The 72,089-nt window shown below is 40.2% G+C and overlaps 2 protein-coding genes across 4 annotated transcripts; both read left to right on the forward strand.

The window, feature by feature from the left end:
• Window positions 1-6,380: 6,380 nt before the first annotated feature.
• SMIM30 (small integral membrane protein 30) lies at window positions 6,381-10,044 on the forward strand. 2 transcript variants are annotated; one of them, XM_032199521.1, is made up of 2 exons: window positions 6,381-6,589; window positions 7,291-10,044. In XM_032199521.1, the coding sequence occupies exon 2, from the start codon at window positions 7,354-7,356 to the stop codon at window positions 7,537-7,539; it is 186 nt and encodes a 61-aa protein (XP_032055412.1). In that variant the 5' UTR covers window positions 6,381-6,589; window positions 7,291-7,353; the 3' UTR covers window positions 7,540-10,044. The 2 variants fall into 2 exon arrangements, with proteins under 2 accessions (XP_032055412.1, XP_032055423.1); XM_032199532.1 differs by lacking the exon at window positions 6,381-6,589 and adding an exon at window positions 6,819-6,952.
• Window positions 10,045-27,875: 17,831 nt separating this feature from the next.
• Window positions 27,876-33,019, forward strand: GPR85 (G protein-coupled receptor 85). 2 transcript variants are annotated; one of them, XM_032190166.1, is made up of 2 exons: window positions 27,876-28,191; window positions 29,813-33,019. In XM_032190166.1, the coding sequence occupies exon 2, from the start codon at window positions 29,988-29,990 to the stop codon at window positions 31,098-31,100; it is 1,113 nt and encodes a 370-aa protein (XP_032046057.1). In that variant the 5' UTR covers window positions 27,876-28,191; window positions 29,813-29,987; the 3' UTR covers window positions 31,101-33,019. The 2 variants fall into 2 exon arrangements, with proteins under 2 accessions (XP_032046057.1, XP_032046065.1); XM_032190174.1 differs by lacking the exon at window positions 27,876-28,191 and adding an exon at window positions 28,620-28,693.
• The last annotated feature ends 39,070 nt before the right edge of the window (window positions 33,020-72,089 follow it).

The raw sequence follows: 72,089 nt of genomic DNA on the forward strand, positions 1-72,089 counted from the left end.
TCTCAGTTTACTCTTGATGAGTGATTTTTCTCACTGCATGAATTTTCAGATGGGTAACAGAATATAAATGCACTTTCCTTTAAAGGTTTGTGTGATTTGTGAAACACAAAGACATTAAGCAGTTATATTTTTTCTGAAATCATGGTGTCTTTTGTAACAACAGCTGTGTATTTAGTTCAACAGTGAAACTCAAACTGTTTTTGCTAATGAAAAGGGAGCCAAATAACCAAGTGCTGGAATGAATTGCAGGCTATTGAGAGCGGACAGTTGGCTCATTAAATTTGTCCCTCATGAATGATGTCCCTTCCCTTTAGACTGGCTTTGAAATAATCCAGATTTACTTTCTATTTCACAAAGTATTTTTAGAGCCTTCTATGACCAAGATAAGATACAGGAAATATATTCCACAAATAAACTTTGTTAGCTCACAACAGCAAATCTTCAGCATTTACCATATAGATGCAAATCAATTTTTGGATAGGTGTCTTTCAGTGCAATTATTTATTTATGGGATCTTTTTTGGGCTTAGCCCTAGATATATGGGCTTAGCCCTTACCATTGGACTAGAGCATCTGGCATATGAGAGGAGACTGAGAGACCTGAGACTGCTCAGCTCGGAGAAGAGAAAGGTCAAGTGGGTTCTTAGTGATGTGTATAAATATCTTGTTAAAGAAGACAAAACCAGGTTATTTTCAGAGGCCTCCAGTGACAGGACAAGAGGTAACGAGTGTGGACTGATATAAAGAAAATAGCATCTAAACATAAGAATTTATCTATTGGTTTATTGCTGGGAGGGTGACTGAAAACTGGCACAGGTTGTGCATAGATGTGGAGTGTCCATCCTTGGAAATATTAAAAACCTGACTAGGCACCATGCCTTCCAGTGTCCCCCATTCTGTGATACCGTGATTCTCCTCCCCTAATCATGGAGTTTGGACATACAGCACAGCTCCTCCTTCTGACTTCTTCCCCTTCTTCTGCTAGATACACCACCTTAAGCCTGACACTAACCTCTTGTTTTCCCTAATTATCTTCTTATGTCATTATTTCACATTCTTTTTCAGACACCAATCTTCAAATAAAAATAAAAAATAAAGAAGTATATTTTAGGCATGCAAATATAAGGGACAATTTCATTATACCAGTTTTCTCATTTATGACTAACACACTTGGATTTAGATGCTCAGAACTTAAGCAGACAAGCTTTATTTCTAATAATGTCTAAAGCTGGTAAAATAAAAAAGGCTATTTACATGTTCCTATAGATAAGCATGCATCCAAATATGGATTAGATCTAGATTTGAAACATATGATTATTCAAGCTTATTATGTTTTAAATCAATTTTTATTTTCATGAAGCTTCTCCTACTTATTACAACCATATGCACAGAAGCCAAGAAAACATCTGACAGCATAGCTTGGAAAAAGAAAAAAAAAGATGTACTATACAAAACAATGTGTGGATGACAGCTGCTACTCCCCCTTTAAATCTCATTCTGTCATTCTTGTGTTGTATCCTCTTTTCCTTACCATTCAATACCGATGAATAACCAGGCCCTCTCAAGCTAAGCTGCTGGTGCTGTATATATTTTCTTGCTAATGTTGTACAATAATTGATTTTTCTCAGAAAGAACCAACCAAACACAACACAATATTCCAATACCTGTGGAAACACTGATGCATATTGAAATAACATCTCAATAGTTCACATTAGTACAAAGGCAGACTGAAGTCAAGAAGGCTGGACTCAGTCTTTAGTCACTTACTCAGCACTGGGGGGAGTTTGGATGCTTTTATTCTACTTCTAATATACTATGCTTCCCAATAATAATAATAATAATAATGACGATGCTCACAACAATCACAGGGAATCCCTGGGTTTGCCCTTATTGATGGGCAGCTCTTGAATTCCCCTGCAGTTGGGCAGGGCAGTCAATCAGTGGGTGTTTAACTCTGGCTGGCAAGCTCTGCACTTGCTGCTGCTGCGGTTTCGCGGCTCCCACCTCCTGCCAGCACCAGCTCCAGAGCTCCTTTCTGCAGGGCTGGCAGCTGCCTCCGTGCCTCTCTGCTCCAGCCAGCGCTGCACAGAGACACCTCTCAAGTCTTGGCAAGAGAGCTCAAAGAGATTCCAGCGGCAGAGGAGATCCCCTGCCAGACTAGAGGAGCAAAGGGCTGAAGGAAAAGGAATCACTGGGCTATTTAATCCTTGATTTTCATGGCTGTATAAAGGACAGCAGGAAGCATGTGGTGCCAAAGGAAGGAGTTTTGTATCAAAAAGTGGTGCAATTCTTTCTGTAAGCCTTTCGCTGCTCTCAGAAAGAAGTAACTTTTGCTTCTTAGGGGGATCAAAAGGAGTCTGCCAGGGGTGACAAAAGAAAGGTAGAAGTTAACCTCATGACATGGCAATAAGATAAACCAGTATGAAGGAAGATTAGACTGCAAAGGCCTTCTAGGACCAAGAAGAAAATTGTCTTTGGTTCAGCAAAAGAGGGAAGTAACACCAGAGGATTAAGAAGTGAGGGAACACAGAAGAAATGACAAACCTGAGAGAAGCACCTTGGCAGCAGCACTTTAAATAAACAAAGCTGCAGGGGTCACAGCAAGAGAGAAGAATGATTGTAAGTCCATGACTTCAGGTAACAGAGTCAGAAGGGAATTGCTAGGCCTAGGAACTGCTCTGTGAGATGCAGTAAGACTCCAACACCACCAGATGGGAATAAAAAGAGAGGGAAGATAAAGAAAACGTGAGTTGAAGGATGATATCCGAAGCCATGTTTGTTGAGCAGGGCAGCCAGAGACAACGTATAGACACTGAAGTATTAAAAACACAGATGGAAACTTACCACAATCTCAGCAGCAGAAAAGGACTCAGCAACAAAGATTTAAGAAGCAAAAGTGAGGAATCAGGAGAGGAAGCTTTTTTTAAAAAGCAAATGCTTACTGGATTTGGGAAGAGGAGTGAGTATTTCAAAAGCAGTCTGTCAATCAGAGAGACAATAAGGAAACACAAGCTTTCATATTTGAGATACTAACTAGAGATACGAACGTGAGCAGCTTCAGCTGATGGAGGAAGGATGAGCCACGCTGAAGGAGATGTAGGATATAATTAGAGCAGCTTTGGACAGCATGTTTGGAGAGGTTAGAGATGACAGGAATAAAAACAGAGTGATAGTTACAGGAAGGGAATCCAACTGGTGTTTTCATGATAGGGAAGGTCTGACTACCTACACTGATTTGAGAGGAAACTTAAGGACTTCAAGAAACAGAGGGGAAAAAATGAGGCAGGACAAAGCAGATACACATGATGGGAATGGGGGCGGGGGGGGGGGGATAAAGAGAGAGGAAGGAAGAGAAGGGATGAAGTCAACATTTCTGTGACAGCGGACTGGGAAGTAAATGTGGAACAAGTTAATGATAGAAGTAACTCATGCTGTGTTTTAACTACCTCTTTTCTCTGCAGAGGCAAATGAGGTGTCTGTGGTAGAGTCTACTTTCTGATGGGGAGCTCAGAGAAAAAGAAGTGAAAGCCAAATAAAGCAAGTCCCAATTTTTGGAAGGGAAAAAAATGGATGGATCTGGGCAAAGTGATGAGGTGAGGACATACTGATAGACAGTTAAAATGTCAGATTAAGTATCACCAAGGAAAAGTAGCTCAAGGGATGAACATGTTGGTGTAGAAGTGATAAGCATTGCCCCACAGTCAATGTCTTATCAGTAATCAGAGTTAGCATTTCTCATTACAGCTGAAGTCCAGAAATTGATCAGAATGCTTCTTAGATCAGTGTAGTCTTAAACAAATGGTTCTCACGAGCAGATGAACTGAAGCAAAGAAAAAAGAAAAAAAAAATAAAAAGGAAAAAAGGAGAAAAACAATCTCCCCTTCAGGGTGCAGCCTTGCTCTGTTGATTATGTCCTAACTTCTTCCTGTCCAGAAAGTGCACTTTATTTTCAATTTCCAGTCTCATGCATACCTCCTTAGCCTTGTGCTCAGAATTTACAAAGCTTTAGCTTGTCAGCTCTGGGAGTTCTCTGCCTTTCCTCTGAATATTAGTTACATAATAGCTTGAGCTAAGCAATCAAAGTGGTGATAGGTCAAAAGGAAGATTTGCCTGAGGTGATGCAGGAAGTTGATGGCAGAGCTTGAAGCTGAATACACATCCCTCTGCTATTCAGACAGCATGAAAAACCACTAGAGTCTCCTTCACTGTTTAGATTTTGTTGGCATTTTTTCAAAGCAGCCTTGTTTCTGAAGCCAAATCTAAGAAATGCAATGGCATTGAAAGAGCTAATAAGCCAGAGATATATCCCCAAATGGCACTGCTTTCTAACTCTCAATGGCACTTCCATGCTATTACTAAAAAATGACATATCTAACAATCAATATTTTCCACAACATTCATACTGTACTTGTCCACGTGACTTCGACTGTCTTTAAATTAGCACAGCATTTGAGAAGAGGGAAGAGACAGCAAGATAATTTTGTTAGGTCCAGTCTTCCTCTGGGATTTTACACGCCTCACCTTCAAAATACTCAAGTCCAAAGATGCCATAACTCTTTGGTACTGACATTTCTAGTTTTAACATATAGACTTGAAAGACACTGTTCAACCCCCTCACATCTGTTTTGTGGGACTAAAATGACAGCTATTGAAAATTTTAGTTGGTAAGTGCTGGTGACAGCAAATACAACACTGAAATTTACAGGGATGACTTAAACATTTTTTGACATACTGAACACTGTAACATTTACCTGTCAACAGTGCAGGATGCAGTAAAAAGGCCAAGCAGGGAACAAAGAGGGCCAGGACTCCGAGGCCCCTCTCTGACATGACAGCAGTGATTAAGGTGACACCTACCTACCTCCTGCACTTCACATTGCTGCTCTCCAGATTCAATAGGGCTTAGATTTGTCTGTGATTCATTAAGGAATGGGTCAGGAATTGTAACATTACTCTCCTCTCTGACATGGTAACTTTATCTCAGAAATTTCAGGCTTTTTCTCAGGTAATGAGTTTTCTTGTTCAGCTTCTTGAGAAAATGCCTTTGGAGTTGACATGAGGCATTTCATAACAGAAAAACTGTGAAAGAGGTTTTTCACGAACAAAAGGGATGATTATCTGTTATACTAATATTTATTTTTATTTGTATTACCACAGTGTCTAGGGACTCTTGCTTATAAAGAATAAGCTTTCACACCACTTGATATAAAAAGAATACACACACACACAAACAAAATAAAACATAGAAAAATAAAACTACTCCTATCCCTGGTAGTTCATAGCCTAAAACAGTTGATGGATCCAGACAGATGAGGAAAGCATTAGCAGCAATAAAGTAATTATGGTTAGCACAACAGTAATATCCCAGCTCAGACTTACAAAGTTTTTATAAGCATGATGAATGGTTGCTCAAGGGCAATCGTAGTGAAGTTATATAAGGCAGAGGCAAAGCTATACGTATGATGGACAATCTATCCGAGTTTCTAATGTTCTTAAGAAGCTCATCAGAGATTGTTTCTTTCAAAAGAAATGATTAAGGAAGCTGTTTTCTTGCACGAGTGCAGGGAAACATTGTGACAACGTGGGTTATCATGAATTAATGCTTTACATAACACATTACAAATTCCTGGTCGATTTTACCTCTGTATTAGCACAGCTATGTCTGGTTATTTCTATGCCCGTTCCAAAGAACACTTCATAATAATTGTTTATCTGTCTTTTATACAAACATAAGCACACACGTTTTCCACTAGAAAAAAAAAGTGCTTAAGCTTTGATTAGGAACTCGTGAGGTATAGCTAGTGGCATTTACATGTACAGTGGTGTGGCATTTACAAAAAAAAAAAAAAGCCATTTTAGCTCTGTTCAACGTAATGAAATGATATTACATTGCAACGCAGTACTTCCACAAGCACCAATGTCTAAAGCAAAAAAATAGGTCAAGCTTGACTTGGATGCTGGGGGTGAGCTCAGGTGACGCCTGATTCCCCTTGATTTCTGCCTGTTTTGTTGCAGAAGGCGCCGTGCGCCCCGTCAGCCTGCCCTAGCACTGCTGAGCAGGGGCTGTGATGGTGGCACCCACCAGTGCTTGGTACCACGGTGGAAGTGAACCCGGCAGCGGCTGCAGTGGGACTGAAGGCAGCTCGTGCTATTTAATCATTTCGAGGGAGACGAGCGGACAGCCAGCCCGCTCGCGTTTTTATTGACTCCGCCTCGATGCAGCCCCGCAGCCGGCTCCCCGTGCCAGGTGGCGGTGAGCCCCCTCACAGCCGCCGCCATGGCGGCTCTCACGGGAGGGCGACTTCCCTCACGGCAGGCACACGGGGCTCGGCGGAGGGCCGGAGCCGGGCCGCGCCGCGGCGCTGCGTGCCGGGAGAGAAGGGAAAGGAGAGGAAAGGAAGGGAAGGGAGAAGAAGGAGGCGGCCCGGCCGGGTCACGCCCGCCCCTGGCTCCGGCCCCTCCACCGCCCCTTCCTGTGATGGCGGCCGGCGGCCCCTGGCAGCGCGGCGAGGCGGCGCGGGCCGGCCCCGCGGGGAGCTGAGCGGGGACGTTCCCAGCCCGGAGCCAGCGGCGCTGCCCTGCGCCGGGAGGTGACCGGGGGGCGACGCGGCCGGCACCGCGGCGGGTGGGCGGCTGGGGGGGCGTCCTGCTGAGGGCAGGGGCTGTGGGAGTGCCCCACGGCCTCTCCCGTGGGTTGGGGTTCCTGCTGCTGGCGCCCATGCGCCCTCCCCGAGATGCTTGTGTGGCCCCGGGGCGAGCAGCGTGGTTTTTTATTGCCTTGGTTTCTTCGTGCTGGCCTCAAACTGGTTCTGGGGCAAACCGAAAGGGTATTTGTCCCACAGCGAGCATATACACAGGGAACTTGCTCAGAAGAAGGACTGAAGGTTAAATCCACGACCTCCTGAGCGCATACCCTTCGCCCCACGTACACAGAGGCTGTGCCAAGCCAAAAGGTAGAAACCGAGAGGAAAAGGCCCCTGGTGGAAAAGGGACGGCCTGGGGTAAGCAGGCACTCCCACCACAGACAGCGGAGCACATGCTGCCCTGACCTCGTGATGAGACTGAGAGATTTATTTTCGCCGAGTGGAAAAGGAAGTGAAAAGAGTTGCAAACCCTCTCGTTTCCTCATATTAAGTGATTCATTTTTGTAGTTGGTTGTGAAGATAAAACCTGTATGTCCTACAGCCTGTGCAGATACTTGTAATGCAGCAGTCACATTGGTTGGCTTTTGGGGAAGAATTCAAGGGGCAGTAAGGGAAATCCTGTCACGTTCCTTCTGTTTTCCTTGTAGATACCGCAGAGGTCCCTGCGTTCCAGCACTTCCCTCGTTTAACTTCCCTGTGGGGTCGGCAGCATGTCTTCTACCGGGAGCACCTCAAAACTTTTCCTGGCCCTCGCTTCACTGCTGCTGGTGCTGCCAGCGGTTGAAGCCATGGATGCAGGAGATACGATTGCCTTCCTGCTAGGCCTCGCTGTCAGCGTCATTGGATTCTGTGCCTGCCTCGGCTTGTATGCCAGGAAAAGAAATGGACAGCAATGATGTCAAGAAGATGCTCAAATGAAGTGTATTTCCAAATACTGCTTGGGGTTGAGGCCTGGGACTTAGCACTGTGTTCCAGTTCTGGATAGCTTTCTAAAACTTGTAGTGCGTAATTCTGCAAACCCCTCTTACTGTGCAATACAGCAGATCGAGATTGTACTCAGTAGAAGGGATTTGTAGGATCCTGTCCTCATGACTGTAAGGTGATGTTACATTGCTTGTGATTAAATACTGCCTTAGCAGAGGGTAAAAAACTGTTTGAATGGGGAAGGAAAACCATAGAGTGGTTCACAGTAAATGATTGCAAATGAAATGTGTGAGAGAGACTATCAACAATGTCCGCAATATTGGTTTCAGGGGTTAATCAGGTGGAAGCAGCTATTAGTCTTCCAGTCGGGATGACAGAGCTTTGGAAATACCTCTAACGAGACAACTAGCGAGCAGGCTGCTTTGACATGTGTGCATGTGCTCACATTCTTTGTAATGACAGTTAGTACCTAACAGCTCACTTCTGCTGTCACGGGGACAAGATTTGGGAGAGCTAAGAAGACATGGAAAACTTCATTCTATTGTGTTTTTATTTTAGAATGTAGCCTTCTGTAGCCTGAGTTCTTGTTAGCAGAATGGGACCACTAATTTTCTTTAACATGAATTTTGCATTTAAATCAAATCAAATAAGGATTATGTTTTGTTGCCACATGTTTATTATTTGCACTCAGCTTTCCTTTAAGCACACAAGGTTTAAACTTTTTTCTTTTTTTTTTCGTGAAAATGAAGATTTAGCTATTTTACTGAGGAATTATGTGTAGTGTTTCTGCATTAGAGGGTTGTTAGAAATATATCAAGGCAGTTGTGCACATTTCTTTTGCAATATGGAAACCATTTGCTTTGTTAAAATCCTGGTTTTAGTCAACAGATCTGTTGTTCTTGAGCATCATCCTCATGATAAACTTAGTGTTATTAGCTAAGCATTTAGGCTTCTTATCTACTGATACATTGGAGTTCCATGGAAGGACCAAAACCAAAGTAAACAGTCCTGATGCAAAATCCTATTCATACTCAGTCAGATTGTGCTATGTGGTTGAAAGAATCTACTCAGTAGCATATCTAGAACCCACTTAATGCTTTTAGTACCAAAGGGGAAATGGTACAGCCAAGAATCTCTACCACAAATCCCTCTGGCTTATTAGGTTGTTCTAGCTGTCAGCTTGATGCAAGGAATACAGTCCATAAAAGCAAATAAATAGCAGCGGAATAAGCAGCGTAGGAAGGTGAACTTTCTGCAGTTCACAGAATTTCCTTCTGATCTTGTGCTGTGGGCACTGCCACTCTTGCTAGAAATCTTGGCTTTTATCTTTTGGAGCTGGGGAAAAAGGTTAAATGTGATGCAAAGTTATATATTTTGATACTGTTTCTCCCTCTTCTGTGTAAATGTTTCTGTTCAGTAGAGCATAAAGCAACAGTTAGAAGAATTGTCAAGTAGGTCTTACATAAGTAATTGGATGGGCAGATCACGTTCTACAAATTCTAAGATTTCTATGTTCTGTATGCCATTTGTGGCTGTTTTGACTTCCCTCTCTAGTTTCTGAGGAGGCAGAAGCCTTGTTCATTTCAGTCTTGCAACTTGTGTCTCTCTGTCTCATGGTTGATAGCAGGAGGAAGGTAAAATCAAAGCTTCCAAAATTTTGTGGGGCTGAAACTGTAGGACTCAACACAGCAAGCTGCAGCAATGGTGGTTTCTGCTCTCAAACTACAGGAATAATAATGGTCACAAAGTTGCTGTGATGAAATGTAAGCCTTTCCATGTAGCTGTTCTCAAACTCCTTTTGTGACTTCCAAACATCACAATGGGATGTGGTGCACCATTCTCATACTTATGAATGAAATTTACAGCCCAACAGGGAGCTTTGGTGTCACCTTCAAAGGCTGCCCTGAAGCAGTAGGTGGTCCAATATGTGATTTTTTTTTTGACTGGGTGGATGCAAGCACACATCATGTGTGATCTTCTGCGTTACAGCTTGGCTAAACCATTAATACCCTTTCAAAACAAAAGATAACAAAAAAAAAAAAAAAAACCACTGACAAACTCAATTCACTTTGTATTTCCCCAAATTTGAGAAGTCTGCCAATTTTTCAATAGAATATTAAATAATGCTCTTTCAATAGAATACATTTTATCACAAGCAGCTTTTCTCAGACTCCTTTATCTTCACATTGAAAAGATCCCTGGCAGTGGTTTCACAGGACTGTGCAACAGTTTCACTCCAGGAGAATGAAATTTTAGCAGAATAATTAGCGTCAGGCTGTAGGGATACGAGGAACTGTGGTATTTGCCTGAAGCTTTATGTTCTCCATTGAAAGGTGTTTGCACAGCACAATGGCGTTCCCTAGGCTCTGACAGAGCTTTATTGTTGGCAACTTGCATTTGTCAATGACTTGAGTGTAAAATTGGATATCCCTCTTTTACTTCTGTTTTAATAAACTTTCACATATGATTTGTTACCAGTTTGATGAGTAGTTGTTATGAAAAGGAAAATAGGGATGACAGAAATGACTGAAAGTGCTGCAATTCCTTATATTAAATGTTTTCTTCCATACTTTTGCTTCCATTAGGTGACTTTACAAATTTAGGTGTTGTTAAGATGTCTTTTCTGAACAAATTGTATACTTCTTTATCCTGTTACTGTTACATGTAAAAGTTATCTCATTTCAATATTAGTTACTTAAGAGCACTTTTTAAAAGGCTGACCCTCTTACTTTGAATCTGACAGCTTGCAATTTTGAAGAAGCCTGTTTTCCCTGGTACCCGGGAAACTTGAAGTATTTATTTTTCCTTTAGACTACAAATTTTGAACATTACTATTATGTAGTTGCCTTTGTATCAGAAAAGCCATTTATGGCAGTTTTCTAGCTGGAGACCCAAAGCACATAAAGGACCATTTTCTCTCTCTTTTTTTTTTTTTTTTTTCCTAAAGAAAAATTGTTCTAATGCTTTATAGTTATTTGAATTATACATTTTTTAGACTTCAAAGGAGGTTGTTTTATCCCAGCATTTTATGAAAGCAGGGTTCTAGTTCTTTGGGGACTTCAGCTTGGTGCACAAAGCAGTTTGTGCACTAAGCTAATACCATTAGTGGCTGTCTTCAGAGCAGAAAGCAAAACCAGCCTAACAACGCCCACCTCTTAACAAACACAACCTACCCTCTCATTAGCGCAGGAAAGTTGTAAGTCAGGAACATAGCTTTTGACTCCTGTGATTACCGTCTGCCTTAACAACAGCGTAGCTCAAACACAGCCATCCCACAATCATTTTGCAGCCAACCTACAGTCCCTTTGTGAATGGACAGACGTCCTTCAGCGCTCATTGCTGCCTTCAGGTGCTGCACGGCAGCTGGGCACTGCCATCCTGCTGCATGCAGAGGTACCTGAGAAAGGAATGCAAACACCGCTTCCAGTTCCTAACACCCTTCCTTTTCGGGGTGTGTTAAGACTGATAAAACTGCTGTGAACCCCTTCTCCCACTCAGACAAATCCTGGTGCTGCTGTAATACTATAGGGAGATTCAGCAATTCTGTGGCATCTTCCATCTAAGAGCCCTTATATGCTTATAGATATCAATGTTTGCATACCCGTTTTATCCTATGAGTGGGAAAAGTGGAAGTCACGGTCAGTGACTTGACCCTGGTGTGACAGGAAGCATGTGGCACCTCCAGGATGCTCCCTGGGATTTCTGGAGCACGTTGTGAATGTAGTTGGCAATCAGTGTTCCCCTGCCATAGGAGCTACCCCTTGACTAGCCCAATGACTCTGTGTACTGACTAGATGCAGTCTGAAGCCCAGGTTCCTCTTTTCAAAAATGTGTTTACATAAGCTGTGAGAATGGAGTATGGAGTTGAGTTCACCATTTCTAATAAGATCAAGCATGATGGATAAGATAAAGCATGGAAGAACTGTAATAGGTCTGTTACCATGGCAAAGGCTGTAATTATTATGCTACAAAAGTAACCTTTCCATTCATTTTTTTACATGCGATGAAAGATTTGACAGATCTAAGCAGATGTAATGACAAGAGATTATTGGGACTGGTGGAAAGGAGGACTTGGATCTGTCCTCCCATCTTGGACCTATCCTCCCAGTTCCCACTTGAACCCGTTGTTAGGAAGTGATCTGAAGTCAACAGAAGTTGAGGTGGTTCACCAGCCTAGAAAAATAAGACCACTATTCAGAATTAAATACAGCAAACTATACTGGGTGATCTTTGAGGCAACTAAAGGTGGACAGCACCCAAAACATTCTTAAAAGAATGCAACCTGCTCTAAAACCATGAAGATTTTCAGTTCATGTGAATAGGCAATGTCACCTAAATATTACATTTCCAATATTCAGAAAGAAAGCTTTCAGCAGACAAGTCAGCTAGCATAGCCTGATTCTGGATCATTCATCTAATCAGATCAGAACTGAGATTTTCATGAGAAAAGCAAAATGGAACAGCCCATTAGAGTGCTAAGAAGAGAGAACAAGCTCTTGATGGAAGTGAAGACCTGAAGGGAGGTGGCCTCTAGCAGACCTAGCAGCTGCAACCAGCAAAGGCAGCATCCTGTCCCCAGACAGCAGTCATAGAAAACTAGGCCTTGCTGCTGGGTTGGGTTAAAGATTATCTTGAGCATCACCATACTAGCTGTGTTCCTCCTCACCCATACCTGTCTTGGAAATTTTAACTGGAATCAACATTTCCACCAGCTTTCCCAGCTGCTAGGCACTAAAACACTTGTGCACATCTTCATACTGTTACTTTGCAAACATAAGAGCTTGAAAATTACCTTTTTATCTGAGTGGGGTCAAAATTCTGTCTAAAATTATTTAGAGCAGGGTCTGTGTTTTTCTGTTGATCTTCTGTTTGTGCAGACATTACACATTCTTACACGCATTGCTATAATACAAGGAATAAATGATTCAAACCCATTTCCCTTCCCTACCCTCTTACAGAACAGCAGCAGTCCTAAAACATGACCAGTTTTAATCCTGGCACAATTAAAGTGAAGAAATCTGTCATTTTAATCAAAATATGTTCACTTTCTATTTTATGAATTACCTGTGAAACCAGAATGTCTTTAGTTAATTCTAGAACCGTTCAAGGACATTTTCTGCCAACCTTTTTCAGAACTCAGCTGGCTATGGAAATTATGCAGTAAATACCTGCACTTATTCCTTAGACTTTAACCTAACATGATCTAGCTGTGATTGTTCATAAGTCATGTGGTAGCAGTTTTAAAATGTATTTGAATCTATTCATATGATCTGGAGTATTAGCAGAAGCCATCTTGACTCATTTTTCCTCGAAACGTGTTATTTATTTCAGTGTCTTCATGAATAGCAAGAGACAATTATGCCTTGTTAAAGTTTCAGATTTGAAGAAAGGCCAATTGTGGCCAACTTTCAGAAGTTTAGCTGAGGTTTGGAGTTTATTATCTATAGTGTTTATAGACTATAGTCTGTATCTATCAAAAAATAAAAGTCCTTTTTTTTCATAAAAAGTAGTACTTCAATGGGTCTTACACAAGTCACTTTTCATCTCTTCATAAAAATTAAAGATGGTGATCATATATCCAGAGCAGTTGCTTGTAAGAAACCAGGACTCAGCAATAAATGTCACAGCCATGCTTTTCACTCTATCGTATTTGAAGAAAAGAAACGTAAATCCCAGAAACAATTGTACATTAAAAGTAGGCAGAAAGTGCTTTCCCAAGAACAAGTCAGTGTTATCTAGTAATAATTATGGCCCTGGTGAAAAACTCGGTGAAGTCAGCTCAAAAAATGTTACTGTCTTAAAATTAAATCGAGCTCTCCTAGAGGGGTGATCAAACTGTGTCTTTCGAACGCCATGCAACTTTGTCACGGCCATCTCTCATGCCTGGGTTATGGCAGCAGGCTGTCCTGATGCAAAGGTGCTGGATAACCTCAACTCCTGCCTGCGAGGTGACACAGCTGGGTCTCCCTGGGTTCCCAATGAACACCCAGGCCATTGCTACCTTCTCTGAGGAGTCCTCTCTGGCTACGACAAAAGCCAGACCAAGTATTTGTTTAGACATTCTCAGTTATAGCTGTGTGGCTTAAGACAGTCTTTAACCTTCTCCCATGCCAGATTTTGGGTTTTAAAATTCAGTATTGAATGTTACCCTTTATTTTTAAAAACCACATACATAATATTTTAAAATGTAATCTGTATGTAGGCTGGGGTCTGTGCTTGTATTTGAGAGAAGCAGGAAAGCAGAGGTCACTGTCAGAACTTAAGGATGGCTGAAAGGATATCTCTAAATTGCCCATCCTCAAAAAGGGAAAAAAAATCATCTCTGGGAAGAGACCAAGCCAGGAAACGGCAGAGGTGACCTCCAGAGCTCCTTTCCAACCTAATTTACCGGATGATTCTATGAAATCTTAGTTGTAAATGGGACGCATAAACAGCAACTTGATTCACTCATATCTTTATGGCAAACAAGGATATATTTGTGGTGAACAAATCTAATCACAGTGTGAGCCCATAGGGAATCTGACCGCAAAAGCTGTGAGGCTGTTCAGTCATCATGTAAGACCACAGGGAAACCAGATGTACCAGGATTCTCCCACTGCGTCTAGTGAAACTCAATCCCTGAGGCATTAAAAGGTTATGGAAAAAAGGGAGCAAATATAGCATATGTACAGTAATCCTCTTTTTGGAGCAGAATTTTCAGAGATGGGCTTTATGGGGCTAGCACTGTACTCCAAAAGGAATTCAGCGCTTCAGTTCAAAGGCTCAAATGCGAGTTACCTCAACTCCTGGCAAATTCAATGTTTTGAAAATATTAAGAGTCAACAGCCTGCATAAAACACTGTGCTCCACATGGTGTTCACACTGTGCATCAGTGGGACCTTCGGACAAGGTCAAAGGCAAAATGCAGGTCTGGATGCAGTAGCCACATCAATAAGTCGGAGGGCTCCCCGTCATTGGAGCAGTAGCGCCCCTTGCACGACGTGGTGCTCACGGGGGAACTACAGCCACGTTAGGCTCCATCCCCACCTCGTTCCTTAGCAAAATATTAGCTGAATTATGTATTCGAATAACTGAATGCCAATTTTTCATCTGGTTGAAAAACAGCCTGAAGTTGCTGAAATCAGTACAGTCATCCTGATTTAAATTCATTTTGAACAGAAATCACAAGAGGCTTCATTCTGACCTTGCACCAGCCCTTACACTTCTGTGTAATGCAGTAGAATTATTCTTGATTTCCATTTATGTGAAAATCTAAATTGGTTCTTAAAATAGACACTTTTTTTTTTTTTTTTTCTCTCAGTCCGCTACCAGTAAATTATTTGACCTACATCTTAATACATATTGGAAAAAATGTTCTCCCCACTCCTATTTTACAAACACATTTCAGAACTCATATATTCAACTTACACTCTATTGGTTTCTGCCCCACAAGATTTATCACCCAAGGAAAAGGGAAATCCAGAGGAAAGCCCACTCTCAAGGACGCCAGATGAATATAAAGTGTCTATTCACACACTTCTAATGCATACGTGCTGCGCACGTCAGATGTACACCAGCTTACATTTCTGCCTTGTTTTTTCTATCATTTCAGCAATGAGAAAAATCCATTCTGAGTCTATGTCAAACTTCCGTAAGAGCTCCCTTCACCTTGTCTGCATGATGTCCTCTGTATTGAATGAGAAGCACTTTGTAAATTTTCTTTTCCTATCCAGAAGTAGCAATGAAATCCCAGCAAAAAAAATAAAAAGGTTATGTGCTCTCAATTTCAGAAGTTAGAAATACAAAGCACTCAAAATCTGAACTTTCATGAGTTTTTCCACGATTTCTTTGCTTAGCTTCCAATAGCCTAATAGGAATTAACTATGAAAATCCCTTCTAAGGGACTACTGACCTTCCAATACCAAACGTACAGCACATGGTCACTTTATGTACCCTACCAAAATAAATTTAGTGTATTCAAAGTGAAGTCCCAGTAAGCTGAAAAGGGCCGTACATACTGGTTGTCAGATTGCTGCCTTAATATATCATAATGCCAACTGTCTTAATGCAGGACAATGACAATTACTGGATTTATGGCAAAATACAGGCTTTGCAAAGCAAATGTCACAGAAACAAGGTGAAGAGGCACTGACAGACTCACCTTATATACACCCTCTTTCATGTAGTAGCAGCTGAGCTGTTTGTTCGGCAAGGATTTCACATCCTCTTACAGGACTGGGCTTTCGTTTTTTCGCTATGTGGTATGGAAAAAACAATTTCCTTTTGTCCTGTGTTTGCAACAGCTACATTCTTTTTTGTCAAGAAATAAATGCTAAGGGAGTAAACTTCATGAGTGAAAGATTGTTTTTTCCCTTGTTGAACCACTTGATCCCTACCACCTGCTTACAGTAACTATTTCTGGTCTCATTACCAAGACTGAGAAATGTGCAGCTTATATGGAACTGGGACATTTGCAAAGAGTTGTATAAGTACATATGCTTCTCTAAACTTGCCACAGAAATAATAAAACCCCATAAACTACACTGGTTCAAACAGCTCCTTCTAGGATTTACTCTCTAAACAGACCAGAACAAATCTTTCACCATCCCCTGGTACAGGCACTTCAGAAATCCTTTCTTAAAACTGCTATGTAATGCAGTTTTATTCACATTACAGCATACCCAAGCCTTAAGCCATAATGCTGATCCAAATTCTACTAAACTTGCATTCCTTTCTTCATTTTAGCACTTGGAAACCCAATGTTAAAATCTCAACATATTCTTAGTACTAGTAGTTATTCATCCTCTTACTCTTTCTTATATCATTCAGTGGATGTGGTGCTTAGGGACATGGTTCACTGGTAGACTTGGCAGTGCTAGGTTAAAGGTTGGACTTGATGATCTTGGAGGTTTTTCCCAACCTAAGTGAATCTACAACTCTATGAATTTCAGAAACCTCAAGGCATAATTTAACATTTTTTAAAATTATTATTATTTTTTTACATTGAAAGAAGTATTTAGCATTATTTTCTGTTCTGAAATGTGTCTTACTCTGTTCATTAGGAGCCATATTTGAATCCTTATCCCCAGTTTAGCAGATTTTTTCAGTAAGTGTTAAAGGGCTTAAAGGTTGAACACTTACCTCACCTTAAAAATAGTTTTGGTATAAGTAGGCTCATAATTGCACTCCAAGACTGCAAAGCAAAGCAGAAGTCTGAAAGTTTCATAATTAAGACTGTAACTTTAGCTCTCTCCTGCTTCTCACTGAAGGCTACCCTAGCTCCATTATCTAACTAGGCTCACCTCAACAAAAAGTACATTTAAATCTAGTCTTGCAATTCCACTGATTGTATGTTCTCAATTTCCTCTGCCTGCTTGTGGCAGCAGGGGGAAAAAAAAATAAATAAAATAAAAACCACCTTCTTACATTCCTGCAACGAGCTTTTTCTTCTGATGTCTGTCTTACTCCAGAACGGCCCTTCGCTTTTTAACCTTTCATTATGTTTCAGCATCACCAGGTTTTCCTGTGTTGTGGTCTGTGTTTTAGCAACTAACCCACTTCGGCAAATAAATCATTCTGAGCAATTGCCAGCTCTTTTTGTCTGAGGGTCCTCCATTCAATTTCAGGTTGTCAGCATTTCATTATTTTCCATGGTTGGCCTCATGGCAATGTCCTTTTAAAATTCAATACACTGAAAAGCTTAGGAAAAAAAAAAAAGAGAGAGAGAAAAAAAAATGTTCCCTTTTCAGTAGAGAGCATGCAGGTTGAAACAGATATATCTTGAGGACCCATGATATCAAAGAGAATGCGTAAGTTTTACATAAATTCCTCAAATTGCCACAGTTTTGTTATGCATGCATATTTATGAGGAGATATTATACATAATAGAGATATACAGTATATCAGCTAAATGTTCTGTTAGCTTTTGAAGCATAACATTAATACCAAACTTGCAATGCAGTACAGAGTTACCCAACAGGTACGTTTTCCTTGGCTGCCTGTCCTGTACTGTGAGGAACTGGTAAGTTCACTCATCAAAGGAGTGCTTTTATGTCCAGGCACATATCCCAGATTAGGGAGAACAGATCACTAGTATTTAGGTCTCTTCTTTCCACATTTTATATTAATAATGGAGAGTGAATAAGTTCACTGAAGTTTAACAAAATTATGTAATGCACAAGTGCAAGAGCTTCAGATATGATTTAGATATCTAAACCATGACTTGAAAAGAATTTAGGACATAAATCCTCTAAAAAGTGACCCTCAGTGCAGCAACAGCAAGACTTACCAGTGCTCACTTTTCCCTTTGGCATTTATTCTTGGGACCTGTGTTCACAAGCTTTCCATCCATGTGCAGGACTGCCCAAGAGTACGCAGCTCAGAACCTTTGTGATCCAGATGTGAGACAGAGCATAAACCAAGTGCCTTCCTTCCCCCCAAAAAAGACTATAGAAGAGTCTGATATGACTAGTCTGGTCAGGTAAGGTATATCAGCATTAGTGCTGAGCCCAGCGAATGCACAAAAAGTGCAGGAAGTCCTCCTTCTGCACTACCACCTAGAAGTTGCAACACATGAAACAAGATCTGGAATTCCTGTTCATCCTGGATCCCCTATGTGCAGAAATGCAAGAACAATGGCACCAGAAAACAAAAATTTAAGAGAAACTGACTCCCATGTCCACTGCCTAGGACACTTGCCTCTTATGGTAAGATCTGGGTCTTGGTTGCTGCTCCATGGCCTGACATTAAGCAGTCAGTGAGGAAACAAACCAAAACCAGCACTAAACAGTGCAGGTAGCAGGGATCAGAACCCATGAGTTGCTCTTGCCAGCTGAGTGTCTGATTTAGTGCAGTGCAATATCCTGTTCCTGCTCTATTTTCCACTCTTTTCTTTAAATACCATTAGGCATTCAAACATTGCCTAATTATATGCAAATACTAGTCCAATTAAGCACCAGATATTGCCATTTGCTAACATTAGGCTAGATTAGTTTTGTAGGTGACAATTCAATAAAACACTCACTCTTTCATACCTCCACAAAACAGGCAATTCAACAATAATTTTGTATTCACAATTGCATCATAGAGCTGCAATCATGCACTTCCTCCTACTGTGCCATCGCCATGCTATTCCCAAAGTACCTGAACAATTCCAACTGTCACGTTTCTTACAGATGGCTTATCCTTATCCAGAGACTGATTTCTGCATCCTCATCAGTACCACAAGACCTCCAGTCTTCCCCCTTCCAGTACGTAAAAGGGGCCTACAAGAAAGATGGGGAGAGACTCTTTGTTAGGGAAATGATGATCACTATCCTAGTGACAGGACAAGAAAGAATGGCTTTCTTAGATTAGATACTAGGAAGAAATTTTTTCTGCTCTGAGGGTGGTGAGGCACTGGCAGAGGTTGCCCAGAGAAGCTGTGGATGCCCCATCCCTAGAGGTGTTCAAGGTCAGGCTGAATGGGGTTTTGGGTAACCTGGTCTGGTGGGAGGTGTCCCTGCCCATGGTGAAGAGGTTGGAACTACATGATCTTTAAGGTCCCTTCCAACCCAAACCAGTCTTTGATTCTGACTTAAAATTGCTTCACCATTTTCCATATATAAATCAGATCATTTCAAACTTAATAACCTTCAAATTGACAAAATGAAACCTTGGCACTAGGTTTTAGATGTCAAAGTAGTTGCATCAAACAGGTAACAGGTGACACAGTACTATCCAGGAGCATTTGCACTTTCCAGACCATAAGACCTAAATTCATGAGTAGAACATATGTTAACTGCTCAGAAAGCCACCATTCACTCTCCATCTCTGATGCTAGAGACTTGATTTTCCATTGCCTAACTCCTATGCATTGAAAGCAATTATTATTCAGGATAACACTTTTCTTTAACCATTTTATATTTTCTTTGCAGAGCTTTAAATCGATTCAGAGCCCCACAGTGTACGTCTGTATTACCTTCAATTGAAACAATAAATTAGTAGGAAGTTTAATGCCTAGCTGTGAACCAATTGTATCAGCAAAAATACATATTTCTAACACCAACACTGTGAATTTTTGTCCCTGAGAAGGGCCTAAAAGTTCTCTGAAAGCTGTCATTGACAGTTATCCTATTTTATCCTATTATTTTTAAATCCCCTTCTCAGTATATTGCTAGAAATAGAAAATGTTATTGCCAAATAGTCTCTTTAATCCTACAACATATTGTCCATTCATGGTTCACCTCTAACCTAGCCTTAAAGATGGTAGAAAATGGGAGAAGTGATACAACTCAGCTCTGCAAAAAGTGACTTAGGTATACTGCTGCACACCAATAGTGGTCATCCAAATATTTCTATGAGCACCAGAAGAAATGGAGCAGTACCTGTGCAACAGAAGCAAGGAGGGGCTCAGCAGTGTGCCTGTTGGACAGTTTGATGCTAAACTAATAAACAGGATTGGTTTGGTACTAAACTACCAAACAGGATGTCTTCAGACTATCGCAGAACCAGCAAAGCCCTCGGTTCTAACAGTGCTGTGCTCGCTACTTGCCGTTCCTCCCCTGGTCAGCTGCACAGCTGAGCAGAGCCAAGCCTGGTCATGAAGTGTTTGGATGAGGACAGATTGAGACTCCAGGCCATGGATGGTTTTGGCCAGTGAAAGATGGCTGTATCCTGAAGTGTCAGGCATCAGCCACAGTCCCTAGGGTGTCCTGAGATCACAAGTGGTGGCTCATGAGAAATAAGAGCAAGGGAAAAAGGTAAACTCTAGGACAAAATGCCAACACCTACGTTCACAGAATTTACAGGAATCTCACTTGCCCGTGAGACCTCTCTGCTCATGTATCTAACTTCACTAAAAAGAGCCTTCAGGTTCAGTGAAGGGGAGGAAATGTGCATAAATTTCCTTAGTCATTATCTAGCTTCATGATAGAAAGTATATGAAAAAGTGTATGAGAAGTATATGAAAAATAATGAACCATAATCACTTCTTTCATCAGGTCCCAACCACTTCCTAATAATCTCCAGTGAGCCAACTGCACAAAAAATAGATGGGAGCAATACTGTACTAGCCCAGGAGCCACACCAAGAAAGCTGAAGAAGCACTGCACACATACCCATACCGGCTGGAAAACTACACATGACCTCAGGACAGAATAGCTTTACATAACTGGTATAGCTACATGCATCACAAACATGAGGCTGTCTGCACTTAACACTGGGTGCATGAAAATGCTGGACACAGCTCAGCTGGAAGAAGTCATCCTTCCCCTTTCTCTCCTGCATTTTTAGGTTGCTCTCTCAAGGCAAGCAGTCTCTCTGTAATGTCACCAACTCTTCATTTTGCTCCACAGTGTTGCAGTGGCACCTGTAATGGTGATAAAAAATAAATAAATAAATAAATAAATAAATAAAGGCTCTTGAATGCTGTGATTGGCACGGTTAATGACCATGACACTGCAGAGCTGCTGTGTGCTTCAGCAGTGGTTGGCTTATTTCAAGTCCTGACTTTCCATTTAGTAAAGTAAACCAGAAGCATTACATAGCCTCTGAGTAAGCATTTTATTGAAGCTCAAGTGTTAAAATAGCCTAGACAAAAGGACCATCAAACATAATACCTAAGAAGGGGTGAGGTGGGCAAACACAAACCAAACACTTCCTTTGTTTAAAATAAATAAATAAATAAATAAATAAAAATCAGCAAACTTTTGTCTATCAAGTCTATCTAGTCTAGTAGACTACACTTCTACAATCACGGTAACAGATTTCCCCACTGGAGTAAATGAACTTAGCTTTCTGTGTCAGTTGTTGAGAGCTGCTTGTGTTGGCTAGAAATCTTTCCTTGAGTGGAGATGCTCCACTCTTACCAAAACATGTTTGGCAGGCTGTCAGAAGGTAATGTCTATGGACAACAGTCAGGGGAGAGATCAAGCCTGCTTAGCCATGCATTGGAGCCAGAAAGTCATTAGCACGGCCCTTGTCAGTGCTTCCAGTTCAGTTTTTGGATTCTGAAAGACTCCACCAGTTTCTTACCAGAATGTTTTTGCATTACTGGTTAGACAAGGCACCTGCAAAAGTTACAGCTTTCACCTACGGTGATTTAGTCACGAATTCATAACTTGTCAGCATCGTTCCTTTCAACTGTCTTGGTTGCTGAATTGTACCACTGTGATGTATTCACATAGCCATATGTCATGCACAGGAAAATGTATCGGCGAATGGAATGTATTTACAGGAGTTGAAAGACATATTGTATATAGCTTATACTAAAATATGTACAATTAATTGGATTAATTAAAGCACAGATGAAAATATATTGAAGAAATGAATTGCTATTTCTGTAAGACTACTCCCGGTGTCTGTGCAGATGCTTCAACAAGTCCCATCTACCAGATTTGTAAGCAATGGTATTTTGGTTTTGGTTAGGGAGAAAGAAGAAAGTTATTTCCAACCATTCCACATTAAGTTACCAAAACACCAACAGAATTTCTGGCATGGGAGGAGAGCAGAAAGACTGGAAATAGCAGGTACTGCCCTAAGCTTGGTCTGCATTCTCTTGAAGTCCTGGTGAGAGGTTTGTTCTCCTCCCCAGGATGGCAGGGAATAACAGCAAGTGTCCTTCCAAGGTCAGCAGCTCAGGACCTCACTGAAGACTATGTTGTTGCTCATATTAACTAAAAACTGTTGACAGAAGGAGAATTTCAATACTTTACACTAACAAAATTGCAAATACAGCATAATTCACATTTAAAAAAAAATTATATATGGACACACAAGATAGCATTTACCCTGTTTTGCTTTTTTTTTTTTTTTTTAATTTGAGCCAAACAAATTATTCAAAGATTAAATTTTAAATACACCATTATCTATGCATACAATTTACAAGAAATCCAAGACAGCAATATCAGACAAATATTCTCATGGAACTACATCTTCAGCTATTATAAAGTACCCTTTATCTTTATCTTTTTTTTTTTTTTTTTTTTTTTTTTTTTAATATACTTCTGTGGTAATAAATCATCTATTCATATCACTGTGGCTGTGATTATCTATATCTTTAATCAGTTATTTATTATCACTCCACCTTGGCTGTAAAAATAAGTAATTTGCTAATTTTTCAGTACATTACAACATACATATGGAGCACAAACCACAAAGGCAGCATGAACCCTTCTTTGTCTCTCTCTCTTTCTCTCTCAAATATATAAAAAGGCCACTTGTGAAGTCCAGCAATTTAAAAATGTAGCTTATCTTTTTGTAGAAACAAGTAATTAGCAATGCAATTTAACATTGGCAATTAGTCATGGGCATGGTTAAGCTCATTTGCATTTCTGACTACCTGATAGCAAGTGAAGTCAAGTAATTACTTGTCCACACTACCTAAATTGCATAAAAAATAACTGAACTTAACACTGAAATATTTATTTAACAGTATATCTATGAAAACTAGATGCAGAAGATGTGTGTCCAGTCTTTCAAATATAGTTGTAATGAAAAAAATGTAAGAAGATGTTTAGAAGCTTGAGGATACCGATGAGTACCTAATGGGATTTTCAGAAGCACGTTGGTTTCTCACAGCCATTAGAGTCGCACAGAGCTGTGGTTTCCCTCTGCAAGACAAAACCTTTTTATATGCTCAGCAGACGAGTTTATGTATACAGGCCCTTAAACCCTAATTTATCCCTGTGTTAGCATGCAACAGAGATCAATTTTTAAGAACAAAATTAACTTTCAAAGGGCACTTTGGAAACATTTTTAAAATACCTCATTAAACACTTCTGAGAAATATTTATAAAACAACTGAGGATCTGGCAAAAGATTAATTTTAAAAATTGCAATAATTACCCAGAGGAATTGTTCTCAATATTCATATGAATGTGGTTTTGTTATACGTGAAACCAGGCATCACTGAGATGGAGACCAGTTCAGGCATCTTTAACGTGGGGTGAAATTTATGTCTGCGCTCAGAGCCAACCCTGCAGCCAGACACTACCAACAATGTCTTTACTCTGCAAACACTTTACAAAGCACAGGAACCAAATATATTGCAGGTGAAATTCTCTGTTGTGCAGGGGTCTTTCACAGGTCTCTGTATTACATAAGTCGTGCTTAAATACTATTTCAAAGTTGCACAAATCTACAGCACTGGCATGAAACTTCCCTTGGAAGAATTCCTTGAGCCCTTTGAAAAGGATGTACTTTGATAGCATCTATCACAGTCTCTTAAGCAATACATAAATCTTGTGCTGGCCTCTGCACAGAGGTGGGTACACCTTGCAGAGTATCTCCAGTTTTGTAGAGGTGTCACAAAATCCCACAGTGCTTCTCAGTTTGCATTTTTCAGACTGAGCAGGCATCGCATACATCCAGATTTCAGAACCACTAATAAACGCTTTAATTACTCAAATGATCAAGAGAATAGGGAAATGAATATTTTACAGTTTAGCTGCTCACAGCTTCTGGCCCTGGACTGAAATCTTAATTCCACTGAAATTGGTAAGAGTTGTTACTGACCTTGGTGAGGCCAATATCTCACCCCATCTTTCAGCTGATAGCCACTTGTCATCACTAGCCTGTCCTCCAGCCCAATCTCTACCTCAGACTCCATTAGTGAGATTTCTCAGTGTCAGACTTTTCTAAAAAAAACCTCTTCCATTCTGAGGAAAAAGCTCCAAACAATGAGAATCACCTACCCATCAAGCCCACAAGGTTTATAACTTTGGTACACAATTCCTCGAAAGAAATCAAGTGCCGTGTACCCAAACTGCTCTCACTTGCCAACAAAGTTCCTTTACAACAGTACTCAACTGTCCCCTATGCAGGTGCCAGAACTCCTGGTACTCAAACATTGCCACCACCTCATGGCAATGGGCTGCCGTGACCTCTTGCCAAAGACCAAAAATCTCAAAGTATGATTCTGTAATAAGGTGATCCTGTTCTGGGAATGGATCTAGTGGACCCAGACCTTGGTTATTCTTAATCAATACCTAAATAGAAAAATAATGACAGAATACGGGATCCTCAGTTACCAACAGCAATGTTGAGTACCTCACCCTTTATTTTCTAGGCTGTGGGTCTTATGAAAAAATAAGTAACATGGAGAAAAATAAGATGTTTCCAGGAGGCATGGAAAAATCTCTGTACCATAACTGTCAACAAACTTGCAGTAGGGTTGCCCAAACCTGCAGAGAGTTCACGTCTTTGATCTAAATCAGAAAATGAGGGAAAGAGTCTTGGCTCTCATATTTTCTAGGGAACGCTCAAATCATCCTGCTGTTAGCTCTAATGGGGTACATGAACACTCTTGCTCTCACAGTTGACTTGTTCTCTGTCCCTTTCCCCTTCCTTCTTGGGGAAAATCAGACAAGAACTTACATAAAAACGGCAGGGAAAGTTTATTTACTTTCCCAAGAGTAATCACTTCTGTCCTCTGAGATGCTTATACAGCATGCAAGTCCTCTCTTTTAAACTTCCTTCCTGCTGTCCTTAATGCTGTTCCCCTTACACTGAGGAGCGGGCCATTTATTCCAAGCTCAGGATCCCTTCTCGTGGCAAAAGCCCAAGAAGTTCTGCTTGGCTACCCCTAATCAACTCACTTTACAACAAAGGCTTCCCCACATATTTTTTTTTCTGTACCTTTCAGATCTCTAGCCTGAAGAACTGAAGAGTACAGATCTGAAGAACTACTGAGGACAGATCTCTTTACTCTTCTCTTTTGTAGCTTTTCTCCTCCCCCCCCTTCCAAAAGCATATTCATTTCAGTTTATGCTTCCTGGAGCCACCTGTAACTGACCATTCCTTTCATCTCCCAGATTCCCAGTCCATGACTCCTGGATTTACTTTCCATCCATGGGGAAAGTGACCTGCTCCCAGCACAACAGCTTAACACAGTGTTATTTCACACTTCACCAGAAATCTCTCCGTGTGTAACAAGGGTTTCTCTTGCCTAATTCTACCCCAGAGAACAGTGTATCCATCTGACCTATTTTAGACTCATGCTTCAAAATGAGGTGATCTGATCCCTAAAACATCTTCTCGTGTGCTGTGAGGAGAGGCCGAGGACACTTGGGTTGTCTAGTCTGGAGAAAAGAAGGCTCAGAGGCAACCTCATTGCTCTCTGCAGCTTCCCGAGGAGGGAAATGGAGAAGGAGGTGCTGGTCTCTGCTCCCTGGTAATGATAGGATGCATGCGAACTGCAAGAAGCTGCACTGGGGAAGTTTCAGACTGGGCATTCAGAAAATTTCTTTAGTGTGAGGGTGGCCAAGCACTGGAACAGGCTTCCTGGAGAGGTGGTTGATGCCCCATGCCTGTCAGTGTTCAAGACGCATTTGGAGAATGCCCTCAGTAAAAAGTTTTAACTTTTGTTTAATCCCGAAGCAGTCAGGCAGTTGGACTTGTTGATCTCTGTAGGTCCCTTCCAACTGAACTATTTTCTCCTCTCCTCTCCTCTCCTCTCCTCTCCTCTCCTCTCCTCTCCTCTCCTCTCCTCTCCTCTCCTCTCCTCTCCTCTCCTCTCCTCTCCTCTCCTCTCCTCTCCTCTCCTCTCCTCTCCTCTCCTTTTCCATTTACAATGGGAAACTAGCCTAGTTATACGTAACTTCAGTCTAGATGTCTATATTTCATTGAATAAAATTAGAGCATTATTTCTCAGATTACACCTATGATGATTATGCTAAACCAGCAGTTGAACAGTAGTCCATGAATTCTGAAGTCTATGGACGTCAGCAGTCCATGACAGGTATAAAAGAAAAGCAAATTTGTAAATGTTATATAGTGATATAAATTGTAACAGCTCTATGAGAAAGCACATATATTTAACAGAAAGGGGTAGCCAGAGAGGTCTGCTTAGCTCAGCCGACTGTGACATGAGAAGCACATCTTGAAGTAGTAGCTTTAATAACCACCCAAAATGGCAGTTTTTGGAAGTGAAATCAACCCCAAAGATGAGCAGCAACCTAAGGTCATAGTAATTACATTATGAAAGAAACAAAGAAACAGAGACAAAGAGACAAGAAAAAATGATAAAGGTATCTATGATAAGGCCCTATGTGAGTTTTCCACTCAATAAAATATTTCATTTGAAGCAAGTCACATGCTTGAAATACTGCAATTTTTTGTTCTAAGTAACTGTATTACTCAGTGGCTGCAGACCTTTGGGCTCAGTCACGCTGCTCCTGAAGCTAATTTTGTGGCTTGGCCACTAATTCCAAAGACTTTTAGAAAGTGCCAAAGCCAAGAAGAACCCAAACTTTGACAACAGCTTTCACAATGCCAGTTAGTCTATCGGTGATCCCAAAGATGCGCCACACAGTTTGAATCAACCCCATTCTCCAGAAGGACTTGTTTTGGGTTGAGTGGAGGCTCCCTGTGAAGCAGTTCCTCAGAACCCAAGCCTCCTTCCACCCTGGAATATCTTGTTCTCCTCTAAGCCTTTTGGGGTACCTCTTGGCATGCCCGCTTGTCTTGGCTAAACTTCTACAAAGCCTCAAGAGGCCGAAGGGCTGAGGGCCACGCTCTGTCAAGTCTTTTCACCAAACCCTCTGCTTCTTCCCCAGGTTTTATACCCTCTGCGAGTGGCAGCGGGCAGCCAGGCTCCCACAGCGGCTAAGCCATGGGTCGCCTCCCGCCATGCCCACCTCGGTTCCCCCTGAAGGGTGCCATTTTGGGGGTACGGCTGGACCGAAGGGTGTCATCTGGGGGGGATGGCCGGGCTGAAGGGTGCCCTCTCGGGGGACGGCGACCCACCCCGTCCCCTCGCCTCTCCCCGCTCCCTCACAGCGGGGGTGCCGCGCCCCGGCCGGAGCAGGCTGCCATTAGCATTCAGCCCCGCCGCCATGCAGCGCTGCCAGCAGCCCTGCGCCGGCCGTGCCTGCACGCTGCCAGCGCCGCCGTGCCGCCGGCTGCCGGGGGGGCAGCGGGGGAGGCAGGGGGAAGGTGCGGTGTCCTAGCGGCCCCGCAGCCCGGGCGCTTTCTCCGGGAGCCCCCCTCCCTTCCCCATTCTCCCCGCCGCCGCAGGGGATAGCAGAGGGAAGGGGGCGCTCCCTCGCCCCCCCCCCTGTTTTCAGCACAAGGGGAGGGAGCGGGGGGGAGTTCATCGGCACAAACAAGGAGCGCAGGACCCGCTTCCTCCCCCACTCCTGCTTCCCTCGGCGATAAATCCAGCCGGGCTATGCATCGCGATGGGGACGCGCTGCCGCCTTCCCCGCGCTGAGGCGGCGGCTGCTGCCGCTGCCGGGGGGGCCGCCATCCCCTCGGCGGGGACAGAGCAGCCGCCGCGGGGGCTGCCCGGCCCCCGGCGAGGGAGCAGCCGCCGCTGAGGCCGCCCTGCCCTCGGCCGGGGCCGCCGCCAAGGGCCGGGGGGAGCCCGAGCCGCTGCGACACGGGAGGGAGGACGGGGCTCGGCGCGCAGGGAGGAGGCGCAGCGGGCATGCGCCGGCCGAGCCGCTGACTGGATCCTCAGGCGAGGTACCGAGGCGAAAAAAAAAAAAAAAAAAAAAAAAAAGGAAAAATAAATAATAATAACCCTACAGGAATGAGGGAGAGAAGAACGGAACGCGGCGGAGGAAAGCGAAAGGGGGCTTATTAAAAAAAAAAAAAAAAAAAAAAAAGGATAAAGCAGCGCTGGAGGAGCAGCTGTGGCATGTGGGCACCGCCGGCACCAACAGGTAGGAGGAGGAGGAGGAGGGCAGGGGCTGGGGAGCCGGGGCTGCCGCAGCCGCAGGTGCGGGGACCCCCCCCGGCTCGGCGATGGGGTCCGGGGGGGCGCTGAGAGCCGAAGCCCGCAGACAAAGCCCCGGCTCCCCGCCGCGGGGGGCTCCCGCAGGGCGCCGGCAGCTGCGGCTGCCAGGCGGCGGCACCCGGGCGGCGCGGCGCAGCCCTGCCCGGCATGGCCGCGGGTGGCGGGCGGCCCTTCCCCGGGGGGTGCCGGCGTCTGTGGGGTGCGTGTGGGGTGCGTGGGGCTTCGTGGGGTGGGGGCGAGGGGAGGCAGGGCCGCCCGGGCGGCGGGGACGGCTCCACAGAGGAGGGGGAAGCGGCAAAGGGGGGGGGGGGGGGGGAGGAAGGTGGGGGGGGGGGGGGGAGGGGGAGCCTGATTTCATGGTTTTAAAACGATGCCATGATCTGATCAGCCTCTGTTTACACAGCAGCAATCAGGCTCTTTTGTGGACGGTAAGAATGGCAGGGTTTTGCTGGGGTTCAGTGGGAATATCCTTTGTGCACACCCGAGGTGGAAACGCTCGGGGTGGGGAGCGAAGGAGCCTGATCATGCCTGCTGTGGCTCCCGTCCCTGGCTCCGGAGGGAGGGGGAATAATAATAATAATAATAATAATAATAATAAAAACAACAGCAGCAGACAGTTCTTTAATGTATTTTATTTTATTGCACGAAATGGTATTCCGGTGAGCTTCACCGGGAGGATTAGTGGGAATCGCGGAGCCCTAATTAGCTAAAAAAAAATTTAAAAAAAAAAATCAATCTATTATATGTTTATTTAAGCATAACCAAAACCAGCCCTCCTGAAAGGATGGGCATTGTATCTTGGGTGTGTTGCCTGTTTTTTCTCAGTATTTACATCGAGCGTTGCTTATTCTGAATTATGTTGAGGCTCTAAAGATTTGCATTAAAGCGGGGGGGGGGGGACCCTAAAGCATAGTGCTATCGCCTGTCTGGCATACCTGTTTATTTGGAAGCCTAAATGATAAAATTATGGCTTATAGGAGGAAGGGAGGGGAATAATGAATACTGTTTCTCTTACAATGTGCATGAACCAACACAGTGTGATTAATGTGCTTTGGTGACTTGGGTTAAAAAACATAAATTCTGCAGGGTTTCTTTGGGTGTGATCCGTATCAACACAGCAGCTGCCTCTAAAACATTGACAAATACTGTAGCTGTAAAATAAATATAGGTAATGTCAAAATATCAGCAGCCTTTGGGGATTTTTAAAAAGATGTCAGTGATTAACTCTTGGGCTAGCAAACTAGGAATCTTTTTGATTCATAAAATCTCCGAGGCTTTAACTGTAAAATTATATATGCTGCCGAATATAAGGGACACTGGTCAGTTCTGAAACTGTAACGAGCCAAATCTGTGAAATGCCAATAATCAAACATGCTAAACATTAATTAAAAAAAAAAAAAAAAAAAAAAGCCTCGGGATTTTTGAAAACAAACAATAGTACTCAAATTTACAACTTCATTTGCTTCTCCATAAATTAACATCTTTGTTAGCACTTTCTGACATCATTTCTTGTTAACTTAAGAACTGATAGCTCGATTTTTTTTCAGATATTTTGATGGCATGACAAATCAGAAAGAAGAGGATGTACTGTATGACTAGACACCAGATCAGTTCTGTTTGTGGATTACATTTTCAGTAAGATGTATGGATCTATTTTTTCCTTGTTCTTATATATAGATCATGAGACTTGACTGAGGCAATATACATATCATCCATCCATCTATGGCGAACTACAGCCATGCAGCTGACAACATTTTACAAAATCTCTCTCCTTTAACAGCTTTTCTGAAACTGACTTCACTGGGTTTCATAATAGGAGTCAGTGTGGTGGGTAACCTTCTGATCTCCATTTTGCTAGTCAAAGATAAGACCTTGCATAGAGCTCCTTACTACTTCCTGTTGGATCTTTGCTGCTCAGATATCCTCAGATCTGCAATTTGTTTCCCATTTGTTTTCACCTCTGTAAAAAATGGCTCTACTTGGACGTATGGGACTCTTACTTGCAAAGTGATTGCCTTTTTGGGGGTTTTGTCCTGCTTTCACACTGCTTTCATGTTGTTCTGCATAAGCGTCACCAGATACCTAGCTATTGCCCACCACCGTTTTTATACGAAAAGGCTGACCTTCTGGACTTGTTTGGCCGTTATCTGTATGGTGTGGACCCTCTCTGTAGCCATGGCTTTCCCCCCAGTTTTAGATGTGGGCACCTACTCGTTCATTAGGGAGGAAGACCAATGCACTTTCCAGCATCGTTCCTTCAGGGCTAATGATTCTTTGGGATTTATGCTTCTTCTTGCCCTCATCCTCCTAGCCACACAGCTTGTCTACCTCAAGCTGATATTTTTTGTTCACGACCGCAGGAAAATGAAGCCAGTCCAGTTTGTTGCAGCAGTGAGCCAGAACTGGACTTTCCATGGTCCTGGAGCGAGCGGTCAAGCGGCTGCTAATTGGCTGGCTGGATTTGGAAGGGGTCCCACACCGCCAACCTTGTTGGGAATCAGGCAAAACGCGAACACCACAGGCAGGAGAAGGCTACTGGTTTTAGACGAGTTCAAAATGGAGAAGAGAATCAGCAGAATGTTCTACATCATGACATTCCTCTTTCTGACCTTGTGGGGTCCCTATTTGGTAGCCTGTTACTGGAGAGTTTTCGCAAGAGGGCCTGTAGTACCAGGGGGATTTCTAACGGCCGCTGTCTGGATGAGTTTTGCCCAAGCTGGAATCAATCCTTTTGTCTGCATTTTCTCCAACAGGGAGCTGAGGCGCTGTTTCAGCACAACCCTTCTTTACTGCAGAAAATCCAGGTTACCAAGGGAACCTTACTGTGTTATATGAGGGAGCATCTGTAAATCTTTAGCCTTGTGAAACACTACCATTCTCTGCTAAGCAATTGTGGCCTGTAGCCATGTCTTGAGAAGAAAATCAAGAATGGGATGTCAGCAGTTGTAAGGATTTGGGCAACATTCTGCAGTCTTTGCAATAGCTCACCTCTAATCCTATTTTAAACCTAAACATGTTCCTGCTGACCACTGCTGAAGGTTTGTAATTAAGAACAAAGGACTGAACTACTGCCCTGAATTCCTTTATGTGGTTGAAATCTAGATTATGAAAGTAGCAGGTGCTAAGTATCAGTGCTAAATGCTGTGTATATCACTACATAAAATAAGACCATCAAAAAGATTAGCATTGGACATCTTAATAAATTAAGTTGATATGAGGTTAATGTGTTGATAAAACTAATTTTAGACATCTGAAGACCTTTAAAACATTTCATACAATTATTGTTTTGCAAAGACTGAAAACTGGGGACTCAAGTACTGTAACTGATTAAAGATGTGCCATGCATTATTGGATTATCACACTTACAAATCTGTTTGCCTTGTGAGTAAGTTTTGGGGAGCATTCCAAAGCAGTATTTTTGTTTGGATTTAGACTTTTGTTTTTTCCTTTCTTTTTTTTATCCTTTTTTCTTTTTTCCCAAATATATTACTCTTTCTAAATACCATTTTCCTTAACGGTGAAATTACTAACATTTAATTGTATTCTGTGGGTTTTGCTGATTTGGTATAAAGTTTAATAGACTCTTATTTATATTTTTTAAAAAGCTAGATATCAGTCTGTTAGGCAACGTTAATGATAATATCCAGTCATAATTGAACAGTTATAATTATACAGAATAAACACATGTTGCCTTAAAGGGTTATCTAGTATCTTCCATTTTGTTTAGCATTGAAGCAAATAAGCAAGGAAAATTGAATCAGTAACTCTGGTCAGTCATTTGGGAGTGCATGAGAGATCACTTAGTCCTCTTTTTTCCTTTTTACTCCAATGGTTCCCAAAATCAGTATGCACATCACTGGGATGATATGATTTTTTTCTAGGTGTGCCGCCCTTTCTAGTTTGTTCTGAGAAACACAGGCAGTTGATGTATGTTTATATTTTAAGACAGCTGTCATGGGGAGACCGCAGCCTTAGTATGATATCTTGCACAATTTGTGAAGCATTTATTCTACTGAAGGCACAGTCTTGTTTATATTTTCTGCACATTTTGGTGTATTGGTTGTTTTAAATTATTTAAGTTTTAACTTGTGAAAGCATATAATATGATTTCTTAGTATTTTAGAAATACATTAGAGTCTGTGAGTCTTTCCTTCTTTAAGATACAGATGTGTGGATTTCAATATAAAGTTGCATTTGCCAAAATTTACCTGTGTAGCTTGTTAATTTTCTTGGAATAAAATTTTACATTTTTCCAGTTATACAATTAACCTTTTTTATTTTGTCTAGTGAGCTAGCATGAAGTACTGAGAATGTAGCCATTATGAATTATTATCCTTTGCAGTCACTGTATTCCCAAACTGTAAATGCATGAATGATGGGGACCACAGGATTGATAAATGATATTATCTACAGTAGCACTATTGTGTAGTTTATCATAATTACCCATCTATCTGTTCTAATATGTCAGTTATATTTAAAGTTACAACACAGTATTTGACATTAACTTCACGGTTTAATTTTGGAAAATGTGTATATTTGAAGCACAACATCATGAGTCAGTCGATCGTAAAGAACATTGATTTTTTTCTTAATTTTTTTGGAGAGACAAGACTAGAGGTCTTAATTCAGTATTGGTGTATCTTGTTCTTTGTTGTAGTTTTATGACCAGCAAGTTAATATATACATACACGAGCAGCAGTCAATAATGGAAATGCTTAAATTTGTATGATAACATTATACAACATATGCAACAATTCAGAGAGTTGTGTCTATATGTGATCAGACAACTTGATCAAAGATTTAGTGAGCAATCTGTTTGACCTCACTTACACTTTTATACTGAGGTTGATTGGTTGAGAGGCATGGCTTAATATACTGTGTTGAAACAGAAAACTTGCTGAAATACCGAGTCCTCATCAGTACAAGGATGTTTCAGAACGTAATTTGAAACGGGACCAATAAACTTCCACCAAAAGGACTTTTTTTACTACACCGGAAAAGGCTTGGAAATTAAGGTAGTTAAGCAATTGTCAAAGATAGCAGGAGTGCATAAAAACTGAATCATACGTTGAGAAAAATTCTGAAAGTTATCCCACTTAAGTTTATTAAAAGGTTGATTGGCAATAACTTCAGTCTAATTTCTATAAAATAGTAACCTTTACAAGGAACATTGATATTACATATTGTAATAAAGAAGTACATATAAATAAAGTTGTAAATAGTGTTATAGTTGTAGAAGTAGTTGGTTCTGAGGATTAGCCAGAAAATTTTCAACTCTGAAATTTCACAAGCTGCAAATTTGGGGCCTGGCCTAGCTCCTAATAAAGTCAGTTGGTGTTTTCCCATTCACTTCATTTGGAGCAGAAGCAGGCCCTCACGTTTCTATAGTACTATGCTTCTGAAATACTAAGAAGGCTGTATTTACTATGCAGTGGGAAAAGGAAAAAACAATTTAAAATTATTTCCCTGGAAGTTTTGCAAGCAGTAACTGATGTAAATTAAAATAATAAACAGTAAACAAGTCTGAAAGCAAATATTTTGCTAAATGTTTTTCTTTTGATATGAACATAATTCCTTTGACTAACTGAAAAATACACGAGTGTATTGCTACCTGACAGGGGAAGACTTTCTCTTTCTTAAGTGAATTTTTATACTTGTTCCATTAAGAAGTCTTGTGACAGATGTAATTCCTTTTATTCTCTCCAGTGTTAAAAGAACAAGGGGGTGTGCAGTGAAGTTAAAAGCCAACATGTGAAGTAACATGCCATGCAAAGTTATTACTCAGTGGAACTCACTGGCGCAGGATGTCCGGTACCTTAGAGAGGTTCATTACATGTAGACACGAAGTAAAGCAGTGCTTGCAGGTTCTGCCACAGGTGCCATTTGATCCTAGTCAGCACATCAAACCTCATGCATTGGGGGATAAATTCCAAAGAGCAAGAAGGTTCCTTCCAGCTCAGTACACGGTTGTGTCACAGAATGAAAAGCTCTCTGCTCTCATTTTAGTACAGGAGTGAAATTGGTGCCAAAGCTTATGCAGGGCTGGTGGGTTACTCTTCTGTTTCAGAATAGCAAAGAATATCACAGTGTTTTATGTCTGCGTTGATCTTTGATGCTCATGGGTTATGTGATGCTAGTTGTTTTAATTTTCCTGGGTAAGAAAAAAAAAGAGTAAGAACAGGTGCCCTCGAGAAAAGACTGTCGGCACCTCTTGCTTTCTTGCCCTCTATTTGTGCCACTGGCCCTTTGGCAACCTCTCCATCAGTTCTTCTTCAATGTAAAATATTTCATATATTGAGTCCTGTATTTCTTCTGCTCCAGTGCTCCTTAAGAAGTATCTCAGCCATCCCCCCTCCACAGCAGATAAGAGGAGCCCACTTTCCTCGATAGTAGTTTCTTGCAGCAGCTTCCCAAGGTTTGTCAGTGTCTGGGTTCCCTCCTAAAGACAGAGAGAGGCCACTGGTTCCTTCCAGTTGCCCTCCTGGGGCCATCATGGCATGATGCTTGGCTAGCACACTGCCTATCTCATCTTTTGGCTTTGGTCATGAAGTAGTCACTGTCTATGTTATGCAGAGAAAAATGCATACTGGTGAGAGGGCAGCAGGAAGCAATTTCCCCTCTCCCAACTCCTTCATAAAGAAACCACAGTTATTGTTGCATTGATCCTCTAAATGAATAAAATGGACAGTTAGCAAATTAATGCAAGGTTTTTGGTATAGCCCTAAAATATTATTACACAATGGTTTTCAGGCAGTCTTCAGGCCTTGAGGGCAGAGCAGCCTGCTGTATCCGTCTCCTTTTAAGTGCATTGAGTTTGCTCACTTGTATTGTCTGTGCTTTGCCTTCCAAGCATGAGAACATTTTACTTATATTAATCCGAGCCCAGTATTGCAGCAAGCCGCTATTATTCATGGGTTTAATAAATAAAGTCAAAGGGAAGTCTGGTGGTTTTTGAGGTGAATTAAAGACGTACTTTGACTAATACTTGTTTTTTTAGCAAATGTTGAATAAAACTATGGGTTGCCAGGCTCTTCCGTAGTTACACAGTCAGCTGTCAATTATTGAAAACAGAAATGGTGTAGACTAACTTGCATAAAACATAGGTAATACAAAGCATATGCACGCTAGCCTGTAAGGACTTCCTGTGTTTATTACATTTCTTGAGGAATGAAGTTAAGCTGAACTAAAAAGCTGCAGGAGAAATTCAAAGGAAAATGGTGGGTGTTTTTCCTTTTATTTCTGCTTTGTTTTAGCATAGCCCTGCTAATCTGCAACCTGGGTTACACACCCACAGACAACCAGGAGTTGACTGTACAGTTCTGCATACCACATAGACAACTTCCCTCCAGTGTATACTCATTGAGAGCTATGGAAGTGCACGCTACTAATCTGATCGACTTTTCAGAGCAAAGAGGAGTCTCAGCCTGAGATACAGTATTCTTCAAAACTCAAATTCAGTGTATGCCCTCTGCTTTTGTTTACTGAAGTGATTTTGAGTGTGAAGAAATCAGTGATCTAAATCAGTAATGATCATAAGCGTTCTCTGGCTGTGTCCATTAACAGCAGGATGAGATGACATTTTGCGATGCATATGCCAGCAACAAATCAAAGAGTTTGATATTACACACCATGACTTTCCTTGAGTGGCCTGAAAATAGCTCATGCTTATATTTAGAAAAGATACAATGAAGCTGTCCATTTAAATGGATAAAGTCTGTAACTAGCTGGTATCAGAAAACAAAGCAAAACAAAAAGTGAATTTTAAAGATTGCTCATTATAAATAGCAAAGAGTTTTTGTAGTGTTTTTTTGTTTATCTGAACTGTGTAATTACATAAGTATATGATGATCAAAGGAGTGCCACAGTAAATAAGTCAGAGTTTTAATAGTCTAAAGAGGAAATAAGTAACAACAAGCCATTTGAAGTAAAATAAATGTAGCTGACCATGTGTTTCATAATACTCAGGAAACAAAGTAATAATTGAGATTTTCACTACATAGTGATTTTGCGTACCCAATGCATTTAAAAAAAAAAAGTCATTATACAGTGAGGTGACTGATGCAGTCCAGTGAGACTTACTCTTCACATCACAGCTTTTGTACCATGCACTACATTTAATGAGCGTGAGATTTGAAAACAGAATTTGTCTGATATAATCGTCAACAAACTGCATTAGCTACAATAAAACTTCTCCAAATATTAGGTAAATTACTGTCTCCAGAGATTATTCAAAATTATTCCTGTGCTAATTTAGGAAAAGTCTACTTCACCTTTGTAAAAGAGCCATCTAGTTAAAGATGTTTTTTCTATCCTTTCATTTGTTAGTCAAGACAGCTTCTTCTGTAATGTGGAATTAAAAATACCAAGTTTGAAAGGATACATCTGATTTCCAACTATTATGCCACCTATCCATGGTATAGTTGTCATGTTTTAAGTAAACCCACAAGGTCTATGGTTGAAGAATGTAAACAATCACTTAGAAAACAAACAAAGAAAGCAAAACTCAATGACATGCTTCCAGTTCATTCTCTCTCCTATTTGCATGGAATGCTAAAATTTAAATTTTAAGAATTTGAAGGCAAACTCTGAAAACAAGCATGTTGAAGGGGAGAGAAGGCAAGCCAGAAATACATTTGTTGAGGTTATCCTCACAAAGAAGAAGGTTATCGTGTGTGTATTGCATTTTCTGCATGGTTTTAGTCTATCAGCTTGCCCAAGCTTTGCCAATGCATTTAAGCAGCATAGGTTGAATTCTCATGCTACCATTAACTACAGCATTTCCAGACCCCTTTTATTTTCATTCTATAACTGTAAAGCTCAGGCATGTTAACACTATTATGCAAACTGAAGAAATTGCTAAAAATAGAGTTTTGCACTACAATAATTTTGGAGGATCAGCTTCTTGAGACAGTCTAAGAGCAGGGTACCTATTTCTGATGACTACTTTAGGCAGCAGCCTGGAGGATACAACAAAGTTTTAACCCCTGTTTATGAGCTAGCTAAAGTCCTGCTGTCCCTCAGTGAAACCACCTCCCATGGAACCGGCCCACCTCCAGCCTGTGACCCACTTCCATGCTGAGATTAAGTAGGACTTCATTTGTGCATACCCTGAGTGTTAATGGGTGAAACTGAGCAGGGAGCAGAAGTGCCTAGACAATATTCATAGGCTACAGATAGATGATGCATTTGTCTTCTCAAAACAGAAGTAACAGAAGAAGCAGAGGCCCAGAGGTAAACATTTTTGTGAGCTGGTTGGTATTTCATGCCCTGTTGCCCCCTCAGCAATGACTGAGATCTTCTGGTTTACTCTTGATTTTTTATTTTCTATTTTTTGGAAAATGTATTCTATCTCTGCCACTCTACTATATCCCACCCCTTACAAGTTGATTTTATGCTTAATCAAGTTTGTATAGTCTTTACAATACATATTTAGTAGTAAAACATTCGTAGCTTTGCACTGATTATGGAGATATATATCAGTGTAAGTGCTTGCCCATTTCCATAAGCAATTCCTGTGTTACAGGCACACAAATCCTATTTTTGAAATTAAGGCACTCTACAATTATGCGTTTCCTGAATTCTCTGTTAAGGCCCTTAAGCTTTGGAAATTTCTCCTATTTGATCCAAAACACTCAATGCAGATTATTATGGCACACCGCAGGGAACATTCGATCTCTCTGACTGCAGGACTGTTTGGACATCATGAAGACTGGAAATGTATATTTAGCTCCTGTGTAATAATTTATGGTAATGACTGAGCAATAGAAGCGATAGTGATGGGGCTCCTAAAATAACATATTTGGGTAATTGCAACTTTTAATCGTAAGACATCCAGCACAAAGGAGAAATGCTCCTTTTGTAAGATGATTATGTAAATGAAAATTAAATACACAATTAAATGCAGTTCCATAGGATTTTGATTAACATATCCTGTCAAAGCTACAGCAAGATGGACGTATAAAAAAAAGAAAAAGAAAATAGAGTACCATTTGACATGTAATCCTTGTAACTTTGGCTATATTCTTGCAATCCCTACTCAAGGAAGAAATTCCCTCTCTTTTGTGGAAACTTGTCTCAATAAAGTCTGTAAGATCTTGATAATTTACGTAAGTGTTCATGTTCTTTACTTGACTAGTTCTCAGTGAGAGCATGGTACAGCAGGACCTGAACCGTAATCTATGTTGTACTCTATGTGCAAAACCAATATTTTGATTGGTTTCAAGAGGGAATGTGTATGTGTATATATGGGCTTTTCTCAGGCTCTTTGATGGATTGTGGTGTAGTTGGTTCCAAGTAGTGGGGTTCGAGCCCATGGGGAAGGCACAGAGCATCACGCTAGAGCATGACAAGTGAGTATAGAAACAGGTGCAAGGAAGGTGAGGGACCTGTGTTAATAGGAGTAGATAATGTTTTTGGACTCATTTGTAAGTTCCTGTGTGTTGGTACGGGCATCTGTAGCAAGGTGGAGTGGAATGCTGCTGCCCCCACCTCTTTCCATATGGGCAGACTGGAAGTAGTACACATTATAGGTTGGTTCCTGCCCCAGGCAGCTGTTGTGGTCGTTTTGGTCACTAAACCCAGCAGCATAGGGATTTAGCCCAGGTGGATTATTTGGTCGCAGTCCATGCTGTTCGAATGTGTGAAGCTTGTTTTTCTTTCAGTGTTTGCTGTGAGTAGTTTCTGGTTTTCATAGGTAAAAAAGAGGAGTGTGTAAAGAGAATGAATGGGCAGATCAAATCCTTTTCAGTACAACCTTTGTGTGAGGAATTTCAAAAGGATGGAGATAGATGTGGAAGTCCCTCATGGTTTTACCAAAGCTCTCAGACAGTCTTGTATTTCAGCTTAGTTAGCATATATGCACACAAGGGACTGAAGTGATCAGCCCCCATCAGCATTCAGTCTCTTCCCAATGTAAATCTCCAAAAAGACAGAACACCATTTGTGGACACTCTTTTATACAGATGACCTTCCTCTAAGAGGCATGTTGTCACAAAAGATGAGATTTACTGTATCCTTTTGTATTGGAGAAAATTCAATATTGTATCTTTTGGAATAAAATTTCATGTTATATTTGCTTATTAGCATACCAACTTAAAGGCAGTGTTACAAAAAGAGTCCATTGCCCTCTTTGAACTAGGTGAACCATAAGTCTAACTGGTAAACAATATCAGCAGGGATATCGTGATCCTTTGGCATCAGATAAGTGCTGATATGTTAGCAGTCATTGCAATATTTAACTGTAAAACCCCCAAAGGGGTTAATTTCCCACTTTGACATTTTCCTTACACAAACATCTTCATCCCCTTTCATACAGGATGGGCTTGGTAAATATAGATGCTTTGGGTGGTATTGACATCTCAGCCATGCCATCTAAGGACAAGTGCTAAATAATTTATTAATTGAAAGTTCAGAAGAGGCTGTGTAAAGCAACAAAACAAGCTATGTTTTCTTAAGTTGTGTTTGTGATCCATTAAACATTGGCTTTAGTACCTGGGTATTGTCAGACCTAGCATACAAACCTGATACAAAATTAGAAATCAAGCTGTCAAGATAATTCCTAGTCATTGAGTATAACTATGAAATGCTATTGTTAGGTGTATTCTAATGGACTGATTCTTTGCAAATATTCACAAAGTCCGTATGATAAGACATGGATAGAAAAGCCTTGGCCATATTGAACTTAGTAATAAAATGCCTGTTGCTTTCAGTGAAGTCTGAATGCTGTGCATAAGCCTTAATTTCCAAAGATGACAGATTCACTTGTGCATGCCCAGCATGTCTAAGAATGGAATTTTTAAGGCCTTGACCGTATTCTTAAGCATTTTGGTACTCTTTTCTTCATGACAAGGTTTTGTATGATGCTTGCTGCAATGAAATCTGAACTCCCTTTGTAATTTGTGTTTATATAACCATGTTGCTTAATAGCCTCATTACGAACAAGTACCTCTTTGTATTAGGTTCTGTGAAAAAGCAGCCTCTGTCTAAAAGCTTACAATTAAAAGATAACAGAAGATGGGTACAGACGAGTGGGCTTCCAAGGAAATTATGAGACAGTGTTTGTTGGTAAGCGTGATGGGAGAAGAGATCCCACAATACTCCATCTTTTTTTTATCCTTTTTTTTCTTTTTTTTTAATTTTTTTTTAAGGAAGAGAAGGAGAGAGATGATGGAAAAGGGAATTTTTCAAAGGATTGAAAAATAACAAGGGGATGGGTTCTCAGCAGAGAAAAGCAGCTTGGGAGAAAGTACAAAGGCTCTTTCCTGAAAATGTAATTGTCGGTGATAATTGTCAGTGATAGCCTGTCAACATGAGCAGATCAGAACCTCTCGATAAAGAAGGAAAGATGATAGGCCAAGAAGAGCAGAAAGAAGTGGCAGTGAAGCTGAATGAGGGACAGAAAATAACTGCTGATCCACAGCATTAGGTAGGAAGAGGTCATTAGAGGTCGTGTTGAAAGTAAGGCTCAATGAAAACAGCTGGGGAAAGCCAAGGAGATTGACACCAGGTACTGACTGCAGCCAAGGAGCTTAAAAAGCAGAGGTAGAATAAGATAGCAGGGTAGTTGTCAAAGTAAGTGGAATACGGAAGTCCAGCTTTTTTTGTTTGCTTGCTTGTTTTTGTTTGCAAATTAAAGAAGAGGCTACATTACCCCTGAGTTGTTACAGGAGGAGTCAGAGGACAGCAAGAAGCTGATGAAGCCAGCAAGAGTGACTGAAGGACAGGTCTGGATATTCAAAGGAGGGATGGGAGGTGAGGCTATCTGAAAGAAAGGCTGGAAGAATGACCAGATTTGGTTGATCGTCCATGAATCAAAGCAAGTAGATGTGCATTTGAGGTCACAGGAGGAGAAGCACTCAGGCAAAAAAGGAAAGGCTGAGGAGAAAGGGTGGTGGCATTAGCTAGGGAGTGGGAGGGTGAAAGAAGTGAAGAGCCAGGAATGAGGGTCACCTAGACAGGAGCAGGTTGCTGTAGTCTCTTCAAGGTTCCCCTTACCAATGACTTTGTGCTAACCCATGGCAAATAAAGCAATGCCAAGGGTTTCCAACATCAGTGATGTCTAGGCAGCAGTGGTGTTAGTGCTTCTGTAACCACTGTGATCCCAGTGTGGCAGCAGTGGTCCCAGTGTCTTGTAGCCACTATTATATCCAAGTTCAGCAGGAGCTTGAAGAAAAGCAGAATAATACCCATCATTTTCCATTCATTCCTTTTTAACATTATAACAGGATTTTCTGTTCTACTTCCATGTTCTTTTTCTTTCTCTTTTTGTAATGTTACTCTACTAAGAAAAACTACATGTTCTTCATAAGTGACACTCTGTATTTAGAGTATGTTGGGCCAGCAATTTTGATAACTTCCAGACTGAATGATAGCTTTTCTGAACAGTGAAAGTGCAGCTCCTGTGCAATTTGAGAGCACTGCAGTGTTTTATTATCATTATCTCCCATAATGGTGGTATCTTGGTCTGGTGAAGTGACCATTAGGATGAAAGCCAGTAACTTCCAGGTTCTCATTGCAGCTTTGCTGCTAACATCATTGCATGGGTGACCTTGGATGATTTATACAGGCCAACTTTCCAGTTATCCCCAGTTAATTTTAAGCATTCCAAGGACAATTGGGGCTCCTAGTGTAAGACACTAGGTGACCAATTTCCAAGGCAATGCAGCCTACTAATAAGTACAGATTATGTTAGTGTGCTAGGTGTGTAGGTGGTAAAACTGATGAAAAATGTTTTGTTTAGCACCTTGTGCCAAGTCTTGGCCTCCTGCAGGAAATTTCAACATCTTTTCAGATTTTTCCTTCTTGAGAAACTCAAAATATTATGTGAAAAAAAAAAGCTGTTTTCTAACCTCTTCTTAAGGATTAGGCCAAGCAGTATTTCAGGATACAGAAGTTAGATAGCCAGATTATTGGTCAGCTTGAAAAATGTATTTGTTGTTGTTGTTGGTTTTGTTTCTTTTTTCCCCGAGCATTTTTTCTGCATAATGTGCCAGTTGAACAAAATGGCTAATAATATAACTTACTTGAAGGATGAGAGAATTAATGAGCTAATGTTTCTAGATTTCTGAAACTCATTACAAATCAGGATTTACCCCCTGTAATTGACAAGGCCATGATAAGAAGCCCATAGCTACCCTAGGCAAGCAAATAGTTGTTAAAGCCTTTTCAGCTAAAGGTTGATGAGACAGTGTGGTGGTCAGCTTTCATTGCTGACGGTAGACTGCAGCCCAAAAGTTTGGAGACAACTGTGACAGATGATTTGGGATGTTCAGATAACCTCATCTTGCCAAGAGATATGTTCATTAAGTTGTCAAAGAACTGAAATGTATGCATTGCCCATCCATCTGGCATATAATTTAAATACAGCTGAATTCCTGACCTCAGATATGATATAAGCATTTCTGAGTAGACGTGACTGATAAATTTGCATAAACAGAGGCTCTTAGAATAAAAATACATTTTAAAAGGAGAGTAAAAAAAAACACTTTTGAGATCTAGACTCATGACAACATTGATAGATGGTAACACACTCAAATAAAAAAAAATATTTTACTGAGTACTAAATAATATTTTTAAATGTTTGCACAGGATTTTTAGTACAATTAATAAAGTCTCTCTGTAGCCTGAAGAAAGGTGTCAGTGGTTGAAGTGCCTGAAACTGAGATACCGAATTAATCGCAATGAGTTTTCTGAGGGCTGAATAGATAATCTGCATGATTTTAAATATTAAAAGCCTTTGTCAGGGTAGATATGCCTGCAAAAATGCAAGCTGGCAGTTACACATGATGAAGGTACAGTTGTCTGGGCAATTCCATATCTGGGTTACCAAAAATATTATAAATAAAAACAAATATTGTTACCTGATCTCATTTTTTTTTTTAATTTACTTTTGCCAGACAGCAGTACCGTCATCAGTTCAGTGGATTTCAGTGACACCTAACATCTTAATATTTGAAACCCAGTCACACTGATCTGATGCTAGATCCCAAACCTGCAAAGCCCAGGTTGTGTGTGCTGACCCTATGGGAACAGTAGTGCTGTGGATGCTGCCTGTGTCCCCTGGAAGGCTGTGCAAGCAGCCTAGGCCCCCTTGGCTGTCTGTGGAGCTTCAGCAGACATGCTGATGGTTTGACTGATGGGCTTGGAGAGAGGTTCTCTGAATGCTGCAGGCTTTCGAAGTAGGCACCTAAAGCAGAACCTGAGGTTTGAAGCTGTCAATACCCCTTCAGTCTTTCTTCAGGTCTCTCTGCAGGAACACTGCCGCGCTCTCAAGGCTGCATCTAGCAGAAAGGGAAGAATCATCCCTCTCTATCTGTGCAGAAGGGCTGGTGCATGGATTTAAACTTCTACACAAGCAGATGGCAATATTTTCTTTTCCCCTCCCTTTTCTCGGCACGGAGCTCATCACTCTCTTCAAGTCACGAATCTGGAGATATGTTTATCAAGAGAGCTAATAGCAAACCCTCCCTCTGCTGTACAAGCAGTTTAAAGAGTGATGTATTTCTCACACGCTCATGAGCATGCTGAAAGCCTGCTTTGCTCATGGGCACTTCTGAGCAGCCCCTCAGTAGCTGCTCCTGCCAGTGAGGCTCTCGCAGGCACCCATGTCACAGTGTGGGAGGAAATGGCCCTACCTTCTAGCATATCATCAAAATCCACATGGATTTTAGTAGTTCCACAAGGCAGAAACTTCTGCCAGCACTCAGGTGAAGAAAATGCAGACTTGTAGATACCAGAGGTATAGGTGTTAGGTATTTCTGTTCTGGCTATGGGCCTTTCACCACTTCTTCTGCACAAGTACCACCCCACCCTCTGCCCATTTTTTCCTTTCTCCTCCTACAGTTTCTCCATGCGTGGAACATTATGTTCTTGGAGGGCAACAACAGCAGAACTCATTTGTCCCTGTTCAAAAAAAAATAAGTGAATGTAAATCCATGTCTTGAGCTGTTTGATGCCCCTGTGCTTGCTTCCAGGTGTCTTGTGGGAGGGCAGAGCTCATTCCCAGGGGACAACTTCATGGTATTCCCTGCAAGGACTGCTTAAATCTGTAAGCATTTACAGTATCTGGTCTTTAATCCTTCTTTGTCTTCCAGTGTTAGGCAGGTTCAAGAGCAAGCTGAGGCACAACAGTGCTCCATGACCCTTTTTCTGTTCATTGCAGATCCTCCAGCTTGCAGTGACCACCCCACAGCACCTCCTGCACAAACAGCCAGGTGTTCCGGGGTCCCTCTGGTGGCTTCAGGCTGTGCTGTGGGGATTTCAGTGGTAGGAGGGGGTGAGCAAGTGCTTCTGTCCTCGGGAACTGAGATGGGATGAGCACCCCAGCCAGTGAGGATACACACACAGCTTTGTTGTCTTTGCTCAGGCCTCTAAGCCAAGCAGCACACCATGCAGCAGGAGCTCTCTGAGGGACTCGGGGTGCCATGGGCAGTGTGAGGTGGGCAAAGGGAGGAACTGCTGCAGAAGAAGGAAATGGACAGTGGTTTCCAGTGTGGATACACAGATATCAGAAATTTTACTGAAAGCAGGGAGGGTCCCTGGGAGCAGCGCGGATGCTCAGAGAGGTGATGTGGAGAGGCTGCAATAGTCATTGGGGTCTTGGGGAAAGGAGCGTGGGCAGGCAGGCACGTTGGGTTCAGTGGGAGGCTGCTGCAATGTAACCTTTCATTAGTAGGCATCCCTTAAATTAGGTCAGTTTAGACACAGTCAAGGTGTCTTTGGTTTACAGAGGAATTTGAAAATTACTTAAAAATAAGATAAATGCAGCCAGAAAGCTCTTAAGGAGTATGGGGATCAGTGACAATTGGACCCAGTGATCCCGGCTCTTCCAGGCCAGTTATCAATGCTGGTGCATACCCCAAGGGCAGGACAAGGCAGAAGGAGAGTATGGAAAGCCATAGTTGTAGGAGATGTGTGATTTAGTGCTTTCCCTGCAGCCTCTCTGTGAAATGCTTCTCCTTCACAGAACTCCCAGGGGAGGATGGGAACAGCGTTGTCTCGCACCCTCATTGGGATGATTTCTCTCTTCCCTTTCCCCCATGTGACACAAGCAGGGAAATTAATATTCCAAACCATTAAGCCTGTTTGGTGAAGCTAGCACGTTGTTATTTAAGATGACTGTGATTTTTTAATTGTATTTTTTTAATTGACTCCATCTAACTCAGCATTTGAAAAACCTTGAAGATCATATTATGTGCACAAGCACAATTAATTTGTTTGTTGCAAGGACCCCAGTCATAAAATGTGTAAATCCAAGGCCATTGTGGAATTAAGACTTAAGGTCATTTAAGCGATTCTGCGTGTGAATAAATAACATTCAGCCTCCTGATGCCCAAAAAGTATCCAGGCAAAGCCCACAGAACCCAGGCTTTCAGCACAACACTGCCCTCTGGAGCATTCTGAATCACTCTCATCACAAGCCAAACAAAGGACATAAAGGAGAAAAATAGAAAAAGGCCTTGGTCTCCAATGTAAAAATGAATAGCACAGTGCAATGAGTAATGAAAGCAGCTATACTGCAAAAGCAATGGAAATATAAAGACATTCATCCCCGTCACAAATACCAACAAACATTTTTCAACAGTGAATGGAAGGCAGAAAGAAATTGAGAATTTACAACAGACCTGGAGAGAATGGCACATAATAACAAAAATGCTTTTTAATTTTGCTCAGAGGTCTTGGCAGAATTCTAACAAAGAAAAATCAACAAGCTATTGGGAAGGAAAAAATAATTTGCTCTCTCAAAAATCTATTTTAGATGCAGATCTTTTACTGCTAGGCATCCTTTCACATTTTGGTAGTGTTTGTGTCAATGCAAAGATGATATGTTACCTTGTGCTGTCAAGAGCTTACCAAAATAAACCTCATCAACAAGGCATTAAATAATAATATCACCTTTCCCTGAAGTTTTGATATTCTCTGTGATGTACTTATGCATATTTTTAAAAGAACATAAATTATTGATTCCCTCCTTCCATCAAACCTGTCTAACCAGTGAAGTGTATATAGAATGCAGTCCTGTACTGAGCTCTGTTAAAGAACAATCTACAACACGTAATTGAAAGCTTGGGCTTGATAGAAGTGAATTTCTTGAATTTATTAAAGGCCTAATCTTGCAAATACAACCTATAACCAGCAACAGCTTATCGTTGCTGATCCTTCTGATAGCAGATATTATTGTCAGTAATACATGTGTGCAGAATTGGATTCAAGGATGTAAGAACCACATTGCAACACCAGCTTCCCAACACAGTATGTTTCAGCTAAACAGAATCATGGAAAAGCTGAGGTTGGAAAAGATGTGGAGATCATCTAGTCCAAACACCAGCTCAGCAGAGGGTCAGGTAGAACAGGTTGTTCATGGCCATATCCAGTCAGCTTCTGAGTGCTTGCAAGGCTGGACAGCCCACAACCTGTTAGGGCAATTTGCTCAAGTAAACACTCGCAATAAAGTTTTTTTTTCTCTCATTTTTAACAGGTATTTTCTGTTTTCTGATTTGTGCCTGTTTCCTCTCATCCTGCCACTGAAGATGGGAGGACCTGTCTTCTTTAATTCCCCAGCTGGGCTGGGCATTTATTCATGCCAATAAGGACCCACCTTAAGCAGTCCCAGCTCATCAGTTTCTGCTCTCAGCCTCTTCCCATATGTCAGGTGGACAAAGCCCTTGATTTTCTTTGTGGTCCTTTTCTGGACTCACTGCAGTGTGGCTTTGTCTCTGTTGTACCGAGTGGTCCAACACTGGACCCAGCACTCCAGATGGATCTTGTTGGCACTGAGCAGAGGGTAGGGATGCCAGCGCTTGACCTGGTGACCAGATGCTGTAGGCTTTTTTTGCCAGAGAGACACATTGCTGGCCTGTGTTCAATTTGGGGTCCACCAGGACACCAAGCGCCTTTTCCGCGAAGCTGCTTTACAGCCAGCCCCCAGCCTGTGCCGATGCATGGGGCTATTCCTCCCGAGAGGAATTCGTAGTGCAATTCAACATCATCAGGATAGTAGCTGCCAATGAAAAGAGCTGAAATAATGACTTGGGAGTAAATGACTTGTGTTGTTGTAGTTGAAAGAAAGGTTATTTGAATACCAGTAGACTAAGGGGAATGGATTGCAACAAACAGAAATGGCAAGAAAAGGGAAACAGCCATCCCCTGGTGAGTGAACGTCTGATCATAGAAACAGAGCTCCTGGATGATTCACTCAGGGCTTGATCTAGTAGCTGTTTAAGCCAGAGAAATTTTCCCCAAGGTTTTGGGGCACACTGAATGAAACCCAAATGTATCATGAAGAAAGGAAGAAGTTGCATAACAATCTTTTCTTTTTTTTTTCTATCCTGCTAATAACAAGCTGGCAGCAGAGTAAGCTTCTACAAACAATGGGAAATTCTGAAGACATCTCATAAACTGAATTTAGAATACTAAAATGTAAAAATGTCAAGTACAGCTTTAGCTAGCCTCAGCGGTACCTCTGCAATGCAAACAATTAATTATGCACATGAATGTTTGCAGGACTGGTACATATATGGGGAAGGATATTCAAAGTAAATGATAACACAAATTCTATTGTCCTCTCTCCATTCTTTTGGGAATAAAATCTAGTTTGGCACTACTGTATTTAAATACATATTTGAGTGTTTTATAGAGTTGACCACTGTGCAAAAAGCGAAGAGAAATGATTATACATTTTATCCTATGAGGCTAGTTATGAAATACTGATGCTAACATTGCAGTGTATAATAGAAAGTAACAGTTATCAGACTTCATCTGTAGTGCAAGTGTTTAACAGTTTAATAACATGTTTAATTTCACTTCAGATCCAAACAGATAACATGGGGTCGGCTTGTCTGATTTGTGTATCTGTGCATGAAAGACTGTTTTCCCCTTTAAAACTGACTTTTCCAAACACATGAGATTGTAAAATTTATGAGGCAGAAGCTGGAATTCAAATAAGTTTTGCTCTTCGCTGTAAAAACTTGGAATAAAAAGTTTTCAGAAAACATGTCCTGGTTGGATGTGAGATAGGATTTTAATTTAGGATCATGGATTAGGGCCGCTCTTGGAAGATAATTTATGAAGCAAATTTGTCCATTCAAACCTTTCTGAAAGTAGAAATAGATCACAGAAATCTGAGATGTTTGTTTTTCATTTCAATATTTTATTAGAAAATCTAAATTTCCTATACAGCATTCAAAAGTTTATTTAATTCACTCTTTTGTAAGTAATTAATCTTAAAACACCAGATGGGAAGATGAAGAGCTCTTTGCCTCCCATATTCCCTATGCAAAGCCCTGTATATTCAGTGTACAGATGCAATGTAGAAGGGATAAACTTATTATTTGTGAGTGTCCTTACAGAAAAAATAAGTAAATAAATGACAAAGTAGAAAACAGTGATCAGAAATCACCACGGGACTTAGTTTGTTTCTTTGCATTGATTATACAAGTATTTCTGTATCATCCAGACACATTTTAGTGGATGACAGCTTTTTTACTTGACATCTTTAGGATGATTTCTACTTTAAATACTTTCAGATATAAAATCTTTAAAGCATTCATTGATAGCTTTGTATAGTCAAATTTGTCTTAAGTCAGGCTTTCTAAGTGATAGCATTGTTATCATCATCTAATCTTTAAAGGAGCTGAAGGTCTTGTCCTCAAGGATATCAGTTTAACTCCAGCTCTGTGTATGTATTTAGCTAACTCAGAGGACATGATGTGGCTCGTAGTGATTAATAACTATGGTCTTCAGAAGCTGGCATCTTCACTGAGGTCTACAGTATATCTAATTGAATTGGCCCCACTGAATTTAATCTTGAGATCCCCAACACACATAAGAATTAAGTACAATTTTAAGTATAGTTATTAAATTATACTTTCATTTGACTAGGAAATATGGGCATGCAACACTTAAGTGACATGAGGTGAAAGATTAATAATAACTCCATACAAAACAACTTACAACTTTTCTTTATAAATAGAATGGCAATGTTTAGAAAAGATAGAACAATTATTTAAATATTTACAAAATATAGGCTAAGAGCGAGTCCTTATTCATTGTAAGTCCTTTGGTATTAGTGAAATCAATATACAGTTGGGGATTCAGACTATCATCCAGGCACACTGCCAGTAAAGTGAATGACTCTTTACCCTTGACTTCAATAATATGAAGTAGAGAACCAAAATGACTATCGAGATGCCTGTAATTCAGACACTGGAAAGACTGAATGTAAGGCAGCTATGTCATACATGTTGATTCAGTGGAGTGGCAACATACCCTTGGAGGATACATCAAAGTAACGAGAAGGGGGCACCTACTCAGAGAGCAACCCAGAAGGTCTACAAACTAAACAAAGTAAATAAAAGCTCGCTAGTAAGATACAATGGGCACAGAAACCCTCTTCTGACCTTCAGCACCTGGAGGCTTTCCTGTCCAGTCAAGATCCAGAACACAGAATCCTCTCCTGAGGATTTTAAAACAGGACTCTGGGAATGATTAGAGATCTGATAATTCAATCCCTCCTCAGGCTGAAGGAATTCAAACCTTCAGTTGTTTCATGCCACTGGACTACGATATAATCTGTTGAAATGGAATCATTGTTTGATCAGTGCTGTGAGACTGACGAAACCAAAAAGAAAGCAAACATGGTAGAACTTGATGTTATAGCCCAGTGAATATACCTCTTTGCTCAGAGGTATTGCCTTCCTGATAAACAGACTCCTGTATTGTTGCTGATAATCTTGGACCAGTGTCTGCAAAAAGCATTTATGCTTCTAAAGATTTACTCAAGATACAAACTGATTTTCCTGTTATCGATATCAGAGCAGATAAAGAAACAGTTGGGGAAAACAAAACAAAACAAAACAAAACAAAAAAAAAACAAAAACACACACACACAAAAAAATTGTCCTAATAGTGGGATTCATGATAGGATTAAGGAATGGTTAATGAATGATTAGTGCCAATCAAAAAAGTTTGAATTGACCTATAAATAGAGATTTCAATATTTCTGATTAAATTACAAATGTTAACTGTTAAAAGCAATATTGATAATATATCGTACTTAGACTTCTGTGCATCATTTGACCTAGACCTGTACAACTTTCTTCTTCAGAAACAGGATACAAAAATAAATGATTAAAGCCATTGAAAACTAGGTAAATGACAGAACTCAGCCTGAAACCGTAGATGGGGAATCTGTATCAAATAGGATTTTTTTTAACGGGGGCCTTCAATGATTTGTTCTTGGCCTCAGATGATTTCGTTTTTTTTATCAGTGACCTGGAAGAAAAAAAAAATCATGACTGAGAAAGTTTATAGAAATTGAGGAGGCAGTGAATAATGGGGCTGGCAGATCACTGATACAATTCAGATTGTGCTTTTGACCAGGCACAAACAAACAGTATGCATCTTTCTTCAGCTGAAGCTGTTCTTGAAGAACAGGAACTGCATGCTAACCAGCAGTCATTGCAAGGATGACTTGATGTCCTGGTAGATATCAGCCAAATGTAGGCTCCTGGTGCACAAGTGTGGCTGAAGGAGCCAAATGAAACCCTTCAGTGCACAAATAAAACAGTGCGAACAGTAGTAAAGGGGCTGTGTCACTCCACATTGGGTACTGATGTGACTGCCACCAGACAACTGTGACCAGTTTCTGTCCCGGTGAATGCTGAAAAGCCAATCAAGATTTAGGGAAGCCCACAGCAGCACTTAAAAGAAAGTCATGAAAAGACTATTTGGCTTGAAAGACCTGTTTTATTTGGGGCTACTGTTTAATCCCATCTGGGAAGGAAAAATTCATTTTGCTGACAGATCAGCCTGATACGGGCCAGCAGAAAGGCTGCTGAAAGAGTGACCCTACCACAAGTTGTTGGTGGCTTGGTGGCATGTGTACAGGAAGGGTTAGGGACTGTGGTGCCTCAGTGCTGGGCCCTGTTGGAGTGAGTGGTTCTGCACTTGTTCCTCTGGCAAAAGCTTTTAAGGACAGGCAGTCTAAATTAAAGAAAGGATCCCATGACTCGGCTGCTGTCACTGCTCTGCAGTGCCAGGTGGACAAGAGAAAGAGAGAAGGTCAGGTTAGATAATCACCTTACAGTCTTGGTGCTTATCTGAACCTTATGTTTATCATATCCTACCTCAATCATTCGTATCAGCAGAACTAGTTTCTAGCCTCATTAGAACAAACTGTCCTAAAGCATTTCATATTTATCACATCTAGTCAAGAAACAATTCCTGGGGAAACTGCATTTTTCCATTATATTTCAACACCAAGTCTAGAAGTGCACCAGCTTGCAAAAATGAGGATGGGGAAAAAAACTAATTAAATTTCTCTATTAAAATAACTTAGTCCTTAGGGAGGACGGTGTTAAGGTGTGGACAACAGGTTATTATGACTAAAAGGGCAGAGCTGTCACCATTTGTTAGCTTGTAAATGACAAAAATGCAAAAGATAACATTTTTAATGCAGTAACCCACTGAAAGCAACCCTGCGTTTACAGGGCATTTCCCATGCAGGCTGCCTTCCAATCCAAGCAAGCCAGATGAAAGTTTGAGCACTAAATATTACCAGGTGAAATGAATTTGCACGGTAATTGACCTCCTGCAACATGTCACTAATACAGTGTCCTTTCCCCTGGCTGTGGCCTCTAATAGAAGTTTTGGAAGAATATTAACCTGGCTGTATATTATTTTCTGGTTCATTAAATATAATAGCAATTCTGGCAAAGCTTTTTGTTGATGAGAGAGGTTTGGCCTCCACAAGAAAACGTTGTCACAATAGTAGATGCTATATCCTTATCTAATTTACTTACAACCAATGCAATTTTGAATAGAGGTATTAGATGGCAAAACCACAAAGGACAATTTATAATTTGCAGCCTACAAAGCTATCCCAGCCCTCAACCACCTGCTTTGCCTCTATTCCCAAACATTCCTGCAATCCCAGACACCTTTTAATGGGTTCTCTGTTGCATATAAGCCGTTGTCTCCTCTTCCCCTGCCATTAGGACAAACTATTTTGTTCTAAAGGTTTAATTCTCCTTTGCCAACAGGATTCTGAGGAAGGAAAAAGCTTGTCATCCTTTTAGTGTTTTCACTCCCATACTTGAAAAAGACCCTATAAAACAAAAGGGTCCAAGTGTCTGTTTTCAGTGTTTCATCCAGTTTTAAAGCATCTGCTGTTGCCCTCAAAGTATCTCTTTCAGGCCATTTGTCACTGTCTTGGTCTGACGGGCGGTGACAGTTCACCTTTTCTTAACACCCTGCAGATATTTACTCAGTAGTCCAGTGTTTTTTCCCTGGCGTACTAATAAAACACCTGCATTTATACGAGACCTTTTATCCCAAAAGATATCAACAAGCTCTGCAAGCTGTAAATTTACAGCAGTACTGTACAGGTAATGTAGCTTTCAGTTCAGTACAAAAGACAGTATCCAAAATCCGGAAATCCTGATATTCTAACAAGTGACCGCTGAACACAGAATTAAAGCAGAGTGTTGTGCGTTTTGGAGGCTTAGTCTCAGGTGTAGAGCTAGATTAAATTCCCTGCTGAACCCACACCCAAAAAACTCACCCAGGTTTCCTGTGGGACCTTGGGGAAGGTGCTGGTGCCCAGATCTACAAAGTATCTTGGCACCTGACATGGGACTTCTGTGGAGCCAAAGCAATGAATTTCAGCGGTGTAGGCCTCCAAGCTATGCCTGGCTCCTTCGTAAGGCTGTCAACACCTGCTTTTTTGTGTTTGTGGTGATGATGAAAAATTATCAGTAATACCAATATTGTGCATACCCAGAATTTCAACTATATTGACTAGACTGGAAAGTTTAGTGTTTATTATACACCCTTACCCAGTCAAGACACACATTAAGTGTCCCCACTTAATGTCCTTGTTAGGCCAACTCCATGAAGCAGGATTAGGTGAAGCTTAAGGCCAAGTGGCAGCAGTTTAGCTCAGTCTGGATAGAGAGGCTGGAAGGAAACTGCTGTGCCGTTGAGCAGATCCCTTGAGGTGAAGGGCTGAGGAAGAAGGACCTTGAGTTGCAGTGCAGAGGACATCCACCCTCAGTCCAGACACACCATTCATGCCTCACCCGTTAAAAAAAATAAAAATAAAAATAAAAAATAAAAATAAAAATAAAAATAAAATAAAATAAAACAGCTTTCTCTCCTAAGACTAGAAGGCTGCATTATACAGTAGCATTCAAAGTCAGGATTATTTCCAAGCTTAAAAACCTAACATATTTAGGATCAGACTTGGCCTCCATCAAACAGATATCTAAAATAAGCAGTCACTTTTTGAATTTTGGCCTCAGTAGCAAAAGTGAGATTTGGATGACACCAAGTTAGAAAATACAAACCTTTATACTGGATTTATGTCACAAGCCAAATGCAAATTATTACTGTTCCTCATTTTCAGTTACCTCTGGCTATTTAATCCATCCTCCACTAATTCTCTTCTGCATTATTGGTCTGGAATGTAGTCTACATGATGAGAATCATTTAGTTGATAGCACTTTAAACTCATCTATAAACAGCTTTTGATGACTAATATGCATTTTTCTGTTCCTGCAATAAATTTGTTTCAAGCAAAAGGAGACTGTTTGGAAACACCTTACATTTCCTGGTAAATCAGCTATTTAATATTTAATTTCAAGCTGTACTGGGAAAGTAAATCTAATTTTTTCTCAGGCTCACATCAGAAGGGAAAAAAAGTACAATAGCCGCAGAAAAATAGACAGATTTTGTATTATTTCAATATGGATATATGTCTTCTCAAGCCATAAAAAGAATAATTTTATATGGCTTTTTTTACATTTTTCCATCTTAAAAGACAGCCACTTTACATTCATTTAATTTGAATTCCTACATGGCCTCTGCAAATAAAGAGAATGAATAACCAAATGGAAAATGCTTTTGCTTACTCCCATCCCTGGAAGTGATTCATTATTTAAAGCATTACCATTAAAAATGAACCATTTCCACAGATAACATGAAACAGGTAATTCTTTTACAGGCCTCCTTACAACTACAGAAAATGTGAATATTTGTATACTTGTATGCTTTTGAGAGGAATCCTCAGTAATATACACACAAAGAGACATCACAGATGTCTTCTATCCTACATTTTTTATGCCATTCTCACGCTAAATGGCATTAGACTTTAGCATACCTTTCTTTAATATTCTTCTTTTTGTGTTGTACCCAGTCCCAGTTTGCTTTTGCAGTCAAAATCAAAAAAGCCCCCACCTTCCACAGCTTCTTCTGCTATTCAGTATTATAAAACCGCACTACTGCCACTTAGAGATACTGGATTTTACCTTGCTGCTTCATCCTGCCCAAGGACAGAGTACCTAATTGTCCTGTTCAGCCACGTATGAAGCAATCTGGCCCACAGAGGTTGTACTGAGTATATTTTGTGTTACTGTCAGAGGCTCTGTCATCAATACTTTCTTACTTGGCTGCATGCAGTTGAACCAGGCAAAAACTCTTCAAGGAGCAACAAACTTCCTCAGGCAGGAGCTCAAGGAAGAGAAGTCCTGTCAAACTAAAATATTCTTTCCTCACTTATCCACAAAGGCAGAAGCTGTGATGAGGGAGGATTCCTGATGCAGGTGGGCTGTGCCAGGAGTGCATGTGCAGCCACAGATATGAGAGGTGGCTGGGGTAAGACCAGCATCCAAGAGGGGCAGTAGATCTAAACCACACCATCCAGGTCATCTGGCTGATCACGTTGAGTTTTTTCATCATTCTTGGGATCTCCGTGTTCTAGTCAGAGTGCACAGTAGAGAATTGCATTAGTTAAAATAGTTCTTGAAGCAGACAAGAATTTCAAGCAAACTGCAGACTTAGAGCTTGCCATTAATATTTTCAAAAGGTAATGACTCAGCTCAGTCTTATCACGATTCTGTTGCAAATTCAGATTTCCATCTTTGTTTCTGCTGACTTCACGCAAAGATTTTGCTACTAAAATGAGACTGTGTTTTCTGATACAGGCCCTTGCTTCATGCCAGTCAAGCTTTTGTGCCAGTGGAGTTGCAGGATTGTCTGTGCTGTTCTGAGTACATTAGGAATGTATACAGGATATTTAGTACTCAGAAAGTACCAGATCAGTTCAAAATGACCTTATCTACTAAGTGGGGATCAACCCCAAGATTAATACCATGCATAGTTGTATGTGCTCTGTGCCCCATGAGGGGCTGGTTTTATTGCTTTATAACACTTCCCAACCACAACCTCTACATTTGCCAACTAACAGCCAATAATCCTTACGGACACATTTTTTTTTCCATTTATATATGCAAGACTATCATGCATAAAAGCCTACAGCATTCTGTAGATAATTTTAAAGAAAATCCCCTTTCCTTAGAATTCAGTCAGTATCCTGAGCTCTTTTGGCACTTTATCCGAAGGTTGAGATACGGGGTCGTATTTTTAGCTTTCAGGCCAAGTCAAAGAGTCTTACTCATTTTAAGCGGCTGTTTGTGCTCTTCACCATGAAGTATGAGTGATTCATGGGTTTAGTCCACTTGGGCTCATTTACAGGAATGCTGTACAGAAGCATAGTTTCTTGGTGTAATGAATTTCTCTCTCTTCTCAATAGTCTAATTTGATTGGCATAATTTGACTGACGTAATTGCTGGGCCTTCTATTAAGCAAAATAGAAGTACAGATCGTGTATTCTAGTTATTCAGAGGATTCTCAACTCAGAGTACCTAATCAAGTTATCATTCAGGTAAATACTACATGTACAAAAGTGACTTTCATTTTACCAGCTGGAATTGATGTGAAGGGGGATTTTTCAGCTCATTTTCATAGTTGCACTGATGAGTTTGTCAGAGTTCAATAAGGAGAGTTATCCACACTCCTACAACTGTGTTGCTATTCTCTTTCACAATTTTGTCCCATTCTATCATGATAAAACATTAAAAGACAGTGCCTTGTTTATCAGCAGGAGTTTTGTCTTTGCTATTCAAGGGGCATTTTCACTAATCCAAGCAACACGTTTCTCACCTGCAGTCTGCAAGTTGTATGTTTCCTTACCATTTGATGAGAAAACTAAGTGTTGACATTATTTCTGTAACTTTTAAAAATGCGTTTCTTTGTGAACAATAGCTGGTGCCATCACAGTGTGCAACATTCTGGGCCCTATCCCAAACATCTGATACGTTAGCACCAGTCAATAGCCTGCCCTCCCATACTATTTCCTTTCACCTCTTATGAAGGTAACTCAAAGCCATTGCCTCAAGCAATTTTTACAGTGAATAAAACTGACTATAGAGCAGTCAAGGACTACAGAGTATTTATGTAACATCCTCTATATTTCTTGATAACCCCATACTTTTTCAGTAGTTCCTTATTAAGGCATGAAGTCGTTTGACATTTTGCCTGGTTAATCAAACAGGAGGTAATCTGTGAAAGCATCGTTCTTGATTATCGCCACACTACACTGGTAGGGTTGTTACAATTACTTTGGAAGTAAAACTTCCTCTGGGGAACTCAGAGTCAGTCAACTGCCAGTCACATCTTGCCGTAACTTAAGCCACACAATTAGTTGCTCTTAAAGGCTCGTATTTCATACTGGCTTCTCCTTCAATTAAATGTATTCATTCAAAGCAGATACTTTATCAACTATTCAATTGTTGGGAAGTAAGTATGATGCAGATCATATTTCTATTCAAATTAACATGGTTCAATATTTGAAGTATTTTGTGGATAGATTATAGAGACAGCTGGAGGAGTTTATACCAAAATGCCTACAGATAGCTTTAGTTTTCTGTTAGAGCTTCTTCAATGACACAAATTAAATTTATTTTAGTTACTAATAATATCACACCATATGATACTGTGTTAAATGTTGGGCTTGATCTCCTTTATCTTTAAAAATGCACAAGGATACAGCATATAAAATGCAAGAAAAGGGTAAAGGGGGATGATAGTTCACAAATCAGCAAGGTTTTGTAGTTAAGGCTATCTGGTTAGCTGTTTTACTATGCAGCTTACACACCCCCAGTGTGAAGCACAAAAGTGTCATCTGCTTTTTGACACAACTTAAAGACGTTGGCCTAAGTTATGCAAAGACTGTGTGGGGGTTCATAGCAAGAGTGAAATGACATATGAAAAACTGTTACTATTAAGTTGCACATTTGCTGTTCTGCACTTTGTATGTCGATAGTGGAGGCTCTGTGCATCAGCCCTCACCTTCACTGAGGAGTTACCAGAGCAGCTTCTGAAAACCCAGCCAGACAGCCTGGCTCTGCTATCTGAGCTAACCATCCTATTTTCATACTGAAAGGGATGTTAAGGCATTGGAATTGACTGCCCATGGAAGTGGTTGAGTCACCATCCCTGGAGGTCTTTAAAAGACGTTTAGATGTAGAGCTTAGTGATATGGTTTAGTGGAGGGCTTGTTAGTGTTAGGTCAGAGGTTGGACTTGGTGATCTTGGAGGTCTCTTCCAACCTAAATGATTCTGTGATCCTCTCTGGTTCGCTCTGTACCCAGTGTAGATGCTCCACTCTGCTGTTCATAAAAAGTTCCTCTAATGCACTAAAGAACACATTTAATAGTCTTTCTTTCTCCTTGCCTCATCTCATGCTGAAATTATCTAAGGATTTCTTTTCACTAACAAAATGTTTGCTTATGTTCAGAAGGGCTAAAATAATTCCTCTCTGTTTCTTCTTGGTTGTGTCATTGAATTTAGCCTTGTTTCACAGTGGTGCCTATACAATACCGGTATTACACGTAACCCTGTGAACTCATTTAGGGAACATCTTGCTTAAAGAGCTGAGATGTTTCTTTCATTCTCTGCTACAAGCCACTAAGAATAAATCCTATTAAAAGTAATGCAAATTGCTGTTGTTAAGAAGATAATCCTGTTTGGCCTACATAGAGTTCACATTTTTCTCCAGCAAAACATTACAGATTCTTGGTTTGTTCAGCAAGAAGCACATAGGCTATGCTGCCATCACTGATAAATAACACACTACCTTCTTTTTATTTCATACCAGCCCTCAAAATATCATTGTTTTGTGCAAAACAACTATAAACCCCATAATCAGCCTAGTAGAGTTTGTAGGTGAGACTTACCTGAAGCAGGGATCACTGGTACCCTGTGTATGTGGTCTCTCACTGACCTGGGCAAATTTGCACACATTCATTATACCCCACAGTTCCCAGCACATACATTAATTCTAATAATATATTATACTGTGTATTATACAGTCATTCATACTGAGATATTGTCAGTGGGGAAATGACAGCAGATCCTACGACAAAAGAATTTGAGGTTCCAAAACAATGATTACATGGAAGATAGCACTGTCTGTCTAAATGAAATCTGAAGGAGTGGCATCCCATAATCGCAATTCATAGTCCTAAAAATATCATGCTGTCCTTTCTGAAAGTAATATAACCATCATATTAACTTACTCTGAACATACTAATGGAGGGTTTGACTTGGAAATGGAATAGATCAAACAAAGAAGTGATCTGCACGTACTTCAAACATTAGTTTGAAAGTCACCATTTTTACCAGACCATTCAGTTTTATTTGGAAGCAGAAGACTTCAGCCGATGCTCAAAGCACGATATTAAATGAAAGTTGGAAGATTATTTTAAAACGGCTGAGGTCACTGGGCCTGTTCAGCCTGGAGAAGAGGAGGCTGAGGGGAGACCTCATCACAGTCTACAACTTCCTCGTAAGGGGGTGTCGAGAGGCAGGAGACCTTTTCTCCATTAACACTAGTGACAGGACCCGCGGGAACGGGGTTAAGCTGAGGCAGGGGAAATTTAGGCTGGACGTCAGGAGGGGGTTCTTCACAGAGAGGGTGGTCGCACACTGGAACAGGCTCCCCAGGGAAGTGGTCACTGCACCGAGCCTGTCTGAATTTAAGAAGAGATTGGACTGTGCACTTAGTCACATGGTCTGAACTTTTGGGTAGACCTGTGCGGTGTCAAGAGTTGGACTTGATGATCCTTAAGGGTCCCTTCCAACTCAGGATATTCTATGATTCTATGATTCTATGAAATCACCTACATAGTGTTTCGTGTATGGTTCAAGACAGCTTTGTCAATAATGTGTAAAGTGATAGTCAACGTGGTCTGGAAGATAGAGCAGAGTGCACCTTCAGCAATTCTGCTGATGACACAAAACTGAGAGGAGTGGTGCATACACCAGGAAGTTGTGCTGCCACCTGGAGGGACCACAACAAGTTAGAGAAATGGGCTGATAGGAATCTCATGAGGTTAAACAAGGAAAAATGAAAAGTCCTGCAACTGGGGAGGAACAACCACACGCACTGGTACAGGCTGGGGCCAACCGACTGGAAATCAGCTATGTAGAAAGGGACCCGAGGGTCCTGGTGGACATCAAATTTAATACATGCCAACAATGTGCCCTTGCATCAGAAACTAATGGTATCCTGAGCTGCACTGTCAGCAAGCTGTGGGAGGTGATCCTTCCCACTCAGCCCCAGTGAGGCCATACCTGGGGACAGACTGCTCTGGATGGTCCTGCTTGAGCAGGGGGCTTGTAGCAGATGGTCCCTTCCAACCTCAACAGTTCTGTAATTCTGTGAACCAGAACTCTATTACTATGGTTAGAGATAGTCAAGAGAACAGAGTTTTGATGACTTCTGCAAAGATTCAGTATTTTACTCAGTGTCTGTGATATATGTCCCCATTATTTTAAAACAAAAGAGTGAGTTTGATCTATTTTAAGACAAAAAAAAAAAAAAAGGCAGGAGAAGCAGTGGCTTTCCTTGGGTGCCATAAGTGTTGTGGATCGCAAGAAAAATTGCTGACAGTTTTGCACTTCTTCCTGGCTAGACTGAGACTGTCCCAGAAGCAGTGGGAAGCTCATCCTACCTCCTAGTAAAACTTAGACTTTTCATGCCTGTACAGACCTCAACCAAAAGACAAAGTAAAAAAAATTACAGGAGAATAATTTATCTGTAGAACTATAATAAATATTTGAGCATTACAAACATGGATTCATTAGTTTTCCATGCCCTGATGTGTGTTTCCGTAGAGATGTCAGTCATTAGAAATGTCAGTTTTACTGTTTTCCTTATGTTTTGTGTATTTAACAGATGCTGACTTCCTAAAGATCTGGTCTTAAATATTCCTCCCTCCTATGCATGTAATATCCCTCATCACAGTCATTTTTTTCTTCCATTATGGCTCTCTCCAGACTTGGGATCTCTTATCAAATATTGTATATTTTTCATTACATTTTAGGGACAGAAGGAAAAAAAAAAGTATTTTCTCCATCAGTAGTAATCTCTCAATGTTGCAGATTTCACTGTAGCTTGGCAATGCTTCCTACTGATTTCACATATCTGAAGTGGTAGCTCATCATTAAATGATTTTTGATATTATTCCACGTCTACACCACTGAAGGAGTAGTTGTTTCCATCAAGAAATATTTCTGCCTCTGTTTTCAGTTATTTCAGTTATTTAACAGAAAGTACAACGTCCCATCTCCTTTCAAGATAGCAGTAGTTTCAGCCCCCATCACAAAGTTCTTTTGTCATGTCATGACTTCCAACAAAAGCAACTTAAAACAAATAAACAGTAAGGAATAAGTCTCTATAAAAATTAGTAACTCATAACAAATCTATTTCCAGATCTACTATATCAGAATCATAGTTTGCATATTTTCTGCCAACTGCCATTTGCAAATCCCTAGGATGGTTTTCATCCAACTGTGATCATAACAAACCTTTCCATCTGTGTATTTTTCTAAGAGAAAGCTTCATCAGAATTGTTCCCTAGAGGCCTTTTGGGCTCCAGAATTCTGAGATGGTTCCATCATTCTCATAGGAAAAGTGATACAACATTTAAAGAAATGTTATAATTGATCCTTAGGTTTGCTCAGCCATGATAAAGAACAGATCATTTGCTTTGAAAATTACTTTAAAAATTATATTAACAATATTATTTCATTAAGTCATTCTAAGTTCTAAAATACCTTTTCTAACACACAATATATGTAGAATATTTGTCACTTTGAATCTACAAAAAAGTGAGTCTTCGAGTTCGCTGGTTCAGGACACAATTCTTTTCTTCCAGCAACATGTAAGTGGCAGATGGGATGAAGGGAATGAGAAACTTTCTAAGAAACAGGGCTAATTATGAAAGGAGTAAGGACTATCTGAAAAATGCACCACAGCTTCTTTTAATAAGTCATCATTTCAAGTAGGTCATTAATAAAAATGTCCATTTCCCCACTTAAAGACTGAAATAAACATATCAAAAGTAAAACACTTAAGCAAGTTTTAAACTTCAAGAGTATACTGACTAAAAAGACCTGCAGAATCAAAGCCCAATATGGGTAGGAAATTATTTTGCAGCACTAGGACTTCGCTGTAAGAATGCAAGGACAAGCCATCTGCTCTGATCCAGGCAGGAATATTAATCTATATGAGAGATCTGACTTAATACCTTTATTTATTATTTTCTATGAAGTTAGCCAAGCAAACGTCTTCATATCAGGATTACCTTGCAAATCCTGTAAGACCTATTTCTCGTGTGAGGCATCTTGCCAATAATGGAGCAGTAAATACCATGCCCTGTATCTGAGAGGTAAAGGAGGCACTATACCAAGTAACATCAGCAGGCTCCAGTATCACAGGAGAAGGACATCAAGACATTAAAAAGAAAAGAAACAAATACATCTATCAGGCACCATAACACACAAACAGCATCCAGCCACATCTACAAGGGAATTCCTAGGGCCAGAAACACACTTCTAATATTATGAGGGATGCTGTTGTCTCTATCATGTGCTGGAGGCACATCTATCTAGCCGTGTGTTGTTGATGAAGGGGCTGCGGAGAGAGGGAAAGAAGGAGGCAGGGAACACGTCACAGGCTGACAAACCAGTGAATTCAACCAGCATCCCACTCCCTGCTCCTGCCTGCAGACTCTTGGAAAAGAGGCTGCAGGAGGAGGTTGTGGGGTAGGAAAACAGTTTAGGCAGGCTGGATCCATATACTAGGTCATATTTTGGAGAAAATCTAGCTAAACTATCAAAGAGTTTTAAAGGAAACCACTCACAAGCAGCACTCACACGTGTTGCTGAAGATATACTTCTTTATATCATAGCTCATCAGTGAGAATACAAAAGCACCTGCTCATTCTGATAAAGACTAGACAGCCTTAAAGCCCAAAACAGCACTAAAATAAATTAATATATTATGGATAAACTAGTACCACAGTCTAGAAGGAATTCCCAGTAACACTCATAAGGAAATCAAGAAAGACAATGTTACCTCCACAGTGGGAATGGAAATCTGAGTTCTCAGCCCAGGCACTGATCTTCCAGATGATTTTGAAGCAGTCACTTCACAACCTCGTGTTTCTATTTCCCTAGCTCTAAAATTCTGATAAAAATCATTGCCATATTTGTTAAATAATTTTGAGATCTGATGTTATTGATAAAAATCAAGGCAAGTGTTTAAGAAGAGGAGAGGTAAGCAGTGGTATATAGTCTGTTGCTAAAATCTTTGCTGGGGAATTAGAGTATAGAAAGTGTTCTGCTACTCCTTTGAAAAGATACTCATACTGTGAACCCAAGAATTATGTATCAATAAGATTTAATCCAATCCAAGGTCAATTCTAAATGCAATAAATAATTAAAAACAAAAACAAACAAAAAATCACACACACCAAAATAGCCTTTTAAATCTATTAGAGTTATTTTAAGGAGCAGTTGTTGACAGTTGTTTATTTACTAGCTTTACTGTAGGTTTGGGCTATTGACTCTGGGAGAAAGACTCATTTTTTGGAAGTTCAAGGCTCCTCCATCTGAATACTCTGGAATAAAAAGCCACAGTGATGAATTTTAGATTAACTGGAACCATACAAGAGGAACACCTAGGTGTCCTGGTAAAACACCTGCTTATTTTGGAGAACAGAAAGAGGAAGGAGAAAAAAAAAAAAAAAAAAAAAAAAAAGCTTAGGCATAGAAAATAATAACCGTATTTGTACATCTCTAGTCCACATCCTGAGCTAACCTTCACAAAATAAAAGGTGAAGATTAAGAGGATCAGCAACAGTGATTTCTGGGAGAGAGGGAGGAGACTGGAATCCTGCCCATAAGGTTATAATAAGAAGGGGTCTGGGACAAACTTTGCCTTTTATTTTGTACACAGAAACACCTCGTGTGCTGCTGAAACATAGTCCTTCACTTCAGATGGCCTGTAGGACACACTCATGAAATACAGTACTGAAAATGCTACAGTATCATCTGTATTGATATCACAGTTTCCACTCGAGCACTGTTGTAGAGCTCATGAATAAAGCAGTTTAATTTCCAATAATTTTTGTGTTCATGGTAAGATCTACCTTTTAGCACTCAAACTTTCAGATTGCCACAATAAATATAATTTTTCTTCCAAGAGTTCTTTTATTAAATAATTTAGATTTGTAGGCTTACAAGCAGTGCTATGTTGATGAAATTTGGTAAGATGCAGATTTCAGCCCTGGAGCAAATGTTTTAGAAGACTTTGAAAATACATTTCTGGGAACTGTGATTTGATTTAAAAGATATTTTTCAGAGAGTGGGATGGGGGAGTGTGTTGCATGAGATGAATAATATGAAAAAAGAAATCCTATCACTGCAGCAAAATGCAGTGGATTTCAGAGAGGAAGGTGATGCCCTATAACATATTCTGTAGGAATGCTGTAATTAGATGAAGCTTTTTCTGATATCTAACATACTGCAGGAAGAAAACAAAGCATAAATTTGGAGTTTATTGAGCATTTATACATGGGATTGTGCACCGTGATACAAGCAAGGAAAATTAGATTTGTGTTTCCATATTAGTAGATCAAAAAGTCATAGAGCTCCTATGATCATGGAACCATTGTGATTACCAGCTCCCAATAAATGCTTATGGTTTATTTGATGGACAGACTTCTGTTTCCTTGATAGAAACGTCAGAATAAGTTATATATAATATATAATATATATATTATATTTATATTATACGATATATATAATATATAATTATCCATGTTTACTTATTTTGTATTTCTGCTCATAAATAAATAAATAAATAAGTCCAAAATAGTAAAAATAATAATAATAATAATAATAATAATAATAATAATAATAATAATTCTGTGTAAAACAACAAAAATATTTTGTTGGAGAGCTCCTACTTAGACAACATATTAGCAATGAAAAAATACTGTCCTTGTGCAAGCATTTGCAAAGCGTTTTTAAGGACAACTTCAATATTACATTAAATAAAATAAAGCAGCATGAAAACTCTTTGCTATAGTGTTTTTTAATAGCAGAATTTACTATAATTTTTAGACAATCAGGTTTCCTGAATTCCAAAAAGGACATAAATTTTTTCAACCTAGCCTTTGTGAGGTTCAGAGCTGCCACAAAGCACAAGCCATTAAGATAGCAGTTCTCAACAAGTGACAGAAATAACAGTTCACTTTCTCACAACAAAAGCTGCTGAAGTACTAGCAGCATTTTCTAAGGTCTTTTAAAATACCTTAAAAATAAATCTATATATTTATTTACCTACAGTATACTATAAAAATCATGGGCATCCTCCCTTACATTTTTAGAAATAGTAGCATTTCAGGATGCCATGACTAAGACATACTGATGCTGTCAGAAGTTATTATTTGAGTGGCTTAAAGATGTCAAAAACTATCTCCTAACTGATGGGAAAGGAATTCAATAAGAGACAATTTCAAGACAAAAAAAAATGACCACCTTGTCCTTAAATAAGAAAATGTTGTTAAATTGGAAAACCTCAATTAAATTAGAAGCTTATGGCTTAGTGATGAGCTGGGCTACAAACAGATGCCTTTTTTAAGGAGAGAGCTTTTAGTAATACTCATTTACCATATAAGAAAATGACACAAGGCAGAACTTTGTTAAGGTTTATTTTACATAATGGCAATTTACCCATGGGAGCAGTGCTTATATGCAAATTGTATCCCCAAGTGAGAGCTGCTCTCCTTGGCGGGGCATTGATTCTTCCAGTGATGGCAGGCAGCAGCTGTGTCACTGTCCTCAGAGGGACAAAAGATGTATATTATCCAGGTTTTGTAGCAGCCTGGCCACTATCTCAGAACATCTCCCAGCCCATGGACCTCCATCCCTCCTAAAATGGCTGGTCCCCATTAGAGCTGTAGACTGGAAATGCAGACAATGGTCTCAGGATCCAGGATTTATAAATCTCATCACTGCATCTGTCCACAGATCCAGATGTCAGACTTTTATTTTCTTTTCTGTTTCCCTAGACCATTTCAATTTCATATCATTCTTTAGTCTATCAATCTTATTTGAGGAAAATAATAGAAGATAATCTCTTAGTTTCCAAAAACTCACCTTCGCATCACAAACAACTAGTATTTTACACTTCTCTCATTGAAACTACTGCTTGTATTGAAAGGATGTTAGTATTAAATTAGAATGACGCTCCTAGGGAGGTACATGCATTTATTTGAGCACCCAAAATGTTCAACATGATTAATGTGATTGCAACCAATGACAAGGTAATTTAAAATGATTACTAAAAATATCACCGTCACACATGTTATTTTTAGAGTATCTCCAGCAGTAACAAAACAGCACAGAGCTGGGCACAACTTTCACAAACAGTGTAAGATGTGAAATATAAGAAGAATAAATTAAGTTACTGGCATCTGTCTGTCTAGAAATAGAATCATCTTTAAGAGTGCTCTCTAGAGAGAAGGAAAACACACACTTTTGAAAATGAGTCAATATTTTCAAAAAAGCCACGGATTCTGAGAATGTCATATTCTCGTTACCCAGCTTGGACACGTGAATGCTGGGTGTTTCCCTGAGCCCCTGTCCCTAGGCAGTTAGTTTCAAGTACTCTGTCAACACATTTTCTCTCATATTTAAATTGGCTTCATTTATTTATTTATTGACCCCATCCATTTCCCTCCCTACTTAGTATCTGCCCAACACTAAAAGAAAAAAAAAATTGGGGTTTGTTTTAACCCTCAATGTTTCTTAAATGTTGAGTGGAGGGGAACAACCTTTATTTTACACAGTAAAACTCCTATTAAATGATGCTTAGCAAGACCTGCAAGGCCTAAGTTGTTAAAGTTACGCTACTTGGAGATCAGAGAAAAAAATATATAGATCAGCTTCAATAAAGCCATACCCTCACCAAATCTTGATTCTATGACTTTTCTTAATTTTCATTAAAATTCTCAGATGAATTATTCCTGGACTAAGGAGGATACATCTCGAAAAGTCTCAGGAAAATCCAATTCTCTCTTCTCTTTTTCCAAGGGAAGCAATATTTTCATAGAGAAGCACATTATCAGGATGTTAAGGCCAGCAATTTACTTAATTCCAGAAGATGTGATAGTATACAGTTATAAAATATATCATGGCCAAAAGGTAAAGGCCACGTTTCATAATGTTTTCAAAGAACATATTTCTTTTTAACTAAGTTCTTAAGTGTGTATGCATTACTGCTTCTATTAACAGTATTCATTTATTTGTGTAGGCGATGAGCTTTACAGCTGTCTACTTGTTTTATTTGCTTGGTGCAATTTTGTCATGAAAATTCCAGTTACATTCTGGTAGCAGCACATTCCAGCAGCTTGGCTCACTTCTTCCTTCACACACTTCTTGCAGGTTCCTACTCAGGAAAGCACGAGTGTGGTAAACCCTGTTGGTCTCAGCAGGCTTCAAAAACAAGCTTAAATTAAAACACATGCACAAGTGTTGACCTAAAAAGAGATGGATTCATGAACCTGTTAAATTTTAAAGAGTGTAGGGGCCACTGTTATTTACATCTATTGTATTAGTTTGTCTTACACCTGGTATTGCTACCTGCTGCAGAAATTCCTGTGTAGTGGCACAGGAATTGTGCCACTTGTGGCTGGTGGGAGTCTGCAAAAGCCTGAAGATAAGTTGGTAAGCTCAAGTTCATTAAAAAGCTCTGAGTAAAGCCTCAATCTTGCTAAAGAGTAGGTGAATTTTATTGTTTGTCTTTATACCATATAATGTGTCTTTATATCACTCTAAATGCAAGTCAGTCATGACTAAGGACAGCATCTGGATGCTGTTCTGCAGCAGACATTAATGAAACCATGTTATTTCATAAAGATTGTCCCATTTTCAGTGTCTGATTGAAGCTGTTTTTTGTCATTGATAAGGGCTGTCAAGCCCTGTAGAACTATATAATTATAAACCCAGAGAACCATTGAAAATCAATATGGTCCAACTGAAGTGATTCTACAAACGTTCAGGATGTAATGGACTGTGGTAAATCGTTCAAAATTCCATACATTTGGTAAAAAAAAAAATATGTCTGTAAATATGCTTGGTATTAACTTCTGTAGAACTTTACCTTTAGGTGCAGAGTTTGTCATATCTGTGGAACGATTTAACTGATACATATTAATATCAATAGGGTATTGAGAAAAGCAGGATAATTCATTATTTTGATCCATCAGAACAGGCAGTGTTTCTGTATCTCCTGTCTTCATGACTGTACATAACAGTCAGCCTGTTTTCAAGACAGAATCACATCGAGGAAACTTATTCTAACAACTTTCTACACCTTCAGGTAAGTACCTTTTCTTTTAGTCAAATTTGTTTAACCAAATCACGTTGTATATTGTAGTTTGACCAGTCTTGGAATTTGTTTTCTCTTAGAAGTTAGGATTACATATTGCAGCATAATTGTCTCAAAGCCATGAACAGGTCAGAACTGCAAATGCATTCACAAATTAATTAATTCCCATACTGAAAACAGTTAAAACTTGCTAAAGATTTGTCATTTGTATTAAGCTCACAGGCATACAAATAGATTAAAAAAGTGAGACTCTATGTCTTATATAGTGAGACTCTATGCCTTAGACCTCCATTTTACTACACAGAGATGCCATCTTTAAGACTCATTTGTGTTCTACAGTTTTCCTACCTGAAATGTCTGCCTGACTTTCAAACTAGGATGGATGGATGGACGGATGGACGGACAGACAGATGGATAGACAGATAGATAGACCTATTTCTACAAATTCTTTTTCCAAAAAAGTCAACATGGCATCACATAAATATATCTGGCAATAGCTATAAAGTGTTGATCCTTAAAAAACACTAATCCTGTCTGGGAGGTGGTCTGCTAAAACTGGTCTCTTTCAATGACATGGAGAGAGCATTGCTGTACATTTGCATCATCAAGAGCTCTCGAAAAAATAGTGAACTAAACAACTGTCCTTACCAAGACAGTGTAGAGAGGAAGAAGGCTGACTTGTGCACTTTTATTCAGCTGTTAATAACAAGTAAAACAGACAGTTATTACAGGTTTGCCCAAGGAAATACAATAATACACTTAAAATGAATTTTCTCTCTTCTCATAACTTAAGGAATAATTTTTTCTCTGACTGATAGGTAACAACCATGCTGATGTTAAATATTATTCCAAAAATAATGCTAGAATGGGATCTTCAGTCACTAGTTCTCAGTTCTAATCCAAAGCAATCTATTTGTTGTGAACTGCATCATAATAAATTCAGTTTTACAGCCTCAGTATGATAAATCCTCATTGATTTCTTTTTGAGTAATCAAGTTTTAGACATAAGTTTTAGCATTTTTTAAACTCACTGGCATCACTTCTCTAATATAATGGGAAATAAAGTATGAAATGAATTCTCAAATTCAGCTAAAGACCTACTAACCCTGGGAATGCTAGATGTTTTAAATTCTTTGAACTGTTTTATACCCTTCCCCCCACCCATCAAAAAAAAAAAAAAAAAAAAAAAAAAGCCTGTAACTTCAGACTCCATATTTTATGGTCACTAATATGAGTAAATGAAAAACCTTCCAATACCATATGCGTGTCTGATGCACTTCCATTCTCACCTATGACTTCAGAGACCAGAGAAGAACTAAAATTTTGTGAGTGAAATTTGGGGGCCATTAAGTCAATGACAATTTGTAATTCATTCACTAAAATCAAGAATTCTACTTTGAATTTTTGCAGATTCAGTGACTGCTTTCATACTGTTATCCAGTAGTACTGGAAAATTTATTTTACGTCCACACAAGTGTATTAAAAATGTGAGTTTTCTTAAAACAAAATTTGGACCAAACTTCTGCAATACAGCTTTGTTGTTTTGTCATTATTTATTTATGTTTTTACATAATCATGTACTCAGATGTCTTATGTAGTCTATCGCTATTGACAGAGTATTTCCAAATTTTGGAAAAATTATATACTTTCCCCTTTCCATAGCAAATACTGAAGATTTCCATTTAAAAATAAATAAATAAATAATGTAACTATGTTTGTTGTATCAGATATTTAATCTAACGTTTTATTTTATTTTTAGTTATTGTACTTTAATGGCCTAACTACTGACATTGCAGTATATTTTACAGCTCTAAATAAGGAAATAGCATCATATGTATTTCCCAGAGACACAAAAACTTCCCATTCTAGCATCCCATATTTTTAGGCCATTCAGTTTCATTTAATGACTACTAGACAGAGCTGAACAACTCATGGTCAGAAAAGAAATCTAGAAAGATATTCAGCTGTGTTTCAAAAGTAATAAAAATGATGAACTGAAGCAGAAACAATGAACTGTCATACAGGAAGATTATGGTGGAGCTGAAAATTGAACTTGGTTCTCCTGGGTCTCAAGCTAGCTGCACTAACACCTTATCCTTTATTCCACTCTACCCAAGGCATCCTCCAACAAAATAAGGGAGAAATCTCTCTGAGGGTTTAAAAAATGTTAGAGCTGATGAAATGTTCATAACTAACTCGTCATCTTGGCAAGTTCAAAATTTTGTAACAAAAAGAAAAAATATTTAAGCTGCATACCTGCCAAACCTTACCAAAATACAAGTGGTCAAATGAAGGCACTGGTCAACTGCTTTTGCCAAAGATTGTTTCCTAAATAAAACCCCAGAGGTAATCAGAGGTGTAGCTTCCTGGTTATTATGAAAGCTGGGTCATTTGGGTTTTTACTCAGAGGTCTGGTTTTTTTTTGACATCCAGCTTTGCAAATACCGTCTTGTGTCTCCCCCGTTTCTCAGAATGAGGTTGGAGGGTAGGCATGCTCCCAGTGCTAAGCAAAGGTGCTGTTCTGCCACAAAACAAATTGTCCCATTCCCAGAAGAAATCTTCTGCAGGTGAAAGTAATTCCGATCATCCCCCTACTTTCAAAGCAAAGAAAATGCAGGAGCATCATGCATGGAGTCAGTGAGCTCCATCAGGTTGCCACAACTACCGCATGCCTTTGCTTGGTGACCCTAGAAGAGCACAGCATTTGGTGGATATCTGGGAGGGTGCAAGAGGCTTTCACATGGCTTACCTTTTTCTTTGCAGATCAAACAGCAAACTCATTTGGCTTGCCTGGAAACACAATTGGGCTAAAATGCAAAATTTTCTCAGAAAATTAAAAGGACTAAATGGATTAGAATGAAAGCTATTTCAGTCTTAACCTTTAAATTCCATTAATGTGGAGTCTCCATAACATTTCTTTGTTTTATCTCCCTAAGGCAAACATCTTTTGTGCATCCAGCTGAGGAATGTGGCCAGGCATTGGGAAAATCAACAAGAGGAAAAGAGGATTCTTTTCCATCAGACACCCATTCATTTTAACTGCCTCCACACTCCCTTAGCAGGATATTTGGCAGTTCACAATGATGCACAGGGTTCCCCTGTCCTGTTTTCTGTCCTCTGTGATGGAGGCTATGACTGTTTGATTTGTGTGTTGTTAGTGTTTTGGGGTTATTGTTTGTTTGTTTGTTTACAGTGAATGGTACTGTACAGTGTATGTTTTATCTAAAATAATACAGTGGCTACGTGGCAGAGGATAAAGCACCAGAAGGTGAGGAAGAATCAGAGAAAGGGAAGAAAGAAGAAGGAGAAGAAAAAACGAACAAACACAACAACACTGTTTGTTAGGTCAGAGGTTGGACTCGATGATCTTGAGGTCTCTTCCAACCTAGAAAATTCTGTGATTCTGTGACTGTGCTTTCCTCAAATGCAACTGTGCTTGTTCAGTTGAAGAAGGAGATGATTGAAAGGAGCAGGGCACAGGAATGGTGTCAACCTCAAGGGTTGTGGAAAGTTGGAAGCTTTCCAGGGAACTCAGAGGAGCCCCCACAAAGGGAGCCACTGATAGCTGCTGGATTGAAAAGCAAGAAGCTGCTCGTTCAGGAAGAAAAGACTTGTTCCACAAGGATGCTGAAAGATTTGTATTCAAACCTTTGTATTTAATCTGCCTCCTTCATTTACCATTTTACGGCAGAAGGCTGGGAGTCTTCTGATGTATTGGTGTGCTCACCTCAAAGAAGGTATTGACCAGTTCTGCTCCAAACCTTTGTTAATTGGGGTTCTGTCATAGTTTTTTTCCTAACACGGAAAATGAGCTACTTCTGGATTTCCAGCAGTTATATGACTATATTTATTGAAATGATTTTGTTATTTGCACTTAGAGGTGTACCACAAAATTCAGAATTCATCTTCTGCATTTTTTTTTATTTGTTTATTTGAACAAATAAAGCTTTACAAATCCCTACTGTACATCACACAGGGATTCCTTTGGCACTTGTATTTGTTTGTTGTTTATTTTTATCTCACTGTGTAAGTCTTGGGACAAAGCTTCATTTACAGGTAAAGATGAATGGCTGAATTTCTGCTGCGTTGGGACCAAATTACTTTAGCTTCATTTTGTGAACAAATGCAGTTTCACGGCTCATTGCTCAGATAGTGCAGCCTGTCACAACAGAGAGGACACAAAACAAGAAAACAAAAGGAAGAAATGTAGCCATGAGTAGCCTTGGTTGTATGTAACTAGAGGT

Source organism: Aythya fuligula, chromosome 1 (genome assembly GCF_009819795.1).
Source record: "Aythya fuligula isolate bAytFul2 chromosome 1, bAytFul2.pri, whole genome shotgun sequence".
NCBI classification, from domain to species: Eukaryota; Metazoa; Chordata; class Aves; order Anseriformes; family Anatidae; genus Aythya; species Aythya fuligula.

Excerpts from the sequence above, each read along its gene's own strand:
- SMIM30 (XM_032199521.1), top strand. The coding sequence starts at position 7,354 with ATGTCTTCTACCGGGAGCACCTCAAAACTTTTCCTGGCCCTCGCTTCA.
- GPR85 (XM_032190166.1), top strand. The coding sequence starts at position 29,988 with ATGGCGAACTACAGCCATGCAGCTGACAACATTTTACAAAATCTCTCT.